Source organism: Papio anubis, chromosome 9, assembly GCF_008728515.1.
Source record: "Papio anubis isolate 15944 chromosome 9, Panubis1.0, whole genome shotgun sequence".
Lineage (NCBI taxonomy): Eukaryota > Metazoa > Chordata > Mammalia > Primates > Cercopithecidae > Papio > Papio anubis.
In genome coordinates, this window is record NC_044984.1 from 91,703,811 (window position 1) to 91,775,899 (window position 72,089).

Genomic DNA, 72,089 nt, shown 5'->3' on the forward strand with positions numbered 1-72,089 from the left:
ATTGAATCATGGGGCAATTTCCCCCATACTGTTCTCATGATAGTGAATAATTATCATGAGATCTGATCGTTTTATAAATGGGGGTTCCCCTGCACAAGCTCTGTCTTGCCTGCTGCTATGTAAGACATGTCTTGCTTCCCCTTCACTTTCTGCCATGATTGTGAGGCCTCCCCAGCCATGTGGAACTGTGAGTCAATTAAACCTCTTTCCTTTATAAATTATCCAGTCCCAGGTATGTCTTAATTAGCAGCATGAGAAAAAGACGAATACAGTATATAATTGTCCAGTGCAGGTGGCATGGCTTTGCTTAAGAATCCTAAGGCCTCTATACTGTAGATCTCTTATTGGGCCTTCTGCCCAATAGCTCCATGTGAAGAGTTTAAGCCAACTAAAAAGTTAGAGCAAATAGTTTCTACGAGACTGTTCTCACTTTTGACACCCAACTGGATGTTTGGGGGGTTTCCAAAACTACCCTCGGTTTTGATAATTCAGTCGAGGAACTCACAGAACATACTGAAAGTGATTACACTCATAGTTATGGTTCATTATAGGGAAAGAACACAGATTAAAATCAGCCCAGGAAAAAAGTACAAAGGGCAGAATCTGGGGAAGTACCAAATGTGGACCTTCTGTCAGTACACGTTGCTTTCCTGGCACTGGTGTGTGACAATGCCCACAGACCATTGCCAATCAAGGAGGCTCACCCAACCTCAATGTTCAGAGTTTTTATTGGGCTCCACTATTTTTGGCATGATTGATTGATCTTAGTCTCCAGGCCGAATGATACCATGCAACTCAAAGTCCCCATTCTAATTCACATTGTTGGTCTTCCTGGCATAGCCAGCCTGGACCCTAAAGTATCAGTAGCCCCATCTGAAATCACATTGTTACTGTCTGGCCAGCCCAAAATCTCCATACAGACAGAGATTATCTCTCAGGAGCCATGGACAAAGGCCAGAGCTTATTTTGTGCAAGGTTAAATTCTTTGCTGCATACTACATATATTGTTTTTTTTCCTTTCACAAATATCTCTATTACCACAGGAACTGGCAGATTGTAAGGCCCAAAATTGTAAGGCAGGACTGCTTCCACTGCAACCTGGACCTGCTCTGGCAACTTGCTGTATCACTTAGTGAATGGACTGGAACGAATATCCAAGTGTAGAATATGCTGCCTCTAGAACCCAAAGATGTACATGAGATGTTTTGCTCCCTTCTTCATGCTGGAGGCATGAGATGCCTTGATTCTCCCTTTATTCTGGAGAGAGATGTTCTGGTATGTCTCAGGCTACTTGGCCCCTAAAATCTTCACTAAGGCAGGGGGCCCTTGAATCCTCATGGAGTTACTAATGCCTCTAGTCAACTTGCCACATACTGCTCGTCATATCTGATTAACAAAATGTCATTGATATAGCTGCCTAATGATGTTCTGAAGAATGTCTAGATGGTCTAGGTCCTTTCATGTGATATCATAACAAAGGGATGGGGAATTTATATAAATCTGAGATAAATCATAAATGTATGCTTTTTTTGTCCTGTGTGAATTCAAATGCATTGATCCAGATGTCCCCATCCTAGGTTTTAGGTTCCACACCTTCCCAATTAAAGGTCTTGACCTTGGCATAGCAGACTTGCTGAGATTGAGAATTTAACCTTCACTGGAGCATTTGTATCCTTATACTTAAGTCCTGGTCTGATTCTCAGCTTTTTCTGACCTCTGGCTTTTTGTGCTGCCAAGTAGGCCTTCTGGCTTTCATAATCTACCTTAAATTGAAGATAAACCATCCTTAGACCTTCATTGTCTTTCTCCGTTGCATTGATGTCACCTGATAGAAGCCACCCAATTCCATAGTCCTTCTAATGGCCATTTCCCCAACACCTCTCAAGCTCTTTAGATGTTGCATCTGCCAGTGAATTTTCTTTCACTACTATCCCACCATGTTTCACCAAAAATTAAAAGTTTAAAAATTACACTATTGAAGCCTTCCATGGAATATCTGTACTTCACCTACCAGAAGTGTTGATATTTTTCTTGCCAGACTGACACTCAGGTGGTCCATCTTCAGAATCCCATTTTGGAATTGGCTTCCTAGGCCAACTGCTAATACCAACTCTCTGAGGTCTGATTCCCCAAGAAACAGACTGGTAGGCAAAAAATGTATTGCTAGCATTTTATTGATAAGAATTCTCAGGAATACTACCTGTAAAGGAGTGAGGGAAACAGGACTGGAGAAAGGGAGATGAACTGCGGTAAGGCTGTGCTACAACAGAAGCATTGGCCAATCTTTTATGGAGCTCTGGTGTTGGATGGCCCTTCTGAATTGTTCTCATTTGAGGCAAGAGATCTGACCCTTTGTAGCTCACACCAGCCTGTTAGTAGATGCAGGCTTCCCTGGGCTTGGGACATACCCTTGTGGGTGGCACCTCTCTTTGGCCGAGGGCAATAAAGGGTTTCAGCTATAAGTTGTCAGCAGTCTACATCTTGGCTTCTGGGAGAATGAGCACCTCAGTCCTTAATGAGAAGTCTTTGAGGTGAACCACAGCACCCTCTCTACTCAGCTATATGATCAGTAACATTCTAGATGTGAAGTTTCTATCTGGGTCTCGGAGTGACCATGTGTAGCTGACCGATGTTAGACAGGTTTCTCTGTAAGAGAGAAATCTTTGCTTTGTCAAGCCCTTTAGATTTTGGCATTCATTTATGATCTTAGTATATTCCGGCCTTTTCTAGGCAATATATCATATATGGTAGCTCTTATTATTAATATTTTTATTATTATTTCTAAGCAATATATTCCATAGGATAGTTATTGTGATTTTCAAATGGCACACAGAGAAGTTAAGTGACTTGATTAGCCTTACAAAATAACTGACAAAACCAGGATTCAAGCCTAGGTCTACCTGACTGGAGAGCTCTGCATTCTTTTTTGCAATATCACATACTCTAATGTATTGGAGCACTTCATTAAAATGTACTCTGTGAAAATTGAAGATGTCCTTGAGATGGGTTATGCACTTTATCTTATCAGCAGTAATACCTATAAACGTGTTTATCCATACTTTTCTGAAAACAATTGAGAACAGATATTGATAGAGTACAAGGAATAAGACATGCCAAGGCCTAATAATCAAGGGAAATGGAAAATAATCACGTTGTGGAGCATAAAAGGACAACAAGAGGAGAGGAGAGGAGCAGTCAGAGCCTGACATAGCAGAGGAGAGTCATCTACTCTTTCTTTGGTCCTGGACTTGTGATCAAGTAGAGGGGTGTTTTTGTGATCTCAGGGAAGGCAAGGAATTCCTAAACAAAACCCCTAATCACAAACCCTAATACTGATGTATTTGATGATACAAAAATCAAAGATTTCTGTTCAATGCAGGGCATATAGACATGTTAATAGTGGAAATAGAAATCTGTATGTCCATTATCAATAAGAGGTTATTATCTGGAGTTAAAGAAGATCATTGTAAATCAGCAATAAAAAAATAGGAAAAATAGGAAATAGAGATAAATAGGAAAAAGAGTAAATCTTGTTGTTTACTAAACAAATAACAGAAATACTCAGTCTCAGTAATCAGAAAAACACAAATTAAAACAACATTGAGATATCACTTTATATGCAACAGATGGACAAAAATTAGAAAGTCAAATCATATCAACTGTTGGCAAAGATGTGGGAATGAAGGCATCCTTCATGCGCTGCAGAGTGAAGTATAATCAGAACAGCTGTTCTGGAAGGAATATGGCTGTGTGTAATACAATTAAGCATGTGCACATCTCATAACCTAGAAATCCAGCTCCTGAGAATAGACCTCTGACAAGCTGGCTCAGACCCATATGCCTGCCGACACTTATGAAGATATTCATTGCAATGGTGTTTCTGGAATACTAAGAACAGGGTCAACCCTGTGATGTGTTTGTTGTCAGGGTAATCAATACGTAAAACCAAGGCAAACACAACCGAAAACCTGAATGTTCCTACCTCTCTCTGTGTGTCTCTCTACACATGAGTGTGTGCACTCACAGACACACAGCCGCGGAAGGTGAAATGGAAGAATATACATTGAATTCTTTAGAGTAGAAGTGAAGGAAGATGTGGGTGATTAACTTTATGCATTTGAGGTCTTTAAAAAGAGAAAAAAAAGAAGTTAATAAAAGATTAGCTATAAAACTGGTTTATATCAGTGGCCTTTGTTATTAATCCATGAACTAATAATTCTTATTATTTAGCATTACATAGGGAATTTCTTCTGATTCCCACTTTTATTAGTCAGGATTCTCTAGAGGGACAGAACTAACAAGATATATGTATATATGAAAGGGAGTTTATTAAGGAGAATTTTCTCACACAATCACAAGGTAAAGTCCCACGATAGGCCGTCTACAAGTTGAGAGAAAGGAAGCCAGTGGTGGATCAACCCGAGTCTCAAAGCCTCAAAAGTAGGGAAGCCAACAGTTCAGCCTTCAGTCTGTGGCCAAAGGCCTGAGAGCCCCTGGCAAACCACAGTATAAGTCCAAGAGTCCAAAAGCTGAAGAACTTGGAGTCTGATGTTCGAGGGCAGGAAGCATTCAGCACAGGAGAAAGATGGAAGCCAGAAGACTCAGCAAGTCTTCTCTTCCATCTTCTCCTGCCTGTTTTGTTCTAGTTGTGCTGGCAGCTGATTAGATGGTACCTACCCAGATTGAGGGTGGGTCTGCCTCTCCCAGTCCACTTACACAAATGTTAATCTCCTTTGGCAACACCCTCACAGACACACTCAGAAATAATCCTTTGCATTCTTCAAACCAATCAAGTTGGCACTCAGTATTAACCATCACACCACTCATAATTCCATCCAGCCTTTGGGGACTCTCTTTGACCAAGACTTTAATTAGCACTTTCTTAAGTGTTTTACTCACATGATGACCCTCATGGCAGACCTATGAGGAATAGACTTCATTTTATAGTTGAAAGGAAGGGGCTCAGAGAGGTTGAGCTATGGCAGAGTGTCAGTGGATTTGGAATTAAGGTGGATCCAACTCCAACAATTGCCTTCTTTCCTCATCACCCGGTTTACCTCAAGTCTCTGCAGAATGTTGCACAAAAGCAGTTGTAATTCTTAGAGCTTTAGAGTGCTTATGTTGCTGATAGAAAAAAAAAAGCTGAAATTTTTATTTATTTATTTTTATTTTAGATAAATTTCAACCTTCCACTGAGACTGGAGTCTTTTCAAGGCTCAAATATCCAATGAACTACATCTGGCCAAGTTCAAACTTGATGTGAGGAAAATGATTTTCTCTTTGAAAAGTGCTACGGTTGGACTCTCAGCTTCTTTAGCTGATTTCCCTTCTCAGGAGCTCTCTATTAAGAATTAACTTGCTGGCATAGAGAAATATGATCTGTATAATCTCCTCAGCATCTAGTGCTGTTGTGTGTGTCTCCTTTTTATGTCCGTTGTACTTTCCTCAAAACACAGATAGAATCAAACTTGACTAGTGATTATCCGATACTGTTACAGGGACAACAGTGATCTGTCTAGTGCTTTACAGTTTGCAAAACGTTCCACTCACATTATGTTACTGCATCCTTGAAACAGTCCCAGAGGTTTCATTCTCTCCATTATGCAGAAGAAGAAATGAGAATTCTAAGACATCACTTGTTTTACCTGAAGAGTGCAGCATGAAAATTGAATCTCATTCTAAATCCCATGCTCTTTTCTTTAACCATGTCTCCTCTCATAAAAGCCCCAACATAGTCTTTATCATTTCCAAAGCCCATTCCCATACTTTCACTCATATCAATGCTTGTACAGTTGACCCTTAAACAACACAGGTTTGAACTGCTTGGATCCAAGTATATGCACATCTTTTTCAACCAAACGCAGTGTTTGCAGGATGCAAACCCTGCATATATGGAGGGCTGAACTTTTGTACATGCAGGTTGACCGTGGAACTTGAGTATGTACAGATTTTGTTGTGGGAGTTGAGGGTATGCATCCTGGAACCAATCTCCTGCGTATGTTGAGGATGACTGCACAGACTGGATGACATGCCCAGCATTAGATCATTAACTGGGGTGGGAGGGTGGGATCTGAAGCTGGGGGCTGTGTCTTCATGTCCCCACCACTACAGAAAATTATACTCCTCCAGTTTCATGCGTGGTCTCTCTAATGTGAATCAGAGATTGTGCCAATAAAATAATGCTTCAAGGTGATGAAGGGCACCACCGCTTCTGTGAGATTCTGAGGGTGAAGCAGACTTTTCAAAAGAGAAAATAACCTGTTGTAAGTTACTCAGTGGAGCCACAGTTGCCAGGCTCAGCCTCTTTCTCAGTGACCCTTAAGCTGAAGAGGAAGAGTCCACCAGGGAATAAGTCATGGGCTCTAAGATAGAGGAGCCTTAATGAAGGTTCTCACAGAGACTGATAAGACAAGTGACATGTGAAAGATGGTCCAAGGGATCTGAATGAGTCAGGAGAGTATTAGTCAGTGGTGCTTCCTATCAGCTGCCCTTAGTTCTACACCTCCCTCTGGGCCTGCCTGCCTGCCTTCCCTTCCACATTTTTGTAGTCCATTAGCGCTTCCAAGGAGGGTGCTGGAGGAAATGAATACCAGAGCAGCTGATTCACTGCTTGAATGAGTGTAGATTTGGGGGTGTCTAGGAGTTCTTCCTCGGGCCTCTCAAGTCAATACCCCTATATCCCCAGAATAGCTCTCCAGACCCTGGGGAAGAGCATGTTGCAAATGAGCCTCTGATTAGTGAGTTAAAACTGGGTCTTCCCAGAAAAGATCCAGCCTTTAAAGTGAGTGACCAAGAGTTGGTCTTTCTTCGAATCAGAGGGAGGATGGAAAGTTATGTAGAAAAAGCATTAGTCACCAATGATCCCCTAATGATAGCCTGCGTGGTCTGAAAGGCAAAACACAGAGAAACAGTTTTTCACCTGTTCATGCTGTTCCTAACCCTGGTCTCTTATTTTATTTATAAATGCATATAGGTCACAGGGCGACTTGGTAGATGGAGTTATGATAACTCGGGGCCTCTGCTGTCAACCCTGGTGGCTAAACAACACTGAGCTCATATTCTGCTCACACTCTCATGGCATTATCTCTGTAAGTTACAAGACAACTCTGCCATATCACTACAGTATAAACCAATTAGCAGATCAGTCTCACAGATGGAACCACTGCAGTGTCCCTGGAATTTGTCCTCTCCTCCCTGTTTCAACAGCTGCCACACTAATTCAGATCCTTCTAACCAGGCTACACGCACCAGCTCTTACATGTCCCCCTGCCCCCTTCCTCTTTCCCTTGCAACCACCCAGCCCAAGGCGTTGAGATTCTCTTTCTAAGGCATGGCTTTCTATGTGCCACTTATGGGCAATGACTCTTTCAGGAATCCACATAGCTGCATCCCTGCCTCCTTTGGGCTTTCAGAATATTTTATTTTTACTGTGTTACATAAAGACTTTCATCCTGCATCCTTTTCAAGCTGTTTTATAAAAATAAGTGAGCATGTGGATCTCTCCCCTTAGATAATAAGTTGCACCTTGGACAAGTCCAGCCTTCTGAATTTTGTGTGCTCCACAACCCTAGCTGGGTGCATGGCCCATAGGAGGGACCCAACATATGGTTGCTGAATCCAAATATTTTACGTGAATGCAAATTTTATATATATCTAAACACATGTCCTGTAACTTCTCCTAGAGTAGGGTGTGGCAAACTACAGCCAACCAGCAACCAACTGTAACCAAAAACAACTGCCTGTCTTTGTAAATAAAGTTTTATTGTAACACAGCCATGTTCATTCATTTACCTATTGCCCATGGCTTCTTTTGTACTATACCAGTGATCACCAACCTTTTTGGCACTGGGGCTGGGTTTTGTGGAAGAGAATTTTTCCATGGACTGGGGTGGGGTAAGGGGATGGGGGATGGCTTGGGGATGAAACTGTTCCACCTCAGATCATCAGGCATTAGATGCTGGTACGGAGTGGGCAACCTAGATCCCTCACATGTGCAGTTCACAATAGGGTTTGCGCTCCCATGAGAATCTAATGCAGCCACTGATCTGACAGGAGCCAGAACTCAGACAGTAATGCTCACTCACTCGCCACTCACCTCCTGCTGTGCTGCCTGGTTCCTAACAGGCAATAGCAGTCCACAGCCCAGGGGTTGAGGACCCCTGTACTACACAATAGAATTGAGTAGTTGCAAGAGATTGGCCTGCAAAATTGAAAAGTTTTACTATCTGTTAACTTTACAGAATCTAAAGTATAAGCACTCTGAGGGCAGGGATTGTGCTTTGTTTGTTTTTCTAGTTGACTTAGGAAACCCAGTACACACTTGTTGAATAAATTACCTGACGAATTAATATTTGGTGAAGAACTATAATTCAAAAATTTGGTCTTGTTTTCGATAAACTATGCTGGTTAACTACCTGATAAGGGATCGATTCTTTTCATCCATTCATTCAATGATTATTTATTGAGCATCTACTATGCATCAGATACTATCATTGGTGTTGAGACAAATGGTGAGCAAAACTGACACAGTCCCTACTCTTATGGAGTTTAAGTCTTTGATGGGGACCTACATCATTCAAATGTCAAGTGTATAGTATTCATTGTAGTAGGGGGAGAGAGGTATATGGGCTGCTGAGAGCCTGTTCTGTTGGGATTAGCTCTAGTAGGGAGGTCAGAGAAGGTTTCTCTGAGAAAGTGGCTTTGGAGGGATATGTATGGGTTTATTTGGCCAAGAGTCAAGGGAAGAGTATTTCCTGATGAAAGAGTAGCATGTGGAAGGTCCTGTGTCCCGGTAAATATGAGGAATGGCAGAGCAGGGTGGTAAAAGCCCAGAGAAAAGGTACGTGATATGGCTGGAGAAGACAGTAGTCTGGTTGAGAGCCTTCAAGGAATTCTCTCTTCACCACTGGAACAAAGGAGGACCACTGAAGGGTGAGCAGAGAAATGCTGTTAGTGGAAGAGGGGTGGGAAAAGGTGGATTTTAGACAATTGTATTTTACAAAGATTATACTTTCTTTGGAGGCAGATTTTTTGGTGACAGCTGCTTTCAACGATTGATTGCATATTTCTTAATAAATCAAACTCAGGAAAATAACAGTTATGTTCGTCCTAATATTGTGATAGTAATACCTTGCATTTGTTTAGCTTTTAAAAAATAACCTCTGTTTTCACATTTAATGCTATCTTTTAGTATTAAGTATTGCACATATGTTACCACAAGCTGGAACATTTTAGCACAGTCTATGGTGTCACCCTCCTGGTGAGCTGCACACAAGAGCACGTTAATGGAAACTTTTGGGCATTGGTTTTAGTTCCGGAGCTGATGTTTCTGGATCTTTTCAGACTGAAATCTCCCAGCCCAGGCTATCTGCTTAAAGAAAGAATGGGCTTAAAGACCTTGGCACCAAACCCTCCAGAGCTCGGAAGAGTCCCAATAATGGCAACTTGCTGCTGCATTTCGTTCTCAGAGTTAGAAAACTAATGATTTTTTCCTAGCTCTAGTAATTTCCTTTTTGCTAATTGTTCTGTATATACGCACTCTTTTCCCTCCCTGGCCTTTGTTTTTTCTTTATTGCCTTTTACCTTTACTTAGTCATTAAAATTTCTTTCTGCTGTCTTGCCATTCTTTTTCCTAAACATTTTCCTTTACTTCTCAACTGCAGGAGATGCCTGCCTTGTTTTTCTGGGAAGGGCTGGGAGATGGCTCATGAGACATAAGGTTGGGGCACAGCTGCTAAAAGCACAGGATAAGCCAGGACAGAAAATTAGGACAGAGACCCCAGTCCTTGTTTGTTTGTTTGTTTTCCCTTTAATTGAACTGGGGTGGCTAGATACTTGGGCATGTTATATAAAACCACGAGAAACTACATTGGTAAACTGGGTCTCCTGAGAGTCAACAGTAGGAGATCTGCGACTGCTGCTGGAATCAGGAAACCACTTGGCCAACGTGTGCCTTTTTGAAGCAGCTGGATAATTATGAAGAATGTCATGGTTTTCTCTTTGGTGTCATCCTATTTCCCATCATTTATTTTTTATTTGATTAAGACATTTGAATGAAACTGTAGCCATTACTCAGAAATAGAGGGGTGTCATTCATTTCTGAATCCAATTGTCTTTGCAATACTCACTTCAACTCAGACTTAAGCTGAGTCTAACTTAGAATCTGCTTTAACATTTTAATTGCAATTAAATATGAAACTTGAAAATGATGTCAATAAAGTGCTGTAAAAACATATTTTCTGTTTGAAAGATTCCATTTGGGATTAAACTATCTCTCTGGAGGTTTTTTTTTAAATTATTATTTATAAGTGTATTTGATGCTGAAATTTGATCACCAGATCTATACTTCTATTCATCTTTCTTCTTAGGCATATTTTTGTCTCATTATATTTTTTCTTTGAGATTTATTTACTCATTTATCATTCTTTGGTTCACTAGGTTCTTTTTCACTCTAACCATGATTTCATTAATCTTTTGGTCCAGAATGAAATAGTTGGCTGTAGAGGGAAAAAGGAGAGAAAAACAGATTCAATTTGGGAGCTACCCTGATGATCAAAGAAGAGATGAGATCTGTGAACCATGAAAGATAAGAACTCAAATAAGTCTGATATTCATGACTTTGCTCTATGCTAAGTGTCCAGAATGTCGTAGTTAGTAAAATTACAGTAGACATTGTCCTGTTCTGATCAAAACAAACAAACAAAAAAAATAGACTGAAGGAAATGCTATTCTGTAAATTGGATTACAAGATTTTGACTAAGTCTAAAACTATTTAAGAGACTCAGATTTTTCTGTCTTTCTCTAAGCAGAGCTAATCTTGAATTGATTACATTTCCAGTGTTTCTCAGTGTTAGTGAAATAAAAACAAATTTGCAATTTATTTTCATTTAAGATCCCATCTAATAAAAGACAATTTTGGGTTACATAAAAATATAACTACCTATTTGGTTCTGGAATGCCCTGTGGACAGAATACATTGTTCCATTCTTTATTTCAGGAATGGTAATGCCAATTAGCTATGTACTATTAAGTAAACCAGGGATGAAATGCTGCAACCCTACCCCAGCCAGTGGGATAGAAAGTGAGACAAAGAGCTTTTCCCACCTTCAAGTTGGTTGGGATCAGCTGTTTGAATTATCTCACAGAGGAGTTAGAGTAACCGACTGATTCACAAGGTAAAAAAAAAAATAGTAGCGAATCCTTGGAGGATGCCATATGCTCTGTGCGTTGTGGCAAGCTGCTGACAGCATACAATTACAGACCTGAGATGAGGCACCACCCCAAAATCCAGTGGACAGGAATCTCTCCAGGCTTTTTAATCACTAATGGGGGCACACTCCTTCATTTCTGATATTTATCAGAAAGTGAATTAGTTAAAATGCAAATTCCTTCTGCCTGAAGAAGTCTGCATGTGGACTGAATTAATAAAACATGATTTAAAAAACACTGTGTTGAAGTTATAGTTGGAATCCTTCTTTCCTCTCTGCCATCATGGCCTGGAGATTCTAACCTCATTCTAAAGTCTGCGTCCTTTAAACCTAACCTATCTGACTGCAGCCCAAGTTTGAAATGAAGTTGTTGTTCCGGAAACTTCTTTATAAATATTCATCTCAAAAGGCAAGGGTGACAGTGTTGTAACAGGACATTTTTGCATACAAAGCAAGTGTATGAGGCCTGTATTGTTAAAGGCACTTTCACTTCCTTTTCTGTGTGCAGGAAATCCTCACGCCTGTAATTACTGGCTAGTAACATTGCTCTTGCAACGTGGAGCAGTTGGCCTATTGTACATGCAATGATGGATGTGTACCATGTGCCGGCAGAAGCAGCATCTCCTTTAACAGCCATGGTTTGCTGCATATTTATTATCTATTATTATAGTCTTCATTGTAAGCTAGCCCAGAGTGAAGACTGCAGTGTGATTTCCATTGTAATTTCTTATTTTCATTCACTTTCAGCTTTGGGAAATGAGGTGAATTTGTTCATGAGGGCATTAAAGAACCCTTTTGTTGTACTGTGGCTATTCACCTGTCTCTATCTGACCCATGGAACATAACTAGAACGGTGCTAATAGGTATTTCTGAAAAATTGGGAGACAAATTCATGAGTCAATGATATTTTGTCATGGCTTTTGCATTTTATTCACTCTCACTTTTTTTTTTTTTTCCTGCCGATAGTTCTCTCTGTTAGCATGGAAATTTGTAGCACAACACAGCATCTCACTGAATACTCACTCACTCAGGATCTGGCCTGCCTGCTAGTGATTGGACAAAACAACAAGATAAAGAAAGGAGAACTTAGAAAGGCCAGGCCAAAGTGGGTAAGGATTTTTCTGGCCATTCATAACAAAACTCTTCTTATTTGATCATTGCTTCAGTTAGTCTCTTTATATCTTTAGGATTTTTGTCCATTGCTATTATTTCCATGTTTCAAAAAATTTAACTTGGTTATAAGGCTGTTGAACCTGAGATGAAGAATGCATAGCAAACAGTGAGGTGATGGATGGATGGATAGAAAGTGGTAACATAACCAGGAAAACATTTAATAACACTCAGATGGCCAGGCACTATGGCTCATGCCTGTAATCCCAGCACTTTGGGAGGCTGAGGCGGGTGGATCACCAGAAGTCAGGAGTTTAAGACCAGCCTGGCCAACATGGTGAAACTCTGACTCTACTAAAAATACAAAAATTAGCTGGGCTTGGTGGTATGTGCCTGTAATCCCAGCTACTCAAGAGGCCAAAGCAGGAGAATTGCTTGAACCCGGGAGGCAGAGGTTGCAGTGAGCTGAGATTGTGCTATTGCACTCCAGCCTGGGCAACAGAGTGAGACTCTATCTCAAAACAAACAAACAAACAAACAATCAAACAAACAAACACACTCAGATAAGGGCAGACAAAATATAATGAGATGACAGCAGACATGATTAAAATATGAACAGGATAACAACATTATTAGTTTGAGCTCTAGCCAATTGGAATGTGGCTTTTTGAGCTCTTAGATGAGGTTTTGGTCCTTTATATCTGACCATGGTGCAGTGTTGCTGGGCTTCTGGAATTCAGGCTTTGGTGGACAGTAGTGGTTCTCAAAGTGTGATTTCTAGACCACTGACAGCAGCATCCCCTGAGAACCAGTTAGAACTACAAATTATTATTAACTTAAATTATTAAATAATTACAAATTATTAGACCCAACTTCAAGTTTCCTGAATCAGAAACTCTGGGGGTGGAACCTGCAATCTGTGTTTTAACAAGTTTTCCAAGCGAATTTGATACAGAACGATTGCTTCCAAAAAGCTTGAGAACCACTGGCCTAGGGACTAGACACCAACATTTTAATCTTTTTTTTTTTTTTTTTTGAGACGGAGTCTCGCTGTGTCACCCAGGCTGGAGTGCAGTGGCCCATCTCAGCTCACTGCAAGCTCCACCTCCCAGGTTCACGCCATTTCTCCTGCCTCAACCTCCCCAGTATCTGGGACTACAGGCGGCCGCCACCACACCTGGCTAAGTTTTTGTATTTTTGGTAGAGACGGGGTTTCACCATCTTAGCCAGGATGGTCTCCTGACCTCGTGATCCACCTGCCTCAGCCTCCCAAAGTGCTGGGATGACAAGTGTGAGCCACCGCGCCCGGTCAACGTTTCAATCTTAAGATGTTAAGAGTTACTTAGAATTTAGTGCCCTTGACTTGAATTCTCGTTTATGGTTTAAATGTTTTGTTACTAGCAATTGGTCAAACCAAAGGTGAAGAACCTCAAATACCAGTGTTCTTTTGGTTGTACTATCAGGCAAATGGTTGACTGATTTCTAGATCAACAGCCAGATGACTATTACCTAATATGATTGTGCTTTTGATGACTGTATTATCACTAGAAGAACATGACAATTTTTTCCTCTAGTTTTCTAAGGGAATCATCTGTTGGTTACTCAAGTGTTGTTAACTAGACAACCAGTTTCCTTTTGTCTTGCTTTGTCACCCAGGCTGGAGTACAGTGGCACCATCATGGTTCAATGCAGCCTCAACCTCTCAGGATCCAGTGATCCTCCCACCTCAGCCTCCTGAGTAGCTGGGACTACAGGTGCACACCACCACACCTGGCTAATTTTTTAAAAAAGTTTGTAGAGACAAGGTCTCACTATGTTGCCCAGGCTGTTCTCAAACTCCTGGCCTCAAGCGATGGCCTCCCAAAATGCTGGGATTACAGGCAGGAGCCACCATGCCTGGTAATTTCCTTTACTGTGTGTGTATGCAAGTGGAATACCAATAAACACTGACTTTCTGATTTTTTTTTTTTTTTTTTTACCCAGTATGTGTATGTAGAGAGCAAGTGTGTAATGTCTCAAAGAATACATGGTATTATTGGTTATTTTGTACAATTACCACAGAGCACAAAATTTAGGTAAAACTGCTTCCTCCTTTAGTTATTTTGCATTTATTAAAGGTTGGTAATCTAGTATACCTATTATTAGTGACCTCTGCTGTCTGGAAGCAGTACTACAACCATACAAATAAGTACGGGAATTTGATATTGTCCTACCTTGCGAGGAGTGGATTTACTGAAGTTACATAAAAAGAAAAGTGGCATGGCTTACTGCAACATTATTTGGTTCTATGCAAAGAAAAATTCATTGCAGAGATGCCTGATCTGTCTTGAGAAAAATTATATTGGTTTTCTTCCATCGTCAAGTTACCAAATGTCACCTTTGATGGCACTCCTCAATAGGCTAGAGAATTTTTTAGAATTAGGAAGTCAGCATGATATTCTAGCTACCAGGATAATTCTCAGTCTTTAACATGTGACATTATTACCTATCACTAGTTTGTCTCTGATCATCTGAAATTAATGCCTTATAACTCTCAAAATAAAATAAAAAAAAATTTTATCTACCTTTAAGTATCTTACCATGAATGGTGATGTAGGGGGAACAAAGGATCCTGATATCCACTAGATGATCAATATTTGTTCAGTGAATATCTAAGTATTACAAAGTTAGGATGCTATATTGTAGAATCTAAGACAATCTTAATTGTTTCTCTAAAATGCAGGATCTGACTGGGAATTAAAGGACTGTCATTCAAATAACGGTATTTCCTTTTTTCTTGATGTGTAAGCTTTGCCATGAGTTAAGAACTTTAGAGACAAGTATTAACTATTATATGTTCCTTGGCTAATATTTTATAAACTAAGCCATGGGATGCTACTGCTATGCTAATAAATTTAGAAATATTTATTGAATACCTTTAAGGTACCTAACTGCATAGTATAGTAGGACAAAGGTGAGCTTTGGAATCAAGCAAACCTTAGCACTTATACATGGCTCTTTTACTTACTTGCAGTCACAGGCAAGGAACTTCACTACTCTGAACCTCAGCTTCCATATCTGTAAAATGGAATAAATAATACCTACTGTTACAGAAAACTTCCAAAACAGGAAATAAGGCAGAAAGAAGATAAAGTTATCTTTTAATGCTGTGCTAATAAAATTTTCAACAAGGCCCGCTTCAAAGTAATCTGACCATTTAGGGAAATGTAAATTTGCATAATTGATTAGGTTCCAGATATTTTACGATTCTGTAAAACTGCTAAGATGTGATAATACACATTTCTGTCCGGTGGAGAAAATAGCCCCTGTTAAATAAAATTTATAAAAGGCCATTCACTGGTTTGGGCTGAGCTCTGTACTAGGCCCAACAAATCAAACCAAAATGGTGTCCTTCATGCTGGAGTTCCCTGCTGACATGCTGAAACTAAGACCCTTATCTGACCTTCCCAGAAATCAGGAGCGAGAGACAGAGAGAAAAAAAGAGAGAGTGCGCGCATGCGCAAGATAGATAATAGCCAAATCTCCCAACAAGCCTGTTTTAGCCAACATGATAAGGAAATCTCCTCTACTTTAACCTTTACAAGAAAAATAACTTTGAAATGACCTATCTGATTATTTTTTCCTGTTTCTGCTTTCCTCAGCCCTTTTCTGTCTATTAAACCAGCCTTCTCTGCTGGGCTCACTGGAATACTTATTCTATTTTATAGAATGAGGTGTTGCCTGACTCTAGAATTGTAAATAAAAGCCAATTCAGATCTTCAGGGTAAATTTGTTTTAATTATTGTCTTTTGATTTCCCCCAGATTATGGGTTTATTGCCTTGTAGGACATTAACTGATTTTGCAACTAACTTAGCAATGATCTCTCAGCATTCTTTTTCCCCCTCTGCCCTACCTGGTGCCCTATCGTTCTTGTTTTTCCTAATTGTTTTGAACTGAGTTTTTCATCCTGCTAGTTTTCTTAATAATGAGTTATATAAAATTCAGTACATATTCACCATATATCTGTATAAGAAGAATGTTTTGAACATTTTGAAAATTATGCTTTGACATACTACCTTCAAGAGTTTTTGTCCAAAGTGAATGAGAACACATCTGGGAAACCTCTTAGCTCTGTGGCTGGCACAGAATATGTTTATTTATTTTGCTATTTCCTAGGTGAAAGATGTTTACACATGGTTTTTGCCCATGAGGAAGTAAAGCTCTAGCTAGGAAAACACGATGATAACCTGATGGGGTTCAGATCATCCTACCCCAAAATATGGCACCTTGGCATTTGAGAAAATGGTAGAAGTCGGAAGGTCACTCTCCTGTTCCCCTGCTCTTTCTCCTCTGAAGAAGGTCATAAGACCCTCATTCAAGAGATACTCTTTCTACTACAGAGGAAAATAATATCCTTATCCTCAAAGACACAGAGATGCCTCACAGAATCTGAATAAAAAGGCCAGGTGCAGTGGCTCATGCCTGTAATCCCAACACTTTCGGAGGCCGAAGCAGGCAGATCACTTGAGTTCAGGAGTTCGAGATGAGCCTGCCCAACATGGTGAAACCCTGTCTCTACAAAAGTACAAAAATTAGCTGGGTGTGAGGCAGGAGAATCACTTGAATATGCAAGGCGGAGGCTGCAGTGAGGCGAGATTGCACCACTGCACTCCAGCCTGGACGACAGAATGAGACTCTGTCTCAAAAAAAAAAAAAAAAAAAAAAAAAGAGAGAGAAAGAAAAAAGAATCTGAATAAAAAGTCCTTGCTAAGTCTTCCCCAGTTTATTGCCATGTCATACCTACTTTGTCTAATCATACTTCCCCAAGACTGTTCACTCTTCATGAAACCTAGCATAGAAATATACAGGTTTCCCTGTTTTGGGAGGTCTTTATTTCTGAAAGCTCCCATGTTATATAAACTTACATTAAATATATTTGTATGCTTTTTCTGCTGTTAATCTGTCTTTTGTTATTGGTGTCTCAGCCATGAACATAACATTGGGTGATGTTAAAATAAAAACTTTAGGAATTAGATATAACAGAGTTTTAAGTGAGCAAAGAAAAATTTGAGAATTGGGCAGCCCCAGACCAGAATAGGTTCAGAGTGACTCCAGGGCTGCCACATGGTCAGATCACATTTATGGACAGAAAAAGGAAAGTGATGTACAGAACACAGAAGTGAGGTGCAGAAACAGCTGGATGGGTTACAGCTAGGTGTTTGCCTTATTTGAACCTGGCTTGAATAGCTGGCTGCCTGTGGTTGACTGAAGTTTGGCCGCTGTGATTGGCTGGGACTCGGTGTTACAAGAATAGGTTACAGGCTGTTTGTATGCCATGGTAGGTCACAGTTCACTATGTACATATAAACCTTCAGTCTGAACTTAACATATGTGTGGAAGCAGCTTTAAGACAAACTTAATTTAATGGTGAGAAAATAAATCTTTTCTTCCCTACACACCTACAAGGTAATGGGAGAATGTTTATAGACTGGGCTAAGAAGGGTACACTCTGAAGGCAGAGTTCAGAGAACAGAGAGATCAGGGCTGCAGAAAGTTATTAGAGAAGAAGACTGCATGCACTCGGACTTGCTGAGGCTGATTCCTAGGGGCTCAGGGACATGCATTTTAAATAAATATCCCTGGTGATGTGGATTACAATAGTTTAGGGGCAAGATAACATGGCAGAGAATAGTGAGGCTAAGGTGCCCCACAAACTAACATTTCAAAAGTGAGGACACCTGGTGACAGATGGGATATTAGGGTTGAAGGAGAACGAATCCTGGAGTCAAAGAGACTCCAGCTGTTTGAATACGGAGGACGAATACGAGGTATGAATCTTGGGTCAAAATGTCCAGTGTGCATGAAACTTACTTTTTTTTTTTTTTTTTCTGTAAGTAAACGTATTTTTTATTTAAAGTTGTCTGTCTGCCAGGATGCAGAAGCCTAATCTCTGACAATAAGAGAGATCCTAGGGCTGTCTTAGGCTACTCATGTAGCTACAACTGGTTGTGTGTTTGTTCTGGGCATACTCACTAAGGTCCAAGGAGCCTACAGAGACCCAAAGCATTAGTGGGAGAAGGTGGCTGGACTTTTGATTGGTGCCATTATCTGCCAGGACTGGCATATGCTGAGTTGATGAAAACCTACTAGAAAGGTGGTTTTCATTTTGGGTCTCCTTAACCACCAGGGGTCTACAAACATCACAGAGGCTGGTGAGCGATTTTTAATATTTCACAAGGTTTCCTTAGCAGGTGTCAATCTCCCATCCTTTTCTGCCAACTGAACCCTTTTCTTCCAATAATCCAGACTCTATCCTAGAGTTCTTAACTCAGGTCTTCCTACAAAGACTCAGGGAGTCTGAGTTTGGTTTTCTTTTGAAATGTAGATGTATCTTCCGGCAGTCCTTTGAGAGCTCAAACACCTAAGATCAGCATCTCTGAGTGGCTTTGTTTTTCTTTTCTGCATTTAAAAGTGAAGGCTTCACCTGGGGCTGGTGTAAATGGCTTAGGCAGGGGTAGAGTGTGCTTTAGTGGATGCAGAGTTTTTCTTTCCTTTTCACTTTCCCTGCCCTCCAACGTTAAAGATTAAAAAAAAAAAATCATTAGAAGTAAGTGGAATAGAATGGGGAAAGTAAAACAAAATGCCTTACCCTGGGGCCAGGAGAATTCTTGGGGGAAGAACAGGTTCTAGTAACATTTTGAATAAAAAGGATCCTGGCTACTAGTACCTTTTCCCCTATCACTCCTTCCTAACCCTTATCTCCATAAGTGTCTACCTTTGCTGTACAATTTAACATCGGAGGTTCTGTTCCCACTTTGTTTCTAGTCCTTGTCCATCTGGAAGAGGAGGCATTTTTCTTTATCCAGAGCCTATTAATACAGAGCACTGTGCAGGAAAGTGGGCCCCCTGAGGTCCTCATAGCTGGGGTAAGTGGGAAGATGGAGGGACCTCCTGCCCCTGTCAACTGAAGAATCACGAGATTCGTAAATGTGGACAGGAGAGCTTTATTTCTTATAAAGGGTTTGAGATTGCAGGATGACCGGGCTGGGAAGTGTAGCCTCAGGCAGAAACCAGAAGGAGGTATTTCAAGGGAGGAAACAGGGAGACAGGAATTTATGCTGAATGGATTGACAAAGGAGACACATCCAACAGATTATAGGAGGAGCTATTAATAGTCACAAAAAATGCACACGTACATGTATAGTAAGCAAACATGTATGTTACATATGTCCCATGTTCACTTTGTGGTGTAAACTTAACATTTAAATGCATTAAAATTAGAATAGATATAAAGTGAAGCAGAGGACATAGAGGCATCCTATGTCCGGCCTCTGTAATGAGTCCAGAATGAGTCCATGGTGGGTGGTCTCTTATCAAAAAGGAATGCTAGTCAGTTGTTTTGAAACCACAAAAAGGAAGGGTAGACTGGCTGGATTGGTTGCTGTTTAACTCTTAGGAAAGAAAGTTCAATATCAGTTAGCAAGTAAGCTGGTATAACAAATAAGGTACATCTAATCTCCCATCTCATCATGCCTGGGAACTCAGTTTGTAAGATTTCTCCAGAGTCCCCTTGGCCATGAGAACTGATTAGTTGATTGGGATGCCTAAGATTTTATTTTTATTCCTCACCCCACCTTTGATGGACCTCTCTGACTTGATTGTGATAAGAGGATACCTGATCCAATTTTATGTAAAGAGAAATGTTGCAAGCCTCCCAAGCTGGGATTCTGGATGTATTTTTCTGTGGCAACTTTGAAGCTTTGCAGATGTAACTTCCCCCTGAAATGCCCTTTCCCACCTTAATTATCTGGAATATTCTTAAGGCCCCTCTGTGAGCCTTCTCTGCTTGTGTCAGGGTGTCTACCTACCCCTTCCCAGTAGAGACCATCCCTACTGACTTTATAACATCTTCACACCTTGAGAACACTCTGATCAAGGCTTTATTTCTCTTTTTGCAAATCTTCATTTATTTCAAGATATGTTTATTGAGTCCCCATAGAGAGATAGTGAGAGTATTAGAGGGTTCTGGCTTCGCAGTCAGACTCCCTGAGTTTGGGTCTCAGTTTTGCCTCTTATTACTTGTATGATCTCAAGCAAGTTGCTTAATTTGTCTGTTTCATCCTCTGTAAAATGGATTTAACCCAGAGGATTAATATGTATTAAATTATTTAATATGTGTAAAGTGTGTGTGTGAAGTTCTTAACATGCAATGCTATTTAATAAATGCTATTTATTATCCTGTGTCAAATATTTTGTTTGAAATTGTGTGCTTTTTGGAAAACTATGTCTTACTCTTTGTTCATGCCACCAATTCCTAATACAGCTATCTATCTATCTATCTATCTATCTATCTATCTATCTATCTCTGGTGAATAAATGAATCAGTGACAAACATTTACATGTTATAAGTAAAGTTTCAGTGCCACAAAAGAAATAGCACTCGAATATAAAATTTTCTTTTTAATTCTCGGCAAGGCAGTGTACTTCTATAGAAGGGTGCGCCCTTACCAATGGAGCAATGGTGAGCATACACTTGGACAAGGGAGGGGAAGGGGTTCTTATCCCTGATGTACGTGGCCCCTGCTGCTGTGTCATTCCCCTGTTGGCTAGGGTTAGACTGCAAAGGCTAAGCTAATTCTGATTGGCTAATTTAAAGAGAGTGACGAGGTGAGTGGTCTGGGGGGAAAAATAGTTATGGCAGAGTAGGAAATTGGTATGAGTCAGGGTGGAGAATGAGCAGGTAATCAAAATGAGTCAGGGTGGAGCAGGTAATCGGAATGAGTCAGGGTGGAGCAGGTAATTGAAAAAGGTTGCTTTACGAGGAAGTTAAGTTTAAAAGTAGAAGGCAAATAATGGAACATACTGACATATTGATTCTTTGAAGAGAAATTTAGAATTCATACCTAACATACATATCATCATCCCCTAGTCTCCTAAAACAATCATATTATGGTTTGCACATTCATCCTATAATCAATGCTTTTCAGACAAATGAGATGACTGATTGGAGCTATTTTTCACAAAATGCTTGTCTTACAGACCCATCAGTATTAAATCTCATAAGTTAGTAGTTTCTTATTAATGCATCAACAATATCATCATTATCATTATTGAGAACTTACTATAGGAAAGAGGGTGGCTCATGGCCACCACCCTTATAGCAAAAAACAGATTAACAAGATGAAAGCATAAGAAATTTACCTAAGCAAATTTTTACATGACATGGGAAACTCTAGAAATGAAGAATCAAAGACCCAGGGAAAACTGTGTGTTTTTATGAAAAGTCATGTAGGGGAGTGACTGGAGGACAAAAGGACATGATCTAATGATAATAAACTGAGGAGAACTCTGCAAGGTCTGTTTGGGCAGATACTTTTTGGCATCTTTGCACCTTCATTTCTTTCCTCTAGGTGTTTGGCAGGACACCTGTCACATAAGGATCTAAAAACCTACCTTTAGGGAATAGAGAATTTCACCATGGCTGTGTTTCAAGAGAGAAAGGTGAGAGCAAGTCAGAGAATGACCCTTCTGTTTTTTGTGGTTTTTCTGTTTCCTTAGGCTTAAATGCCAGAATGCCAAGGTGTCATATTTTGAAATAGTGTTCCCTGCACCCCGTCATTACTATATGCCAAGCATTATGCCAAGCCCTTTATGAAAATTATCTCATTTTAGTCAGGGCCGCACCGCCCGTAATCCCAAGCACTCTGGGAGTCGGTGACCTGGCGATCACAACAGAGATCTAGACCATCCGGAAGTAATAACACAAACCCCGCCTCTAATACTAAAAACACACACAAAATTAGCTGGCGAGGGCGGGGCTCTGTGGTCCCAGCTACTGGGAGGCTGAGGCAGAGGGAGAATGGTGGAACCCTGGGAGGCGGGAGCTTGCAGTGAGCTGCTGGAGATCTGGCTACTGTATCTCCAGAAGCTCAAGGATAGAGCGAGACCCCGCCCCAAAAAGAAAAATTATCTCATTTAATCCCAACAACCACCCCAGGAAGAACTTCTGTACCTCTCTGGTGTATTCACCATACAGATAAAGAAGAGTAGAGTAACTAACTTGACCCCAGTCACACAGCCAGGGAAGGCCAGGTCACAGTTTAGATCCACATGCCTAACTTCCAAGACAGTATTCTTAATTGCTTCACTCAACTATCTGTAGGTAAATACTATTACACTTTTGCCCAATTAAGTTGTTGGTGTCAAGCCACTAGTGACTGCAGAAAGATAGTGAGGGGAGAAAGAGCAGAAGGAGTGAGCTCCTTGAATTGCCTTGAAATTTTCGTGGCATAGAATATTAAAAAGTGTTTCACAGCCAGTAGGTAGGTGGCACAGGATTTGCAAGGACATTTGGGCTCAAGTCCTTATTCTTCTCTAAATATGTGGTTTTGAGCCAAGTTATTTAACCTCTTGAGCCTTGACTTTGATGAGATTCAGGACATGCGACCTCAAAATATGGCATGTTGGCACTTGAGAAAACAGCAGAAGTCGGAAGGTCACTCCCTGAACTTCTCCTGCCCTTCTTCCTGAAGCAGGTCATAAGACTCTTTTTCAAAGAGTATCCTCCATATGCCTAGAAAAAAACACCAAAATCCCCCCCAAAAAATCTTTATCTGTGAAAACACAAGGACACAGAGAAGAATCTGAACAAATAGGACGTGTTGAGTTCTCCCAGTTTATCGCCATTCTCATACCCCTTTTGTTCAACCATATTTCTCCACAACTATCCATTTCTTCATCAAATTTAGCATACAAATATGCAGGTTCTCCTGTTATTTTGCATCTTCATTTCTGAAGGCTCCCATGTCATGTCAAGCTCATTAAGTAAATTTGTATGCTCTTCTTTTGTTAACTGTGTTTTTGTTGTTGTTGTTGTTGTTGTTTTGTAGTTTTTGTTTTTGCCACAGGAGCTCAGCCAGGAACCTAGAGATGGAAAAGAAGATATTTCTTTTCCCCTAGAACTTTTTTATCTGTGAAATGGGAGTGACAAGAAGCTACCCCTCAGGGTTGTATTGAGACACCATTCAAATGAAAGTATGGTAAAGGGCTATCTGCAAAGACTTGTTTTCAGAGCTGTTTTGCATTCTATTTTACTTTCCATTTCTACTTCATTAAAAATTAAACTGATGGGAATCACTAGGAGGGAGACCTCTGTGCATGCTCATCGTTAGTTGCTGTGGACACCTACAGCATCCAACCCAAGGAATTTCCCATATTTGAGGCATCATGGGATCCAAATAACCTTTGACATCATGGAAGCTGCTTCCATAATGCCATTTGGTTTGTAGTTAATTTTAAAATTAGAGTGCTGTCACTGAGTTTATGGGAAAAGAACAACATTGAATTAAAAGCCAGGGGATCTGGAATCTTGTCCTAGCCCAGTCAGTCATTATCTCATTGGCAGACAAATCATTTAGCTACTTTGGGTTTCCATTCTTTATCCAAAAGTGGAGTCCTATTTCTCTTAGTGAAGCTTCATGGTTGCTGGGGGAAATAAAATGAGATTACATGTTTAAGGGTTTTTGAAGCAGAAAAAAAAGCACTATGTAAATTAATGTAAGGTTGGAAATATTCCTTGCTGTTCAACCAAGATTAACATCATGTATTCAGTTATTCCTGTGACAAGTCTTTCAATATCTACAACGTAAACATCATACTAGACATTAGAAGGGCACAATTCCAATTGTAATTTACTGCATGGCAGAGAGGTGGAGATGGGTACATAAAATCTATGAAATTAGGCAGACTGGGACAATGTCTTCTGAAGGTGTGAGGCACAAGGTATGGAGAGGGAGAAATCAAGGAAGGCACAAGTGGCCTTAGGGCCGCCTCTGAAAGATGAGTAAGATTTCTATACTTGTAGGTGAGAGAAGCGGAAGAGAAAGGACTTGAATTAAAGAAGAAATTGCATGGCCAGACCATGGATTTAGCAGGGGTAATTTCCCTGGCCTGGAATCACTGGTGAAACAGCTAGTCATAGAAGAAGGGGAGGATGGTTAGGAAGCTGATGATGTGAATAATTTCTTTTTCTAGTCCAGAGATTTTGAGTAGTGTTTTGAAATGTACTTATCCCTTCTGCTTCTTATCAGGGGACAGATATGTGCTGCTGAAGGGCTAATCAGCTACACCTTTTTGGCTTTGAGGTCCTTATGTGCCCTACCTAGGTCATGATGCCCTAAAAAGGAATCTTTGTGGGTGATTTTGTCCCCCAGAAATGGTGTTAATTGTTATTAGATGTTAGCATTTATAAACAGTATTAGTGCAAGTGGGTTCAAAAGAAATGATTATGAGAGATTTTCTGTTATGAGGGTAAAGAAGGAGAAGCACATCGAAAGGATAGATCCCTTAATGTTCTGGGAAGGATTTATTGGCTCACTTCTTCCCCCATCTATTGCCTTAAAAATGAGAACATAATGGGGGACAAGCAGGAAGTATAAATATGTCCATTTGGCTGGTTATAGCAAGAGGGAGATAGTAAGGAGTGCCAGGAATCTCAGTGGGTCTAGTCATCTAGGCAAAGTGGCTGTAACTTGGATGCAGATGATTATTGCCACTCAGAAATGCAGACTTAGTTACCAGATATGGGAGTGTGCTTACAAAAATGTCTGCAATTGCTCATACCTCCCAATATCAACTCCCTTTTGCAATGGGACTTTGTAGCTCCTCTCATCAAGGGGTGAAATCTGCTTCTCCATCTTTTAAATCCAGACTGGCCTTGAGAATTACTTTGAAAATATAGTGAAGGGGAAGTGACAAGATTCACTTATGTGAAGTTCATGTATGCTTCCTCTTACTCTCTTGCACCCTGTCCAACTGCCATCTGAATAAGCCCAGGCCAGCCCTACTGGAGGATGATAGACCATATGGACCAGAGTTGAATGAGCTCAGTTTTAGTCTAGAGATGGGACGGTGCCCAGCCAAGATCATCAAAGCCACCTACCCAACCTGCAGCTGACATAGAAAGAAGCCCAGCCAAGGCTGGAAAAACCACCCAGCTAAGCCTAGCCCAAGTTGCCAATCAGAAGAATTTTAAGCTAAACAAATTGTTCGAGCCAAACAAAACATGTCAGCAAGCTGAAGCCAGCTTTCAGGCTACCCATTTGTATCTGTGGTCTACCCTTGCATATTCTCCCCAAACTGTCTATAGATGTGGTTAGAATCTAGTTAGACTAACCATTTGCCATTCTTTCTTTCTCCTGGGAAATGATCACTTTCTAGCTATTTCATAATCACCCCTCTATTCTTCTACTTCCATTGCACTGGGCTTTCCCTCTTTGTTTCCTAATCTGAGACCATCTCCAGTTATTGAATCCCTAATACCCACTCTAATGAGGACTTGTCCTCCAAATCCAACTCCCTGCGGTTCATCTTCCCATCCACCTCTGAGGCTGAGCATTTAGGAGCCATAGATATCATCATCTTATAAATTACAACTGGGATGAAAAATACATGGATGAATAGGGTTATCATCACTGGAATGCTCCTCTTAACAAACCCAGGAATCTTTTTGCATGGTAATGGGCACCAGTAAAATGTGCATCAGTTATGAAATTGTTCTTGATAACCACTTTAGATAAAATGGCTGTTGTCATTCAGACAATTCAGACAATTTAGACACTTCGTACTGTATCATGCTGTATCTTTTCTTCCTTATGCTTTCTCTCCTGTTCTCTTGGCTATCAAGACTTTATTAGGTGTGTATGAGTTGCATAGAGTCGTGTCCCTTTTCCCAGTTTAATATTACGTTGTTTTCATATGTTCTGCTAAAAATCACCCCTTTCTCCATATTGTCTTTGTTTGGTTTTGTAAAAAATATTCCAACATCTCTGACAGAATAGTTTCTAAGTAAAGGTGATGTGTGTGTTTGTGTGTGTGTGTGAATGTACAGAATAAAATAAAGTCTCAGTTTTAGATGTCCCCTTATTGGCTTTCTGGGCAGTGTTTCTGTGGAAAATTACATTTTATATTGAATTTGAGAGTGAGTGTACTTGTGTTCCAAAGCTCATGCCACTCTTCAAGTAGTGCCTCCTGTTGATTTGTAGGACAAACCATTAAATATTTGAATTTCTTTTTAAAGGCACATTACCTTAACATGGTATGACAGTATTCTGTCTTCTTTGGTGACTGACTAAAATAAAATTCAGATTGTAGCTGAAGAAATATTAGGGTTGTGTTAGCTGATTACTTACATATTGAGACATGGCTCAAATTAGAAATTATATGACAGCAGTCCTGATTCTCATTAATGCGGCAGACCTGTTCCCGGGATGCATTTGCAGAGATGTCATGATGGTGGAAGACAACTCACCCTCTGTTACTCATATTTTGATCTTTATTAACAGTTGGTTAATAAAGTTGGTTATTATTAAAGTTGGTTATTAACAGTTGGTTTCACATGTTCATGCTAAAAGATTGGTTTATTTACTTCCCGAAACCTAAGTTTTGTATTTGAGTTTTGCTCTTTTCTCTCTCTCTCTTTTATTTATTATTATTATTATTATTATTATTATTATTATTATTATTATTTGAGATGCAGTCTCACTCTGTCACCCAGGCTGGAGTGCAGTGGCACGATCTCGGCTCACTGCAACCTCCGCCTCCTGGGTCAAGCAATTCTCTTGCCTCAGCCTCCTGAGTAGCTGGGATTATAGGCACCCACTACCACACCCAGCTAATTTTTATATTTTTAGTAGAGATGGGGTTTCACCATGTTGGCCATGCTGCTCTCGAATTCCTGACCTCAGGTGATTCACCCACCTTGGCCTCCCAAAGTGCTGGGATTACAGGCATGAGCCACTGTGCCCAGCCTCTTTTCTCTTTTCTAAGACTTTTCTTTCAGTTTTGTGAACCTAAAAAAAAAAAAAAAAAATTGGATTGCCTGCAGTGTCTAAGGCTTTCCCCTAGTGCTTTCCAAAGACCGTATCACTGTCATCATCTTTGTTTAACTCACTCATCCTCAGCTAAAAAGCTCCTCTCCTCTCCCAATAGAGGAAAAGTGCCATGTTCTTGGGCTAGGTCAGAAAGGAGAGGTATAAACATTAGATTCTAGAAAAGCTCAGATGAATGTTTGCAATGTGATTTTAAAGAGAGCAGCCCTCTCCTTTTAAGTTAGATCTTAGAGCAAAAAAAAAAAAACAAAAAACAAAAAACAAAAAACCATATCCTGCACTGCATACAGATATAACTGAAAAAGAGCCACAGAAGCAGGTGAATATGCATGGCATGAGGGTTGTGAAATGGTGGCCTGCTATTGTGTTGCAGCTTACATTGTTTAGGGTGAGGGAGATGATGGCAGGCTGACTTGAGTGTGAACTGGAATATAGATTTTTCTAGATCTTTTTTCCAAGCCTTTTCCATTAGTGGGATCAGCCCTGTTTCCAACAGTTCTGGGGAAATGGGAGAGTTATTTGGGCTGTGTGCTTTATTGACTAGAGACCAAATGGGGCCACAGATGTCATAATTTCCCTATTATCACTTTGCCGAGTGCTTCCTGGCCTCCCTTCATTATCTTGCTCCACATTCGCAGTTTTAAGTAGCTTCTTTATAGGATCCAAATGGTGTTGACTCCCTTTGGCAGTGCTTCTGCTTGTGGGGGCCCAGTGGGAGGACGCGCAGGAGCACGGCTTCTCTGGGCTTCCAAAGTGGTTAATGTGGTACATTCTGCCCACCTCTCTTCCCAGCTTGAGGAACATTTCCTTCCTCTTAATCATAAGGCAACTATCTCAGTCGTTTGCTTTCCCTAGGCCGGAAAAGAAAGGCATAAACACTGGAAAGTGGAAGGCACTGAGAGGGCTGTGTGTGTCCTAACAGGAAAGGTTATTACAGACAACATGTAGCCCTTGGGTGGGAGGGAAATGCAACCCAGGATGGCTTTCCAGGTGCGTGGGGTGGCAGGGCTGTGTGGTCCAACAGAGCGGGTCAGGCAATCGGTTTTGCATTTATACTCTGAGTTCGAGTCATTACTGGCAGGCTTTTCTTCTCTGAGACTTATTAAACACGGGCTTAGAAAGTTGTTCTTTCGTAAAGGAGGCTTTCCCTGGCACCAGAGGCAGAAAATTCAAAACAGGGATTTCTGACAGAATCCTTGATAACCATGGGACAGACTTCGTTATTTTCTTCATGCCATGTATGGCTAAGTTCTCTGGAAATTAATGAGGGTGATTCTAGCTTTTTCTTTTTCCTGTGTTCATTGCTGGTAATGTGAGTTGTGTGTATCTGTGAGCAATCTTTTGCTCTAAATTGTGTAATTTCTGCACTCTTAGCACAAAGGCCCCATGAAATTCAGGACCTAGAACAGTGCCAGGTTGACAGTAAAGCCTCAAAAATAAATAGGTGCTGAATATGTAGATGGGGAAAAGAAATATATTTTCCTCACTCATCACTAGGTTCATGGCTAAAATTCCTATAACAAAAAACATATTAAGAAGAGAAAAGCACATACATTTACTTAGGTTTTACATGACACAGACGGCTTTGGAGTCACAACCCAAACAAATGTCTTTCTCTTGCTAATCTAAATTTGGAAAGGAATGGTCAAAGAGAAATCTTTGCCTTCCTCTCTTCACCAAGCACTGCAGACAGAGATCCAGGAGATCTGACCTTGGTAAGAATTCTTATCTTTCATTGGCTTTTTGTCAGTTATTTTAGGATTTATCTGCATGCTCCGAAATGAGTATAGTCTTAGCTGTCTCTTCATGGTTGCCAGAAACTGTAGGGGAGGAAAGATTTTCCTCAACTATTTTGGGGTCCATGGCTGGGTCTGGAAATAAAACTGACAAAGACAGATGAACAGGAGAAAGACATACACATATTTAATAAGCTTTATGTGACATGGGGGCCTTCATAAGGAAATGACTCAAAGAAACAGGTAAACTTGTGTATTTTTATGCTTAGGTTTGATGAAGAGGTAAAGTGTAATGGAGAAATATCACTGGAGGAAACATTGGTATGATTTAATGGTAATAAAATGGGGAGAACTTAGCAAGGCCTGTTTGTTCTGCTTCTTCTCTGTTCCTGGTGTCTTCAGAGAGGAGGACGTTCCTTTCCTCTGGGTATAGGGAGGACGTTTCTCCCATGAGGTTTTATGACCTGCTTTGGGTAGAAGACCAGAAATTCTTTTGAGATTTTACAATCTGTTTCAGAGGAGAAAGGTGAGCGTAAGCCAGAGAGACCTTCCTGCTTCTGCAGTTTTCTCAGATTCCTTCATCTTAAAATACTCAGTATGCCAAGATGCCGTGTCTTAGAGCAGCCTGGTTTGAGCCCTGTCAAATGGATGAGTGAATAAACCTGACTCCACCATGCGCCAGTTGGATAAGTCCCATATTCCTCATCCTTCTGAGCGTGGATCAGCCTAGCAACTTTGTGAGCGTTAAATGAAATCCCGTGTTTAGAAGCCCCTAAGGGGGCCTAGCTTGTAGTAGTTAATCATTTAAACTTGTGTGTGTGAATGTGTGCTTTTCTTTTGCTTTCTTTTCCTTCCTCCTGGGTTATAAGCTGCTAAGGGAGTAACGGGTGCAAATGTTCTGAAATGTGTATGCAAATACACTGTGGCTACATTATCATCATCTGGTGGGCCCCGGTGGAGAAAGGTAGAACCACAACAGCTACTAATATGACCCACTTGAAAAGCTTGCCATCCTCTGACAGGCAAATGAGCGAGAGAAACACGATGAAGTCTGCTTAATGATACTTTTGTCAAGGCAGTGGGACAAAGAGACGGGAAGCTCAGCATGTTCAGGGGTTTAGCGGGGATCCTTAGATTCTGTGCTGCCTGCATTGCTTATGATTTTTCCTTTAAAAAAAAATATTGATTGCCCACAATGAACACTCAGGACTGAAGAGGTGTGACCTGCATCCTCTGCAGAAATTCAGTCTGTGAATGATAAACCAGCAAGCAAATAGAGAACAAGCAAGTTTGAACAGAATTGCATTTTTTTAAAGCTCTTGAGAAGAAGGCTATTCATTGTCATCCACTTTCTATGGGCATGATCATAGAATAATAGAGTAGAGAAGTATTTGTATGCATGTGTTTGTGTGTGTTTATGGGGAGTAAACAGGAAAATAAGGAAAACATTCATTCCAGGGGGGAAGAAGGAGAAAACCTGACCACAGACTGTGGACAGGCAAGAAAGAGCAGAGGGAAGCTGAGAGTGCACGGAGACTGAGAAAAATGAAAAAGCTCCAGCGTTTAGGAAATAAGTCAAGATGAGGACTTATTGGAGGAGAAAGCGACAGTGGACACATGAACAGCAGGAGAGGAGAGAGAAAGGCATAGTGGATGCACACAGCAGGGGGCACGTCATAGCCTCCTGGGGGAGAGCAGGAGTCTGTAACCAAGAACCAAGAACCGTCCTCTGCACGGGGAGGGAGGTGTGAGTTGGAGACATGCAGCAGATGCACGCAGCAGGGAGCAGAGGGGCATCACAGATCAGGGGAGGCAAATAAATTAGGGAAGAAAAAGACTTGTTGGGTCATTTCTGGGCTCCCCACTACTGCTAATGCCTCTGAGTTCTTTTGCCTAGCATATATTTTTAAACGTCTCCTGGATTATTGTACCTACTCTTTTCTCTTCCAAATGTTTTGCCAGAGGATTAGGTTTCTTTCCACAACCTCTAGTTTGCTGAATATACATGCAGAATACCTACAAATAGACCAGGAGGAAAAAACGAGAGAGATAATCCTGAACCCAGAAACACACACCTGTGTGGTAGCCATTAAGTGTGCGCAGTATGCCAGGAAGTGCATGCTGCCTGAGCCAGGCACTGCTGCTTTCTCCTGAAGGCCCTGCCTACAAAGAGAACTATCCTGGGTTTCCAAAATGCTATTTAGGGAACTAGTTTGGTCTTTATTTTGTGGGGAGAGTGGGGGTAAGAGAGAAGGGATGAGAGAGAAAATAATGTGAGAAGGGGAAGAGATGGCAGATGAGACAGGAAAAGCAGGGTGGGAAGTGGAGGATGCCACTTCTTCAAGGGGTTCAGAGTGAAAAACAGGGGTAGAGGAGAAGCATGAAGGAATATAAAATCTCATCCCATAATTTGGTGGCTTTCAAAGTTTTGAGACCATGATCTATTGTCAGAAGCATTTCATAGTTAGCCAGTGGCTGATATTTGGCAATGTCTGGAGACATTTGTAGTTGTGCCAGCTGAAGTTGCGCAGAGATGTTGTGGGCATCTGGTGGAGGCCAGGAATGCTGCTAACAAACTATGATGCCAGGACAGCCCCCCACAACAAAGATGTATGCCCAGAGCCTACGTGCAGCTGAAATTGAGAAGCCCTGAACTCATAAACACATGTGTGCACATGTAAGTAAATCGCAGATTTCAGAAATAACAACCCTTACTCCATTCAATGCCTTATAATTTTTTGTTTGTTTGTTTTGTTTTTTTAGACAGAGTCTTGCTCTGTCACCCAGGCTGGAGTACAGTGGAGTGATCTCAGTTCACTGCAACCTCTGCCTCCCAGGTTCAAGTGATTCTCTTGCTTCAGCCTCTAGGGTAGCTGGGATTACAAACATGCACCACCACGCCTGGCTAATTTTTGTATTTTTAGTAGAGATGGGGTTTCACTATGTTGGCCAGGCTGGTCTCGAACTCCTGACTTCTCGAACACCTGTCTCGGCCTCCCGGAGTGCTGGGATTTCAGGTGTGAGCCACCGCACCCAGTTGATGTTTTCTATTCTAGCTAATTCTGTCACTACACAATGTTGGTCACAATTCATAAATAGATACCTTGATACACTGTTTGAAAAATACTGTGGAAAGTCATAGAAGAACAGAAAATCCATGGCTCCTTGAAGAGTGGCTTATGTAGCCATAGGTGCTCAATGATATCCCAACGTCCTATTTTTTACTGTTCCACTCCCTGCCTCACTGGTGGGTTCCAGGAATACTAACTTCTCCTTCTGCCTCTGGCTTTGGTTTTCTGTTTAGGATGTGCCTCTTCTGGCTCTGGGTGTGGCTGCGCCTGTTTCAGCATTTGGATCTTACTTGTAAATTTTATATGTCTCCCCTCCAGAGTGAAGATTCTGGAGAATAAGAATCATGCCTCTCTTCTTTGACATTTTATTTCAAGTGCTTAGCACAGTAGTTGGAACACAGCAGTCATTCAACAAATGCTTGCTGGAAGCTTCTGGATGAATGAGTGATAAAATACCTGTAGGAAGACACTAGGAAGAGAGTAGAGTCAAACTCTGTAATGCAGTATTCCAAGGGGAATTTGGAGATTAGAATATTTCTGCCTACATAGAATATGACCAAAATGGATCCCAGGGGCATGGTTAATATCTCTCATTTGCTTTTCACTGTCTCTTTGTGAAGCACACACTTTGAGCACTGCTCTTTTAAGGAAAATGCTAGCCTGTTCTTTTCCAGAAGTACCTGAAGGGCATTGGCCTTTGCAGAGGTTTGCATCCTACATAGTAGTGTCGTGATGTGAGCTTAATTCATGGCTCCATCTGACCCATTTCTAATTAGTAAAATGAGAAATCCTTTCTTCCTCCAGGATGGATTTAGACAAGACTTATTTTAGACATTTGCCGTGACTGGTGTCTCCTTCTAAGTAGACAATGGCAAATAATCCCTGAAGTAGTACAAGGAGGGCACTGTTATGAGTTTTTGTTTCTTCATTTTACTTTTATCATTGAATTATTAAACTTAAAGTGGAGGAATGGCCTGAATCTTTTGGAAATCTTTCCTTGAAACACTCTTATTTGGAAATGAGGGTGATGCTAAGGCATATCTCATGTAAGAAAGTTTTTAATTCATGTTGAAAAGTGAGAACAGGGAAGTCATTACAAAGTGTGAGTGTGTGGACTTGGATTGCGCTGAACAAGTAATAAACCTAAGGACACATAAACAAAACAAATCCTCTCTTGAGGCACAAGGGCTCTGGAAGTGAACATACAGTCTAGCTTTGCTTTGACCCTTGCCACTCAGCTTGATAATTTTCACATTAGCAACTGTTAATACCAGTTCAGAAAAGGTAGAAGGTCCTGGATGGAATTCTTAAAATGGAAACTTCGTGTATTTGTTTTCTCCTCTCTCAATTTTCTCAAAATTGTGGGACCATATTTATGTCTTGTTCTCTTACTAGCTAACCCCCATTTAGAGAATGACCTTGCAGATGCCTGGAAAAAAGCTAGCACATAATATGTGCTAGCCCTGTTTGTTGATGTGATTCAGAACACTGCAACCTTCCCTTCTGCTACCTGGGCAGGTCAGGAAACTTTCCAATCTTTACCTTTTGAGAGGAACATTCCATTTTACAGATTGCATGCTGATCTTTGAAGCCAAACAAGGTGAAATGGCTGCACCTCTTTCAAACTGACAAAGAGATGAGTGCCTTGAAACCATGTGAGAAGCATGGTGAAGGGGAGGACAACAGGTACCAAGCAGAAAGTGAGACATGAGGTTTCAGTTTGTAATTAGGGGACTATAGAATAGCATGGAATGCTTCCAGGCATTTAAGGAAGACAGGGCTGGACTTAAATTCTGCGCCTCCACATGCACTAGTAACTTTGGCCTGTCCCTTAACTTCTCTGAGCACTTGCTTCCTCACATGTAAAATGAAAGCTATTGGGCCTTCAAAGAACTGTGAGGGTAAAATGAGGTCATCCATGAACATTACTTACACAGCGCCTGGTATACAAGGAACACTCAACAGATACTAGCTTTTACATATTCACATTCTACTTTGTACCCTAGATTACTCTCCTTCCCCAGGTCTCTTAGAATAAACATTGGCGTTAAATAGGTATTTTGTATTTAATACCTATTTAATAAACCTTGTTCAGGTTGATTACTGAATAAGTAATAAACCCAAGGGCACATAAATGAGACAAAATTCCTTCTCGAGGTGCAAGGGCTCGTAAAGTCAGCGCACAGTGTAGTTTTCCTTTGACCCTTGAGACTCAACTTGATAATTTTCACATTGGCAACTGTTAATACTAATTTAGAAAAGGTAGAAGGTCCTGGATGGAATTCTTAACATGGAAACTTTTTATGTTCCTCCCCTTCTCCTCTCTCAATTCTCTCAAAAGTATGGGGCCATGTTTATGTCTTGCTTTCTCAGATGTGATGCTATAGGGTGTGGTCACAAGGACCTGAAATGAGGAAAATTGAAGAAGAATTAGGAGGTGAGGGCAGGCAGTGAGTTTAATTTGGGACGTGTCAATGCTGAAATGCCTTTGAGTCTTTCAAGAGGAGAGGTCGCGATCAAAACTTCTGGAGAGATATCAGTTTGGAAGTTGTTAACAACTGGTAACAGGTGGTAACGAGTTGACAAGCGGGAGTAATTGAAAAGAGTAAAAGTAGCTCCTTGAACCCTAAGGAGTGCCATTTTTAATAGGACCAATCTAAAAATGAGGTGCTCTGGGAGACTGAGACAAATGGTACAGGAGAACCAAGAGAGACTGTGGGCACAGGTAACAAAGGAAGAGAGAATTTCCAGGAGCACAGAGTCATCTACACTGCCAGGTACAGCAGAGTAGCCTGGAAAGACAGTAAAAACTATCCCTTAAAATGTTTTAAATGTGGAGCTCACTGGTGAACCTGATGGAAGCCTTTCCAATGAAACAGCAGGGTCAGGAGCCAGATTGCTGTGGGGAGAAGGGAAGGTGAGGAGGTGGAGGTGGAGGCCATTGCTCTTTCAATAAAGAGGGTCACAACTTGAGAGGGAGGCAGGGGCAAGGGTGAATTTTATATTCTGAAGGCAGAGGCTTGAACATGTTCAAAGCCTGCTGGGAAGAGAACTGAGAGAGAGAGGAAGAGGTTGAAGACATTAGAAAAGGAGAGTAATTGGGGAGAAATAGAAGGAAAAGGGAAAGGATCGGATTAGGAGAAATAGAGGAAGGGCTGTCCTTAAACAAGAGGAGGATGCCTCACCCTGTAGGATTGGAGGAAAGGTGGTAAGGGTGGGTGTGCAGGTGGAGAGATTTGAGATGAAAAGGGGTGGTGGGGCAAGGGACTCATCACTAATCATTCATTTTATCTTTACTCATCAAGTGTGAAATTGTAGAATAGTCATTGAAGGTGTTTTAAAGCTGTTTAAGGTTTTTGAGGTTTTTAAGGTATTGTCTTAGCTCTAGACCCCTTGCTCATACTGTATTTGTCCTGCAAGTTTATGGCAGGCCTCCATAATGATTGTATCCTATTGAGGCTATGGCTCATGCCTCTAACCTATGGCTTCTGCATCCTTTACCTGTTTTCTGTTTGTCGTTTTATTTTGTTTTGTTTTTGTAGCCATCTGTAAGCATTTAGGGATGTAAGCTCCACCGGTTTTTCAAGAACAACATTCATTCAGCGGCAATTTTGTGAGCCCCATTTCTTGGTTAAGTTGGTCGCGGAAATTACAGTCTCAATCCTCCCTGAGCTCCTGTTCTGGTGAGGGTAATGACAAAGCTATAAATTACAAAAGATGGCAAGACTTGTGAAAGTAAAGCACACGGTATGATGACAGGGGTCTCCAATGCTCTGCGAAGTCAGAAAAGATTTCCTTGAGGAAGAGAGATTTGACCAGAGAATTAGAAAGTAACTAGGGGGAGGGTGGGTGGGTAGGCTGTGTGGTGGGGCTGTAGGGAGGCATTCCAGACAGGGGGAACAAGTTGAAAACTTGTCCAAAGGAAACACAGAGCATGGTGCTTTTTTTCAAACAAGGCGAAGACTTTGAGCAAAAGATGGAAAGGGGAAAGAGGATGAAGTTAATTGAGAGAGGGAGACATAGGCCAGATCATGCTGAGCCTTGTCAGCCATATTACTGTGGACTTTATGAGAGGTACAATGGAAGGCCACCAAAGAATTTTAAACTATACATGGAGAGGGGTCATGTGATCAGATTTGCTTTTTTTAAATTTTTTTTTGCATTTTAAAAAATATTCAATAGGCAGATTTCAACAGATTTGCTTAAAAAAAAAAAAAAATTGGCTGGGCGCGGTGGCTCATGCCTGTAATCCCAGCACTTTGGGAGGCCGAGGCATGTGGATCACTAGGTCAGGAGATCGAGACCATCCTGGCAAACACAGTGAAACCCTGTCTCTACTAAAAATACAAAAAAAATTAGCCGGGCGTGATGGCGGGTGCCTATAGTTCCAGCTTCTAGGGAGGCTGAGGCAGGAGAATGGCGTGAACCCAGGAGGTGGCGGAGCTTGCAGTGAGTGGAGATGGCGCCACTGCATCCAGCCTGGGTGACAGAGCGAGATTCCGTCTCAAAAAAAAAAAAAAAAAAGTGAATGTTTAGAATGAGGAAAGAAATCACAACAAATTAAAGCTTTAAAAAAATCTGTCAAAGTCTATAAACGTAAGATTCAGGAAAATAAATATTTTAAAAAATAACTTTCTGACACATACTTATATTTTTTTATTTATTTTTTTGTGGATTCTTTAACTCTTCATCTGACAACAAACTTGGAAAATTATTTTCTGTAGAAAAGAAAAAGATAATCTCATCTTTCCTCTGGCACAGCTGATTTATTCATTATTGAAAGCTTTGAAAAGTCTCCCATATCTTAAAAGTTTGCTATTGGTCATGTCATATACATTATTGAAATTATTGTTGAATTTGGGAAAGCTTCTACAAGTATCTTTTACAGATAAGTTGTAAGACCTCAGGTCATTGCAAGTTTTCATGTATAGTGACTAATCACAAATTCTCTTTGAATCGACAACATTTGTTAACCAGTTTTTCACTAACTTTATTATGAGTTTTTAGTCCTGAAAATTCATGTCACTAGCCTGAGTTAGGGCAGTGGGTAATATTTCTGCAAGCCATTCCTAGCCCAGGATAACTAGCACTCACTTGGGTATGCACAGAAAGGACAGTAAATCACATGAATAAATTCTGTAAACCAAAACCGAATGTATCTTCAACTCAACTCCTCCTCTTCTGGAGCCCCCAAATATCCCTGATTACTTGATGCTACCAGGAACCAGGGAAATGTGTGATTGGAAAGCTAGCAGGGAAAGAGACAGCCGTGGATAAACTATATGATTTTTGTGTTTTTTTTTTTCTGGAGGCGGAGTTTTACTCTTGTCGCCCAGGCTGGAGTCCAATGGTACGATCTTGGCTCACTGCAACCTCTGCCTCTTAGGTTCAAGTGATTCTCCTACCTCAGCCTCCCGAGTAGCTGGGATTACAGGCACCTGCCCCATGCCCAGCTAGATTTTTGCAAATTTTATAAAAGCTATGAAAATATGAACACATTGCTAGGGTCCCTCTGAGGGCCTTGGAAGGGGGCTGTGCAAATAAAGGCCCTGGAGTTTAACTCAGTAGCTTTCTGGTAAATCCTACTGTGCTTGAGATAAGCTTTTCTCCATTTCACGTAAACTTATAGTATCTAGCAGAGTGCCTTGTTTACAATGAGCTCTTGCTAGTTGTTAACATTAACATCAGTTTAAGTTGCTTTCTTTGGTAATATTTTATATAGTATATGTTATTTAAGACCTTCAAATATAATAAGCCATGAAGAAAATACTTTTCAAATATTATTAATCAAACTTCTCTCTGTATAACTCATATATCTCTAAAGAATTTTCTGGTGCTGTAGTTTTTAAGCCTGGCCGCACACTAGAATCTCCTGGAATCCAAAAAAAAAAAAAAACAAAAAACAAAAAACAAAACAAAACAAAACAAAAAAAACCTGAAGAGTATGACATGTGCACTGGTATTTTTTTAAAAAACTCTCTAGGTGATTCTAATGTTTAGCCAGAAATTGATATCTACTGTTCTAATGGTTGAAATTCCTTTTATTTTTTACTTTTTAGCTTAAATGTCAAAATATTATTTTAGTTCTCTCTGGGCTCTTTTGAATGAAATATAAGGACATAAGATTCAGGAAATATGATATACAGGCATAGCACAATTGGCCCTATGTAAAATATATCTTTGCTAAAAAGCAATTATCCAGGTAAAAATTCCTATTTATGTAGAACGCAGTACCATCGTGTACTGACAGGACCAGACATGAGCCAGATAATGCGAACAGCTCCTAATTAAACATAAAATTAATTTTCTACCAATCATCCTCTGTTGTTCTTGAAGGTAAATGCAATTTTGTTTGTATAACAAAGAGTGCCTTAAAGGGATCAGCTACAAAAATGTTTCAAACAGGAAAGTGTCCAGCATGATAAATCTATTCCAGTTCATCAAACACCCAGGCGTTCTCACCGTGGCTCAGGTAACCTATTGAATTAGGCAGAATAGTCAACTGACTGCTGCTCTCTCATCTCTCAAAATGGATTGTGCATTACACACGATTAATTTCAATCTGTACACACTGAGTGTATTGACCTTATTTCTATTATAGTAGCTAAGGTGGAGAATAACTATAGCCATTTTTAAGGTGATGAAAGAAAATTAGAATTAACCTTTTCATGAGATATTTTAATGTTTCACAAGTTATCTGATATCTGAATATAGGCTTACTTTTGATCTTTTCATGGAAACATTTTCTTTTTTTAATTAAGAAAATTTCACATGCCTCTCTTTTACAGTTATTTCACCCAAATGTTTATATATACTCAAATATGTCATGTTTCTCTACCTCAATTTATGTAGGTAATTTATCAAAAATCATATCCCTTGAGAGGTCATCTGTAACCACTAATCTAAGACAGCAGCCCCCATCACTCTGTCTCTACTGGCCCTGCTTTATTTTAATTCACAGCAATCATCATCATCTGACATTACATTAAACATCTATCTATCATCTATCTTCTATATATCCATCTATTTCTATCTTCTATCTATCTACCTTCTATCTAATGTATCATATCATCTATCTATCTATCTATCTATCTATCTATCTATCTATCTATCTATCTATCTCTGTTACTTGCTTATTATCTGTCTTCTCCATTGAAATATAGGCTTTATGCAGAAAGTCTGTGTTTATAAGTTTTAAGTTTTATTAACTGCTGAGCTCTCTGTCTAGCATATAATAGACCCTCGATAAATATTAACTGAGAAAAAATAATGTCAGCCAACAAATACCTATTCTGTCTGTGGCCTTGTGTGTATGGAGTAAGATAGATCCAAAATCCTTTCATGATTTTGACAGTTTAGCTGGAAAAAAGCAGCTACTATTTTTTAAGTATTCTCAGGAAAACACATTTTGCCTCTAGTCTTAACTGCTACCTATTAACTTTAGGAAAACTATATATCTAGAATTTTATTTGCTCTACTGTGCAGAAGATTGAAAGAGCAGAATCTTATCCTTTAGAAAGTTTATTTCAGCTTGCTGTTGTTTCTGTTTCTCCTTTATGGTTTCACCTATCAGGCCATTAGGTAGGCAGAAACCACAAAGTTGTTGTGTAGTTTCTGTCCCAGTTAATGTAAGAGAATTTGATTAATCTTAACTTTTAATTTTGGGATTATCTTGGCTGATAAAGCAATATTATCAACTAAATAACTGAGTATAAAACATGTACAGAAAACAAAACAATATAAATAGCAAGGGGGATGCAAGAAATCTTTAATAATAAATATAAAAATTAACACTTATCGAGTACTTTGTATTCTAAGAACTATACCACAATATTCTTAGGACCCCATTATCTTTTTACAGAGGAGGAAACCCAGTTATGGAGGGATTAATAACTTGTAGTTTTTTAAGTACAGCGGCAGGGGTAGCATCACTGTCTGGCTCTACTCTTCTCTTTCTTAAGCTGATGTGTTTTGTGGCATCTCTGTCTAACTCGGCTTCCTCGCCTGGGGGCATACTCCCATTTTAAGGCAGTCTTTGTTTCCCCTTCCCTTTCAGGAATCCTTGGGACTCTTCCGCTGTTCTGAGCTCTGCAGTGCATTGCTGCATGGCTGCCCTCCTTATGTGATTGCTTTTGGCTCTTGGACTCTATGTGACATTGCCTTTCCTCCCTGATAACATTGCGAGGGAGAGAAATCTCTCTGTGAGTCTGTTCCAACCTGATTCTAATCTCACTTTGAATCAGACTGGAAAGTAAGAACTTTGTAGCTGTGGGATCTCTCAGTTACAGCAACTACATTTTGCCGTATTGACAAGAATTGGCAGGTGATGCAAGTATAATGCTTTCTACAGCATGCCTCCCTCTATCCCCACCCCATGCCCTCCTTCTAATTCTGCTGCTTTAGAATGTGGATCAACCCACAGTTGTCCTTTGACTGTTCAACACATCACATGCATGGAACTCTTTACTCCATTTGTTTTCAGTGGGGGACACAGAGCATCTGGCAATCTTGACCGTTTTGGCCAAAAAATGTTTTCTGGGTACATTTTAAAGATTAACATAACAAACTGTTAAACTTTTTTCTTGGCAATGCTGCTTCTCCTCAGTTGGTTTGAGGGGAAAACCCCCAGTGAAGAAACAGGCAGAATTTTACATCTTCCCCACATTCTAAGATGATCATCTTGTCATCAATTGCAAAAATGAAACTCACTCATTTCTGAAGTGTATGGGTTGGTCACCAAAGCAAAAATGTCAAGTAGCTTTTTCTCTCTTTTTATTTTATATACAAGGTGGATTTTAAAAAGCCACATTTGAACAACAATTGAATACACCAGAAGTAGAAAATAGCAAAGTTTGGTAGTATTCTTGGAGGAAAAAAATTACAAAATACCCAAAAGGAAATTAATATAGTGATAAACGTTGATTATAGTTGAAAGAGTTATGTTAAACAAACAGGTTCCAAAAATGAAATTATTCAAATATATGTCAAACACAATTCAAACAGTTATTTATTTGAAATCAAACTACGATATCAAGAATTTGAGTGCTCACATGTTTCAAGACTTTGACTAGTTCTATGCATCTGAATTTAACATAGAATCTTCTTGCAGAAAAGGAATAACTAGGGATTATTCAATCCAGACCCTCTGAGCCTATGATGAGGAATATTTAAACCACCCAATCTGATAGGTGATTATCTGTTGCTTATCCTATTTTAAAGACTCCAGGGATATAGAGTCTCCAGCATATCCTCATTACCTGTTCAAATACTTAACACTATTGTTGTTGGATAATTCTATAGAGCTCTCTTGAAAAGAAAGGAAAGAAGATTCAGGGATTACTGATGTCTGTAACAATGACACAACCGGAGTAGGAGTGGGGGTGTAATGAAATAGAAGGAAAAAAATAAATGATAAGGTTAGAAAAGGCTGAACATTTTAAGGAATAAGTCAGACTGAGTTCATTATCTGAGAAAGGAACAGAAAATACACCTCATCAGAGATAGAGAGGAGGGATCTGCTGGAGTAAATTAATTCCATAATTAAAGGACTCAAAGTAGGAATACTTCTATATTTATATAGACTCAGCTGATAAGGGTGCGAGCAGTGAAGTGGAGGTGGAGGAGAAGAGTCTGTGTTCCAGTTATCAATAACCATTTTATTATTATTGCACATATTTGTAGGTCAGGGATTTAGGCAGGTCTCAGCTGGGTGATTCTTCTGTTCCATATGGCATGAGCAAAGGCCAATAGGTAGCATTTATCTGGCAGACAAAGTGCTCTGGTGGGTTGAAGAAGGATACATTCACATGTTGGCCCCTTGGCAGAGTAGTTGGAAGGGTGAGGCTCAAGTGGAGCTGTCAATCGCAACACCTGTATGTGGGCTTTCTAGCATGTAAGGTCTCAGGGCCATTGGACTTTTCACATGACAGTTCAGGGTTCGTAGAGTGCTCCAAGGGGAGCAAGAAGAAGCTGCAAGATATGGTCTAGCCTCAGAGTCCCAGAATGTCACTTCCTCTGTATTCTAGTGATTAAAAAAAAAAAAAAAAAAAAAGTCACTAAGACCAGTCCAGAATATGAAAGCAAAGAATGAGACTCCCACTCTAAATGGAAGGGGTGGCAAAGAGTCTGTGGCCTTTTTAAATCCACCACAATCTGTAGTAGTCTTGCTGATCAAGCTTTTGGGAGAATAATATGATAAAGGTAAGATAGATATACCCAATTAGGATTTAGAATCAAGTAACAACTGATGTGGTTATACTTGTATCTAAGTAGTATTACAAATAAGCTAATGGACTTGAGTGAGAAATGCCTGCTCTTGTGTGATTCTGGGGCTCACCCAATGTGACAGAACAGAATGAGTGAAGGTGAATGGAAAAAATAAATTTCAGCTCTTTCTCTGCAGTTGAACAAATAATTATTGAGTACCTTCTTATGCTGATTTATAGTATATGCTAGGGACCTCAAAAAGCAATATAGTCCCTTCCCTTAAGAAGCTCATACTCTGTAGGAGTAAAACTAATGCAGAAGTAGAACAGAATTGTAAACATACAGGACAATTTATGAAATTTTAGAAATTCAGAAGACTTACTGATATGGATGTGACTAATCTTGCCAGTTCAGGCTCACAGGAAACTTCATGGAGAGACAAAATCCATGCAATATTTCCATGAAGAGGAGGAATTTGTCAAATGTACTGGGCAAAGCAAACAGAATATGCAAAGGCAAAGACACCTGGAGAATCATGGTGTGTGTCTGTGTGTAGCTGTGTGTGTGTGTGTGTGTGTGTGGTGTGTGTGTGTGTGTGTGTGCGTGCACATGCAGGCACTGCAAATAGTTTAATGTGTCGAAGAAGGAGTGGGAGAAAACAAAACTGGAGATGAAGGCAGTGGGCTTACGTTTAAAAAACAATCTTGCATTTCATACATTTGATTCTAAAAGTTAGTAGATGTCACTGTAGTGTTTTAAGCAGAAGTCTAACATGAAAAGGTTTCATGTTTCAGGAAGACTTCTCCTGGCCATGATGAAGTTGAGAGCCTGGCTTGAGCAGGCCACCTCCTACTCTCAGTAACTGGCAAGTTAACGGGCACTTAGCCATTATCCAGAAATCCTTTCTTATTACTAACCGAAATTCCTCTTGCTTTAATTCAAGCCCATTTTTTTCTTGTTGGGTTCTTAGAATATTTGCTGTTGATGCATTAAGTTGTACTTCTAGTTTCTCTTTCTTTCCCTGACTTGAGAAGCCTTTTCCTTTTGATAGTCTAAGAATGTACTTCACAGCCCTATTACTTGCTCCATAGAATGTATATCTAATGGGAGATGCTGTCATCACAGCGTTAAGATCTGTCTGCCCAATGAGTTTTGGGAGATCAAAACAGAAAGAAATCTTTTGTTCTGACATAGAGCAGGTTCATATGTTTGGATTTTTATATTAAGGATTTTATTTCAGTTTGATATTCTTTATGTTATTGTTTTCTTCTACCATGTTATAAATCCTTCTTGGGCTACAAACCACTTCCAAGCACTTCAGTACCTAAGCTGCTCAGCAATAGGCCTTTGAAATCAGGCCATCATGAGCTGGTTTCACATTGAAGGTATATAAAAATATGTTCTTTATGTTAGACCAATATTACTTCTCAGGATTAGGGAAGACTGTGTACATATACTAGATACAGTTGTCCCTTCTTGGGGGATTGGTTCCAGGACCACTGAAAATACCAAAATCCAAGGATGCTCAATTCATTGCCATAAAATGGTATAGTATTTGCATATAACCTATGCACATCCTGCCTCATACTTGAAATCATCTCTAGATTACTTATAATACCTAACGCAGTGTAAATTCTATGTAAACAGTTGTCCTACCGTATTGTTTAAGGAATAATGAAAAGAACAAGAAGTCTGTACATACTCAGTATAGATACAACTGTTCATTTTTTTGAAAAGATTTTTGATTGATGATTGAATGGTTGAATCCATAAGTGCAGAATCCTTGGATACGGAAAGCCAACTGTAGTTGTATAGGCATGTGCCACCATGCCCGGCTAATTTTTTGTATTTAGTAGAGACGGGGTTTCACCATGTTGGTCAGCTGGTCTTGAACTCTTGACCTCAGGTGATCCACCCATCTCGGCCTCCCAGAGTTTTGGGATTACAGGTGTGAGCCACCATGCCTGGCCTCATTTGTATAATATTGAAATCAACTTTCTGGTAATCAGCTCATTTGCATAACATTTAAATCAATTTTCAGGTAAGATTGCTGGGCTCTAACGTAGAAAAAGTTAAAAATCTGTTTAGTTAAATACTATACTTGCATAAAAGTTACCACTTACTACTCTCCTCCTAAAAGAATTGTCAAAATTGCTTAACTAGTAGGCAGAGAAATGAACATGATGGAAGAAATTTGAATGCAGGTTAACATTAAAAAGACGGATTGGTTGGGGGCAGTGGCTTATGTCTGTAATCCCAGCACTTTGGGAGGACAAGGTGAGCAGATCACAAGGTCAGGAGATCAAGACCATGCTGGCTAACACGGTGAAACCCCGTCTCTACTAAAAATACAAAAAAATTAGCCGGGCATGGTGGCGGGTGCCTGTAGTCCTAGCTACTCAGGAGGCTGAGGCAGGAGAATGGCATGAACCCGGGAGGCGGAGCTTGCAGTGAGCCGAGATCATGCCACTGCACTCTAGCCTGGGCAACAGAGCAAGACTCCGTCTCAAAAAAACAAAAAAACAAAAAACTGAGGTTGCAGGCCAGGCGTGGTGGATCACGGCTGTAATCCCAGCACTAATCATTTGAGGTCAGGAGTTTGAGACCAGCCTGGCCAACATGGTGAAACCCTGTCTCTACAGAAAATACAAAAATTAGCCAGGACTGGTAGTACATGCCTGTAATCCCAGTTACTCTGGAGGCTGAGGCAGGAGAATTGCTTGAACCTGGGAGGCAGAGGTTGCAGTGAGCCGAGATCGCGCCACTGTACTCCAGCCTGGGTGACACAGCGGGACTCCGTCTCAAAACAAAACAAAACAAAACCAAACCTGAGATTACTTCCCCCTAACTTACTGGATACCTTAGCTACTCTATAGGAGTGTGGAGTATATGTTTCATCCCTAAATTAAGTAGTGAAGGAAATGAATATACAAGACTTCCATGTATCTTCTTTCAGACCTGGGTCTACTTGTGAACAAGAAACATCCTGAAACAGAAGGATGTAGCCAAGTAACTGAAATCATAGTTATTTTATAAGCTGAGTGCATCCTGGTAAAGTAGAAAAACACAGGTTGAATGAATACTAACTTACATGGTATTACATAAATTACTAAGCTCAGTTTTTCTATCTTTAAAATGGAAATAATAATACTTACCCTGTCTACCTCAATCAATATGTGCTGAAGGCTGTTTGTGTACCAAGCACTTTGCTAGACCTGAGGATATCAAGTAAAATAGTTTAGAATCATATGTGTCTGTTAAGAAGAATGTAAGTCAACCCAGAATTTTATTGAGAGTTATTGAAGTTGCAAAAGTTGCTCTGAGAGTACAGAGAAGGTGGCCAGGGATGGGAATAAGAAAACTCTTGGAATGGGTAACATTTGAGATGACTGTTTACAGCTGAGATAAGAGAGGTTAGAAATAAGTAGGAGAAAGGCATCTTCAGTACATCAGCAAGAAACAAAGGGAAGCACAAGAGTTCTATGATGACAATGACATAGGAGAAAGAAAGGGAGAAAGTGAGAGAGAGGAGGACTGAAGACCCAAAATAGTAGAGGCCTAACTAAGATGGAGGTTCTTTTCTTTCTCATGTTAACGTCAGGCCCAGGGCTACTTTGGCACTTAATGGTATAAGGAGCACATGTTTCTTTCATTTTGTTCTGCCACATGTGGCCTCATTCTCAAAGTTCCCTTAAAGTCCAAGATAGCAGCTTTTTAACCCCAGCCACAAAAGCCATATTCCCATAAGTAGGAAGGAGCAAAGGAAGGAAGTCACTCTTCCTAATCCATATGGTATTTACTTATACCACTTATATTCTGGGATCACTTCTAGATGAAAGCAAGATCTAGAAATATAGTCTTTATTCTGGGCAGCCATGTGCCCAGATACATGTGGTGATAGCTCTGACTGAAGCAAGGAGAGTGATCGCTGGGAGACACTTCTGGTGTCTGAGAGTATGCGGTGTGTGCATGTGTGTATGTGCATTTGTGCCCAGGGGTGTGTATGTGGCTGTGCTCATGTTTCAGAGGCAAGGGGAAGCCGCATAGATGGAATGAAAAGATACCTAATCAGAAGTTACATTGTTGTGAAAAGTTATATTGGAAACGGATAAAGCACATTATAAAATTAAGGAATTATTCTAAGACAAATAGATATTTTAGTGGTTACATATTTAATGTTAAAAAACCAGCCCAGGTTTATAACATGTTGACTTATATATACAAACTAAATAAAATTGCTTACTTCCTCATTTATGTTCCTATAACACCTTATATCCATATTATTATATAACATTTTTCTATTAATATTTTATGTCTTTGTTTCTCTAGACCATAAATTTTCTAGATTATAAATAATGTTTTTGGTGGGGAAACTGATTCCACTGTGTAATGTTTCCTTCCATGTGGAGAGAAATCCATCAGTGTAATAATTCTGGAATCTCTACCCCTTGAGATAAAGCTGGGGCTGGGGAAATGAATGGCTTAACAGAGAGAATTTGGGATGACAAACTGGACATGTGCAGCCATACGACTTCCTCTCTCCTCTCTCTTTGAGAAGGCCTGTCCCCAAATACCGTGTATTCTGCGCTCCTCCTTTATTTATATCATTTATTTATTTTGAGACAGGGACTCACTCTGTCACCCAGGCTGGAGTACAGTGGCACAATCTCGGCTCACTGCAACCTGCACTTCCCAGGCTTAAGCGATTCTCCCACCTCGGTCTCCCAAGTAGCTGGGACTACAGGTGCATGCCACCATGACCAACTATTTGTTTTTTCTTTTTTTTTGGATTTTTTGTAGAGATGGGGTTTTGCCATGTTACTCAGGTTGGTCTCAAACTCCTGAGCTCCAACAATCCATTTGCTTTGGCCTCCCACAGTGCTGTAATTACAGGTATGAGCCACCGCACCTGGCCACTGCCTTCTTCCCTTAGACAAAAGTTTTAAAGTTTAGATAATTAATCAACATTTGTTGCAAAGGCAGATCATATTGAAGGAAAAACCAAAAAGATTAAGTTTGGGGGAAGAATATATATATGTGGAGTGGCTGAGACAGACAGATTGAAGCCTTGGTGAGGAGGATTCCAGCAGTCTATAGTACTTTGCACCCAGGACTGTTTCTATTTGTTCTTTCACCATGTAAATATTTAGTGAGTGTCTACTAGGTATTGCATGCTGTTTCAGACACTGGAGATGTAGTAGTGAACAGAGCAATCAAAAATCCCAGCCCTCCTACAACTTACACTGTGGCCGGGGAGATAGTCAATACAGGAATATGTTTATCTTTTTTAAAATTGCAAAATGACGTGTCAAGTGGAAATCTGTGCTTTGTTAAAAATAAAGCAAGGAAAGAGAATAAGGCATGCTGAGGTGGATGGGGGCTTTCCAGTTTAAACACTGTGATCAGGAAAAGCATCACTGAGAAGGTGACATTTGAGTGAAAACCTGGAGAGGAGGGGGTGAGCCGTGTCAAAATCTGAGGCAACAAGTGTGGGCTCAACTGCTATGTGGCTGCGCCCCATTTTGGAACCTTCTGGGGTAAGTGACCCTAGGAGTATCCGTGTGCTGGATACAGGGAGGGTCTCCAGCATGCAGGAACCCATGTCCTGGCAGTGATGATCTCTTCCTGCAAGGAGACCCACATCCCCAGTTAGCAGTGAAGCCAACTGGGTTAAGAGAATAAACCCCTGGGGGATGTTGTGAGGGAAAGAGGCACTTATGCCCACCCCCGGCCCACACCCCCGCAAAGTATTTCCATCCACGTGAAGAGGCTCTGCTGAGTATGATACTTGTGGCCTCGTTCCAGCTCCTCACTCACTTTGGAGAAAGGAGTGATTTGTTCGATTTTGGACTTGGGCATAAGCAACTGGGTGTGTGTGCATAGTTCTGCCCCTTTTTCCTTATTGTCTCTTAGAATCTGGTCTGTGACTTTATGCTCTTGATTGTCTTTGGCCATATGGTGAGCCTTGCAACTCACAGGAGAGGGCTGTAGTGGTTTAGAGCCCCCTGTGGCTGGATGATAGCACTCCTATGTTTTGTGTTATGCATTAAGAAGTCCTCTTGTTTGCATATATAAAACATAGTTTTCTTTACCTCTTTAACAGAAAAAAATAACTTGATCTTTATTTATTATTACTTTGTCTCTCACTTTTTTTTTTTTTTTTTTTTTGAGACAGAGTCTCGCTCTGTCACCTAGGCCCAGGCTAGAGTGCAAATGGCACAATCTCAGCTCACTGCAACCTCTGCCTCCTGGGTTCAAGCAATTCTCCTGCCTCAGCTTCCCAAGTAGCTGGGAGTACAGGTGCCTGCCACCTTGCCTGGCTAAATTTTATATTTTTAGTAGAGAAGGGATTTTACTGTGTTGGCCAGGCTGGTCTCAAACTCTTGACCTCAAGTGATCTGCCTGCCTCGGCCTCCCAAAGTGCTGGGTTTATAGGTGTGAGCCACCGCGCCTAGCCTATTATTACTTTTGTCTTATTTCTCCATTGGGACAGAATTTTGGTAGGGTTGGGGAGTGCTATGAATTGGGAACCCTCAAACCCCAAGATTGTATATCTATCTATCAATCAATCTATCTATCTATCTATCTATCTATCTATCTATCTATCTATCTATCTACCTACCTACCTACCTACGTACCTACCTACCTACCTACCTACCTACCTATCTATCCATCCATCCAATCTGCTATTCATGTACTGAATCGTGAATGAATGGGTAGCTGGGTGACAGTGCTAGAGTGGGTTTGTGCTCTTACGATTGACCTTGATAACTTTTGGGACTCATTTATTTAGTAAAAAGGGTAATATATTTTAGATGTAAAAGGCAAAGCTCAAATTGATAGATACATTAAGAAGAGGACACCAAAGGCATAGTAGTATAGAGCCAGATTTTTTTTTTTTATTGTAAAGGTGAGGCTTTATATTCACCAATATACTCACATGGTGGCATTTAAGTTTGAAAGGGTAGATCTGATTGAAATTGCTGTGAATATATTTTTTACATAGCTGCCTATATTCTCCCAAGTGGAAAAATCACCTCCTTGGTTTTTGATGTCTTTGAAAGCTTCATTCTGTCAGGTCAGTGCTCTTAAAATGAGAATAATAGGCTGGTGTGGTGGCTCATGCCTGTAATCCCAGCACTCTGGGAGGCTGAGGCAGGTGGATCATGAGGTCAGGAGTTCAAGACCAGCTTTGCCAAGATGGTGAAACCCCATCTCTACTAAAAATACAAAAAAAGTAAAAAATAAAAAATTAGCTGGGAGTGGTGGTGGGTGCTTGTAATCCCAGCTACTCGGGAGGCTGAGGCAGAGAATTGCTTGAACCCAGGAGGCGGAGGTTGCAGTGAGCAGAGATTGTGCCACTGCATTCCATCCTGGGCGACAGAGCGAGACTCTGTCTCAAAAAACAACAACAACAAAAATGAGAATAATAAATGTGGTCACTGTTTCTGCCTCACACCATCACTTCAGAACTCAGTCTGTCCTGAAACCAGAGATGAGGCTTTGCTTGTACCTTAGTTATATCCCTGGGAGGGAGAAAGGAAGGAGGTACCTGGATGTTGTGATACATAGTGGATGTTATGATTAGTAAGAGGTATTTTCTGAGCTAGATAATGATGGGAACATTTGTGAAACTGCAGAGTTTTGAGAGAGTGCTGAAAGGTCTGAATGTCTGAGAAAGGGTGCTGCTGTAAAGACAGCCATATCCATGTGTTACCTTAACACCATCCCTGGACTTTTTCACCTTGAGTCTAGTGCCAATCATAATCCCAAAAGACACACTTTCAAATGCCATAATCTTGAATGTTGACATCCTGAAAGATCAAAATCCCTAGTCAAATATTCCCAACATCTAAAATCCCCCAAATCACATTCCTGAAAGATTAAAATCCAGAACCTTGAAATTGTCTAAAGCTGAACTCTGAGAAAGTGATTAGTGAATTTTTGGTGTGTGCAGGATAGTTGCTTCGTGTGAGTTATTTCATGTGAGTTGCATCATGTTAGGAAGAACTATTACCTTGTTATTATTTTTATTTGGAAATTAAATATGGCTTAAGGAGATGCATTTGGGTGCCAAGTTGACAAGGGATGGATTTGTGGACTTTAGTTGTTGACTTGACTGGATCAAGGAGTACCTAGAAACCTAGTAAAGTATTGTTTTGGGTGTGTCTGTGATAGTGTTTCCAAAAATTAGTGTGTGAGTCTGAGTACACTAGGTGGGGAAGATCTGCCCTGAATGTTGGTAGGCACCATCTGATCAGCAGGGGCCACGGAGAGAACAAATACAGGAAGCCAATTAGTTTCTCGCTGAGAGCGGACACAGATTTTTCTTTCACTGCCTTGAACATCAGAATTCCAGGCTCATGGGCCTTTGGATTCCAGGATTAAGAGTCCACTCCTCAGGGTTCTAAGGCTTTCCACTTCAAACTGAGGGTTACACCATTGGCTTCCCTGGTTCTGAGGCCCTCAGACTTGTCCTGAGCTGCTCTATCAGCATCTCAGGGTCACCACCTTGCAGACAGCCTGTTGTGGGACTTCTCGGTCACTATAATCCCTCGGTCACTATAATCCCATGAGCCAATTCCTCTCTCATGTATCTCTATACATATCCTATAGGTTTTGTATCTCTAGAGAATCCTGACTATACTATTTGGTATGGGGGAAGGCAAATATCATTCATTTTTACTGTATTTCTTATAATAGGGTGGAAGAGATCTGTGAAATTGTTCCCTTGCAAAAAGACTGTGATAAGTTAAGTGTATGAGTGTACTTAATGGTGAAAGATAAAAGTTTAAAAGCTAATTATTATTGGTGCTTCGAAAGCAGAAAATTGCTTAATTGCAAGAGCCAGGCAATAACTAGACTTTCAAATGTGCAGCATATACTTACAAAATTTGTAGACCATAACAGCTCTCCAAAAACAAGTGCAGTGAGTGTTTCAAAGATCATAGAAGTGGAAATGCAGGCAAAAAATGTAAGAACTCTCCCCTGTCAAATTATTTAATTGTGAATGACTTCTGTTACTTCATACATTAGCACCAATTCACAGTGCCATGTACTTCATCTTCACATCATTTCCAATACTGGAGATATAAATTGTATAAAAACAGTTAGAGAGTTCTCATTTGTTGTACACATTTTTTTCGTAAGTTTGATTCCACAAAGGTGCGTTATTACAATGTTGACTTTGTGACCATGTGTGCTAGCATTGCTCATGTATGTTAAAACATTGAAACTTCCTCAATAAGTGAAGAGCTGTCTTTCTTCCACATTGGCTTCTGTGAAAGATAAAAGTTCCCAAGATCTCAGTTCTTTGGGCAAATGCCTACGTGGTGGTGACCCACGATGACTTTTGCTCTATCTCATCAAGACCTAGGTTGTTCATCACCATATTTCAGACAACTGAAGTTATGCACACAATATGAGCCATCGTGACATGGTTTATACATTTTGCTTTTTGACCTATTTACTTCGAGTATGGCTCACTCACTTATAACTGTTAGAACTGTGCAACTGTTGTTCGTATACTTTAGTGTTGATGTGTTTGTGCTTGCAAAAATATGTGTGTTATTATTGCCTATTTTATTGTGTAAAGTGGCCTATAAGGTGTTCAGTCATGGTTTTGTTTTTGTTTTTGCTTTTTTGTTTGTTTGTTTGTTTTCGAGATGGAGTTTCGCTCTTGTTGCCCAGGCTGGAGTGCAGTGGCGTGATCTCGGTACACTGCAACCTCTGCCTCCTGGGTTCAAGCCATTCTCCTGCCTCAGTCTCCCGAGTAGCTGGGATTACAGGCAGGCGCCACTATGCCCAGCTAATTTTTTGTATTTAGCAGAGACGGGGTTTCACCATGTGAGTCAGGCTGGTCTCAAACTCCTGACCTCAGGTGATCCATGCTCCTGGGCCTCCCAAAGTACTGGGATTACAGGCGTGAGCCACCGTGCCCAGCCTCAGTCATGTTTTTATACATTTCTCAAATAAATCCCTCTTTAAAAATGTCAGTAAATCCTTTTAAATAATTATTTGTATTATTTTTTTCCAGAATTATATAGTTGGGATTTTGGTCTTTTGGGATTGTTAATTTTTGGGATTTTTAGAATTTAGGAACTTTGATGTTTCAGGAGTTCAACATTTGGGATTATGGCATTTGGGATTGTGTCTTTTGGGATTACAGCCCAATCCCTTTGGGTTGCTTAATGACTATTTAAGGGTTTTTTGTTTGTTTGTTTTTTCTCTTTCTGTGCAGTTACTGATGAGCCTTAGGGCTCAGACAGTGATGAGAAAATCAAAATAAGAATCATGAAAAAAACAGGTTGCTTTTCTTTTGTATTTGCTGAGCATTAGAATAATGTTTCTGTTTTTAAGTAGAAATTGTGGCATAAAGAGATACCATAATCCACATTTTGGTTCATTTGGGTGGTTTAATTTGGGTGTAATGGGATTTGCTTATATTCTACTAAGTGATAAATGTGACACCATAAACCAGCCTGGAGCTTTCTTGTGTAAACAAAAGACCAGAGAAATTAGCATTAGGACGAACAGTGTTTATACAACTCGATTAGCTTTTGAAGTAGATTTAGATCTTATTCTCTAAATTGTAAAAATCTTCCACTTCTGCCTTTTTTTGGGCTCTGTTATCTGCTGAATTCAATGCTGTAAACACAAAAGTGCTCCATAAATATACTCTGGTGATGACAGACTTGGATATAAAAGCAAAATGGTACTTAAAATTGCTCAAGTAAGTTGGTTATAGTTAGATTTTTTAAAGGCCATGGTGGTATACTTTGGTAGAATCCCCAGCTTTCTTTAAATGATGACGAAAGGTAGCCAGTGCTATCTCTGTTATGCCTCTGAGTGTCTAATATAAAAATGAATTAGGAGAAAAGGGCCAGGAGACCTACCAGAGAGCTTTGTTCTGGCAGGATGTAGTGTGGAATAATTCTGAAAATTCTCCATGAGGAATCATATCCATTGATAAGCTATCATACCCTCCTCAAAAAGGGCACAGGTAGGACTGTATTAACTTGCTGTGTGAAATAATAAATTTCCTTGTCCCATCTGGCACATTATAACTGCGTTGGTGGGTTTTAGCAACATCCCTTCCCTGAGAGCTCAACGTGAATGGTTTATGAATGATGACCGAGCTCTGAGACTCCTCACAACCTTTCTTATATAAAGTTGGTAACCCATAAAACTACCATTCCTTTAAAAAATGACCAATTTTGAATAGATTTTTAACAAAGGGAATCTTTACTTTTGCAAAATTGTATTAATGTGAGAAGGGAGAAAGTTGGAAGGGAAATCATGCTGAAATATTACTATCTCAATACTGTTTGAAGATTAAAACTAGGAATAATTATACCTAACACATTCTTCAGGGATTCTCTATTTTCATAGAAATTTTACTTAAACTAAGAACCCAGATAGGATTTTCCAAGTTGTGTTTAGAGGTCGCTTGGTTAGTCTTCAAAAGGCATGAGGTTGGTTTATTGGCAGTTTATGTTTGGATTTTCATAGCAAGTATAAAATAGTTGGCACTGCAAGTGTGTGAGTGTGTGTGATGGGTGGGAGTGGGGAGAGATACATTGTTCTCTCTAGCAATTTGCAAATCCATCTGCCTGTGCAAACCACTTCTCTCTGTGTGGGATGACAGTATATATCTATATTTTTAGTATTTTTAGATTTTGGCCCCCTTTATTAATTCACTTTTGTCTCCGCCATGAGTGTTTCTTGCAATCCTTCTGTCTTCACGTGTGCTTTGTAAACCAAAAGAGAGTGAGAGCAAAATGAGTAAATGTCTTGATAGAAACTGTTCATCAGCTTCCTTTTTTAAGAAAAATTTCACTTCTTACATTCTATACAGTTTGGAGACCTCTTAACACTTGGAGCCAGTCCTAGGTTTGCTGTATGCTTTAGCTGTTCCCCTTACCTTTCACAATAATCCCTCTTTGTTCTTTTTATTCATGCAGATTTATGCTAATGATTATTTGCTATGCAAATATTTTAATTTAGTACTTATGGTAGAGAAAGCACTGACCAGTAGACCTGAAATTGAAGCTTAGCTCAACTTTTAACTGTGAGACTTCATGTGTTTTACGTCAGCTCTCTGGGACATAGTTTTCACATCTGTAGAATGAACATTCTAGTTAATTGTCTCTTAGAACTGTGATGATAATTCAGTAATTGAAAAGCTTAATAGTCTGAAACCTAATATAGGAATTAGGCACATAGCAGAGGCTGCTCTATGTCCACCCCAATTCTTTCCCATCTTCTTCCCTAGTAATGGAGTTCTGTCTGGATCCAGACTGGGACTATATTTTGTGGTCTCTCTTGCAGCTAGATGTGACCTTGTGTTTAGACTCTTGCCAGAGGAATAATTTACTTTCATTTACCTTGTGAAATATCTCTTACCCAGGACTTCAACTTATCTTCTTTCTGATGGACTGACTGGAAGGGCTATTATTAGAGTGACCTTGAAGGCTGAGTATCTTTAGACCAGTTCTCTGAATTGAATTGTGGAGCAGAGCTGTCAGCTGATCTAGAACACCTGTCCTAAGACATTGGGTGAAAAAAAAAGATTTCTATTTTGTTTGGGGCTTTGCACTTTGAGGTCTACTTGTAACAGCAGTTTAGCTTACCATAGCTAATACCAGCATTGTTCTTGAGTCCATGTTGATAGAGATTTACAGAGTCATAGAACTGGAAGGAGCCCTAGAGGTCGTCTTGCAAACAAACAAAAATGCTTGGAGAGAAAGTAACTTTTACTTGGCCATAAAACAAATTAATTACACAATTGGAATAAAATCTAATTTTCTTTATACAACATTGTCTCGCTGTAGAGTGAGTGATAAACATGGAATCTAATCCCTACAAGATGGTATATACAGAACATATGAATGTTGTACTTCCTGCAGGAATGGCAAATTAGAAAAGCACGTAAACTCTTGCCCAACCTTTTACACTGAGATTAGAGTGGATAAGCAGGCCCTATAGAACACAAACTTTGGGGCTTCTTTTTCAGCAGTCCCTGAGCTGGAAGGTTCATTATCAGATGAAGGGGCACATCCCTTTGGTTCTGTGTGAAAACAGCCTCAAGGAAAAATGACCAACCTAGCATCAGTGCTGGGTATGTTTTAGTCACAGCTTCTGAAGCTTGTGTGCTCAAAAAGATTGATCTAAAATGGCTTCTTGAAACATAATCCAACAAGAGAGAGACAAAATTATGTTTTTAGCATTTGATCCTGAACACGCTCACTCTGTTTTAAAAGGTCTTATGGGACTGAAAAAGCCCAGGGAAACAGAAGTTGCTGTTCTCATTAAAGGAGAGAGGTATTTTTATTCATTGTTTTTATTCACATCAGTTAATTTAATATGCCTTGAAGGGCCTCTTCCAGGGTAGCAGTATTAAAGTAGCAGCTTACTCACTGATTATAAACAAACATTAGTCAAGTTTACTTACAAAAGTTGGTGCACGGATAAAAAGCAAAAGAATTACCTCCTACCTGACAGATGGAATGAGTCCCAAAGGTCTCTTCTGGTCTTGTGACAATATGCCATTTAAGAAACTTGGAATGAAATCCAAACTCTTTAACCGTGACTTATAAATCTCTCCATGATCTGGTCTGTACCCACCTTCGTTGCAAGACCCTCTTAGCCTCAGCTTGCTGCTGAGATGCCTCATCCAAGAAGTCTTTCTGTTCTACAACCACAGCCTCTTTCATGCTGCAGGGCTTTGCACATGCTATTCATACAGCCAGATACTTCTCTTCTTGGGTCTCAACTTAAATATCACCTCCCTTAGAGATGTCTTTCTTGATCACCTACAAAAGGAAGGCTCACTCTGGTTTTCCTACACTTTAACTTATTTCCTTCAAATCATTTATAGAAATTAATTTATGTATCTGCTTATTTATTTTATGCTAGCATTAATCTCTTTCTCTGGATGGTGACTTAATTGGCTAGTTAATCCATTTTGACCATAAAAGGGGCAAAGTTTAATCCAGGGTAGTCTGAAAACTCTATGTTGAAGCAAAGACAGAGGTTAGGTAAGGAGAAATTGAAACTGAGAGACTAGGAATACAGAGTGAGATTAGTGACATGAATAGGGTTTTTTTGAATGGCAGACAGGCTGAGGTGGACTCCCAAATATAGATCAGTCTAGTAGCGGGGTTGGATAGGAAGACTAAAAAGATCCAGAACCTGAGAAGGAGCTAGTAAAGTAAAAGCCAAGGCAAGGAAAGAGGCAAAATCTCAGACAGACTGACTGAGACTCATGTCTATGTCCAACTCTTTAGTAAGCATCTCAGCACTTGCCTGGATAGCCATGCCCAAGACTATTCTCTGTATCTCTTAGGGCAATTGTAGTGGATGCTGTTCCTGTGGGCAAGTGACTTCACTTCCCTTGGGAGGTGTGATTTGTCTTTGGGTCAAACAGCTGGCAAGTGATTCTTTCATCTGTCTAGTATTACCCCAACCAGTTCTTCACTCTGTGCCTACACCCCAACAGTAAGATGTTTTTCTATAGCCTTGCTAGCTGATTTCCTTGACAGCGGTTTTGTACTTTTGGTCTAGAATAAGTTTATAAACCTTCACCTTCCTCAAATTCTGAGCACTCTATGCCCCATCCATACACCAAAACCCTGTTCAGGCTCTGCTTCTTTTCACCAAAATTTACCCTTGCCTCCTTGAAGAGGAACCCAGGAATCCTGCTGGTTTGCAGTCTGTCCTCTAGTGCAGATAATTCTCTGTAGACGCTGCCTTTCTGTTGTTATAGTAATGGCAGATGTGCCTTCTGGAATGTTATGTTTCCTGGGAACACTGTTGGGAGGATCAAAAGAGAGATTTACTTGATCCCAGTTCTTTTTCAAAGTAAAAAAAAAAAAAAAAAATCTGTACCCACAACTGTATTTGTTTTCCTGCCTTACAGAAGCCAGGAGAAATTGACAGAGTAGTAGAACCAAATCTTGACAAGAAGCAGGACATGGAACATGATGAAATCTGATATCTAGCATGTTCTACTTTACTAAAGAAAACGCAATGCTCATAATTTAGCTGTACTTTGATTATCAGGATAAATTGTGCAATAAAATATATGGGTATAAGGGAAACTTCAAAAGCAACAAATAGGTGATAAATAATATAAAAGTAGATTATTGTACTTAGCTTCGATTTTAATGCTTGTAAAATGAATGAAACAATGTGTTTATATGCAGAAAGTCATATTGTCATAAATATATTTGCTAAAACAGGAAGCATAAAGTGTGGTTAAATTTCCTAATGTCTGATGGTATGCTTGAATGTTTCTTTGTGATTAAATGTGAACAATTGCTCCTTTAAGGTAAAGGTCTGTGTATATGTGATTAATCAGATTGAAATGAAAGTGCAGACGGCTCACGCATGCCTAGTTATCAGAATGATTGATTTTAGTCTGTACTTGTAGGTGAAAAAATATCTGTTAATAACCCCAGCAGCCAAACCCCTGATGTCACTGATAGCTCAATGATTTGTGCACATTCTGCATTATAGAGCTCATTTGCAGGTTTAGGGGCTACACAATGATCCATTGGATCACAAAATTATAACATGAAAAAAGTGACATCCAGATTTATGCAAGCATTATGACTGCAAAGTGCATTTCATCAGTGAGAAGTTTAAAATTGCTGCTGTTGTAGCTGTCACAGGCATCTTATTTTCTTTGGTTTGTGTGTAGGCAAGACTGTCAAGCTTTTATCACACAAACTGGTGTTTTTGTGTACTATCGCTCTCCTCCTGCTGGTGACAGCCAGTCTCTGAACCGAGTTGTTATTAAGTCTTCAGCTTTAAGATGCTACTTTACCAGCTTGTTTGAATTACACTTGATCATAAACACCTTAATGCTTTACTGGGTATAAAAGGTTCAGAACAAAATAGGAAACAGCTCTGTAGCAAGGATTGGTGGATTGCTGGTGTTGCTCTTCATCACTATAGGGAAAATGATGTTGAACTTTGAATTCTCAGTTCTGGGTCTTCTCAAAATAAAGCCCTGGGCTTAGCAGGAGACTTCGCATGTAAGACTTGGGTGTCTTCCCCATGCTGTAATGCTGATTTTCTAGACCTGGCCACTGTACCGTCAGATTGTCAAACACTCTGCCCTGCATCTTTCTTCGAAGAAACTTGCTCTTTCTCACAGCTACTAAGATGTTTGTTCTGGAGGAATGTTGGACTAAAATATCTAGGGGAATGAATTTATTTGCTACTGACCTTCTTTCAGATTAAAATATTTTTCCCCTTACTATCAATTGTGTTTGGTTCCTTTTTTTTTTTTTTTTTTTTGAGACGGAGTTTTGCTCTGTCGCCCAGGCTGGAGTGCAGTGGCCGGATCTCAGCTCACTGCAAGCTCCGCCTCCTGGGTTTACGCCATTCTCCTGCCTCAGCCTCCCGAGTAGCTGGGACTACAGGCGCCCGCCACCTCACCCGGCTAGTTTTTTGTATTTTTTTGTAGAGACGGGGTTTCACCGGGTTAGCCAGGATGGTCTCGATCTCCTGACCTCGTGATCCGCCTGTCTTGGCCTCCCAAAGTGCTGGGATTACAGGCTTGAGACACCGCGCCCGGCCAATGTTTGGTTCCTTGCTCTGAAGAAACTGGGAAAAATGGACAGAGTAATAGAGGCAAGTATTGACAGGAAGGCTATGGGATATTTGGCTGATGAAATCTTATACCTAATATGTTCTCCCTTTGTGCAAGGGAATGCAATGCTAGTAATTTACCTATACGTTGATTGCTAGGGAATATTGTGAGGTAAAATATATGGATAGAAGGGAAACGTCAAATGCTGCAAATAACAGAGCTAAATGGATTCATTTATTTAGCTTCAATTCTAATACTTGTTAAATGAATAAAGCATTGTATTCAGAATCCCTTCCTTAGAAGATCCCATACAATTGTGTCTGGCACAATACCCAGCCCACAACAGGTACTCCATAAATAGGAGTAATTATTGTTATTACTGTTATTATTATTATTGGCAAAAATGAATATAGTTATAATATGCACATTTATCTGGCGAATATAGGCCAGAGCAAGACCACCAGAGTAAATCAGTGTCCCCAAAGAAACCCACACCTATGGCACCAGTGAACTCCTTCCAGAGCTTGCCTGGCTTGGCTCTTAAATAGCTTTTGTTAAGCCTGACCCAAATCTCTGGGACTCAGTAGCCCAGGAGCCACATGTGGATAGCGGCTACCAGGTTGGACACATGGAGAACATTTCTATGAGAAAGAGCTGTATTGGGCAGTGCTGCTCTAGGGTAAACCTTGCAAAGAACCTAGAATTTGGAACCTGAAGTCTGCAACATGTAGGAAAAAAAAAAAAAAGCAACTATGCAATCAAGTAAGTACCAGAGCTGTTGGTGGAAAACAATTAGCAAGGAATTGAAGAAGAACAAATTGAGCCCTGTAGATGCATTTTAAAGTCCTTGGCTTCTCTTGAGTGAATCCCATGGTTGGTAGAAATGGGCAGGCTAACTGGGAGCTTTATCCATTACCATTCAGCATTGCTCTCAGCATCCCACAGAGAAAGCCATGGGTCCCGGGAAACTGAAATGGAAGGAAAAACAAAACAAAAACAGGATCATCCAAGACAAAAGTAGTTTGTGGCAGAATGAATCTGGAACTATATGTTTTATCTTTAAAAAGTGTTCTTTTCAAGCATAATGGTTTCTTTAATGCTTCTGAATTTAATCATGCTTAAAAGGTGAGCAAACTCATTCCTGGTTCCTCCTTCTTAAGAGTAAGTTCCTAGTTATCGATCACATCATCATCATCATCATCATCATGAATTGTGTTACATTTATTAATGAGACTCAATTAATCTCAAGAGTGGCAAGAGGTGGCATCTGTCTGAGTCTTCACAATGGCTAAAGATGCAACTAATGGCATTGCTTTCAGAGTAAGTCACAAGAATTCAATACGCGTGATAGTGTGTTGACATTCTGTCACAGAACCAATGTGAAAATATAGGTGGCTTTTAAAGATAGTTTTCCTCCCTAAAAGTTTCTTCTTATTTTTCCAAACAATTTAAGTCACTCCAGTTAGGGAACATTGTAGCATTCTTGCCTTGAAAGATTCCTTCATGTGTAACCTCCCAGGGAACTTAAATATAGTAAACTTTGCTGAATTTCACTAAATTGAAAACTGAAATTGTCACTTATTGGAGAATGAAGTAGATTGTATGGTATTGTCAGCATATTAAATCTTGGGTGAATGTTATAAATATTATTGATTGTTTTTAAATTAGAGAAGTGTCTGCACATTCAATAGCAATTCTAGCTCAATTTTTAGAAATCAAGAAATATATTAGAATCATAATGCTGACAGGGACCTCAAATGACAATCTTATCTTTCCTCTTAGACTCTAAGTCACACTGGATAAAAGTGATCCTGGGGGCTGGGTGCGATATCTCATACTTGTAATCTCAGCACTTTGGGAGGCTGAGGTGGGTAGACTGCTTGATCTCAAAAGTTCAAGACCAGCGTGGGCAACAAGATGAAACCCTGTATCTACAAAAAATACAGACATTAGCCAGGTGTGGTGGCATGTGGCTGTAGTTGAGGAGGCTGAAGTGGGAAGATTGCTTGAGCCTGGAAGGTCGAGGCTGCAGTGAGCTGTGATTGTGCCACTGTACTCCAGCCTGAATGACAGAGCAAGACCCTGTCTCAAAAAAAAAAAAAAAAAAAAAAAGGTCCTGGGAAGCTTGCTGTGAGCAGGAAGGTGGGATGGTGGAAAGACCACCCTGATTATGGACCCTGTGACCTATGCTCTCACCCCAGCTTTGTCACAGTTTCCCCCCAAATCCTTCAACGTCCCTGGGTCTCAGTTTCTTTATTGATAAAATGAGGGAAATGGACAACATAGTTTCATGGCACTTTCTAACTCTATCAGTTTTCTACTGCTCCATATAATTTATGGTATTATAAATTACCACAAATGAATGTCTTGAAACAACTCCCATGAGGCCCCAGTTGGGTTCCCTGCATAGGGTCCTTTAAGACCAAAATGAAGGTGTCGGTTGGGTTGGCCTCTTACCTGAAGACTTTGGAGAATAATTTGTTTCCAAGCTCATTTGTGTTAAGGATTAGATTCCTCGTTGTTGTAAGATTGAGGTTGCTAACTTCTTGCTGGCTGTGAGTTAGGGGACACTCTTAGCTTCTAGAGGCCACTGACATCCCTTATCCTGTGGTCTTCTCCATCTTCAAGCCAGCAACAGCAGGTGAAATCCTTCTCACACTTCTAACCTCTCTAGCTTTTTCTCCTGTTACTAGCCCAAGAAAACACAGTGTTTTAAAAAGACTCATGTAATTAGGTTAGGCTCACCCAGATAATTTCCTTCCTGATTAAATAAAAGTCAATTGATTAGTAACTTTAATGACATCTGTGAAATGCCTTCTGCCACGTCATGTAACACAATCAGGGGCATGATGTCTCATCACAGTCACTGCTGAAGGAATTAGGAATATCTTAGGGAACCATTCTGGAATTTTGCCTATTACATTAACTCTAAAAATCTTACATTCTACATCTTCCAGGCCAAGCATTCCAGAGAATGCTTTTATATAAAGTTCTTTGCTTCTCTCTCTTCCATCTGGCAATCCTTTCCTGGTAACCAATGTTAGTTTTTCTTGCTGCAATTTAAACTCACTGCTGTCAGTCCTGCCTGTATTCTTCTAATCCTTTGAAATTTTCTGAAATCAAGTTTTACCTTAGTGCACTCCTCAGTGCCAGGAGACAGTGGACATTTCTAGAGCCTGTTGCTCATTGTGGCAGAGAACCAGTGCTTTCTCAGTGACATAGACAAAAGAGACTGACCTGGTAGGATGGAGAGCAGTGGTTTAAACTGGTAGATGCTTAAATGGACTGCTGTCTAAGAAGGGGCAATGACATCTTCTCATGCACTTAACAGTGGGCCACAGATGAAAGGCACAGGGATGGTACAATCCTGCCTTCATACTTAGTATCAGCCTTTCTTCTGTTGAGGGCATTTGTAAGGAGCCATTTTAAATGAGGTTGGCCTTTCCTGAGTCCAGCCCCTTTGTGGGGATTTCAAGTGACTTAGATGGTTCTGAAAATACTTTTTAATGATGATTTTTATTATATAAATAAATGAAATAAAATTCAAAAGTACAGATGGTCCAGTAGATGAAAATAAAAATCACCTCAATCTTAAAATCCAGGAGAAAATGCCATTCATATTGGCTTGTGTATTTTTCTAGATATCATTCTATGGCATGGGCACAAATTAACTTTTAAAGTCATATTGTGCAACACTGACAATGTATAGTGAAAACTTTTCATATTGATAGAGATATTTCTTTTTTAAAAGTTACAAACACAGAGTTTATTATAACAATAATACAGTAAAACAAGCAGTTTAAACACAAGAAAAGAAAGAAAAAAGTATCTATATTCTCACCCTAACATGCAGATTTACTTACATTTTGATGATGTTTCAGTTTGCCTAAGCATTTTTAAAAGCCCTACTTGATAAACATATTTCCATGACATTATTTTTACATGGCTGGCTTCTAACATTTGATCTTATGAATATACTGGTATTTCTTCAATTATTTTTGCTGAACATTTAGGTTGCTTCCATTTCTCACTGTTGTAAAAAATGCTTCAGGGAACATCTATGTAGCTAGATTTTTTAGCATAGTCTTAGTTACTTAGAATAAGGTTGTAGATGTGAAAGGTTTAGGGCAGAGTAAACACACATATTGAAATCTTTTGAAATATATTGGTGATGCCTTCCAATTGTACAATGCCCATTAACTAATATGGTGTTGCAGAAAGAACATGGTTTTGTGGTGGAAAGATGGACTGGAGCTGCTCTTTGATTATATAATTTTGATCAAATCAATTTTCCTGACCATCTCTAGCCTCACCGGTAAAATGGGACTAGCTTCGCCTGTAAAATTCACTCTATCTACTTCAAAGAATTATTATGCAGGTAAAGAGAGATAGTCTATGGGGAAAGGACTTTGAAAATTATAAAGTGATGAAAAAATGGTCATTCATTTATCACTTATGCTAAGCAGAGTCAGTGGTCTTCAGGTAAATAGTCCACCAAATCCCACTGAAGTACACCTCTTTTGAGAATGTTAGATTATACTAACATCCCCCAAAAGTGCACTGTGGATTTGATGACACTTCAGTGAGTATGTCAGTGGCCCTAGTCCTGCTGCTAAAGTGCACTTCCAAACTTGTGTGCTTGTTTCTTTCTTGCACAAGAAAGTCTGGAACTTGGGAAGTCTATTCTGTATGGTTATTGTATTTATTTGTTTTTTTGTCACCTTGTTTTTTCGAGTTGGCTATTCACTCATTCCCCTGCTGATCTATTATGTTCTCTATGAGATTGTCTTTATTGGTACTCATAGGTGGCACTTAGCACTCATATGGCACTTTTCATCTTGAAAGCACTTTACAGACATTAGCTAATTAATTTTCACATCACAGCATGATAGGTAGGTAGGGAACTAATCTAAGCATTTGAGCTATGGCGATGAAAGTTGTGTTACAAGTACAATAAATTATTTTTTATTATTCTTTGGAGGAGGAAGAGATGGTTATATAATTTGTCCCAAATCACAAAAGGCATTTACATCAGAGTTGAAATTCAAGCCTAGTCTGATGAAGTTAGTCGTATCAGAGGCCCCCTTATGAGTCGTGATCAGCTTGCTCACAAAGATGGTATTATGGGAGGGAAACCGACCAGCTGGCTTTCCTTTCTCCTCTGCACGGGGAGCAACATTACTGGCACTTGAGCCCCTTTCTTCTTTCCTTTTGGAATGATGGCACTTATTGAAATGAACCTGATGAGAAGTTTGAAAATATTTCAGAGAAATCTCCAAGTTTATGAGGGAGAAGGAGGCTCTACCCCCAGAGAGGGCAAATATGGTTGGATTATAATTTGCTTTTGAAATCTAAGAGTGTTTCTAGTTGGTAAAATGAAACTATCACCCTTGCTTGGGAAGATGGGGAAATAGAAGGGGTAAAAATCCCTTGGCTTGGCTTTCATGAGTTTTATCATTAGGGACTCTAGAGTGGAGAGGGAGGGCAGGAAGCACAGAACCCAAAAGTATTGGCCTTGAAATTTGCTCTTGTCCTAGCTTCCCTAGAGCTAATAGAGATTGCACAATTTCTCTGGATCTTGGGGATGCCAATCAGAGTCTCCAGAATTGATTTTACAAAGGGGAGAATACTAGAAAATCTGCTTATGATGAAGAAAAGGAACTTGGTCAGGATTCTCCAGAATTCTCCTTCCCAAAGAGTCCACGGATGGAGCTCAGGCAAGGAAGGGCTCTGAACCTCAAAGCGTTCTTTCTTCAATGACATAATTGAAGGTAATATGAGGATCAAATTATTGTAGGAAAATACCTGATTCCGTTTCCTATGCCCTGAAATGCAGTCAAGACTTGCAACTTTGCTGGTTGTGGTGGTCATGGTGTGGTGGTAGTGGAGGAAGAAGCCAGCAAGAACAAGTTCTGATGTTTGATCCATTTGGCGATAGCTCACATCTGATAGTCACATTTCCTGGGTCTCTATAATTTCCCATGGCAGTGGGTGTCAATCTGAACACCTAAGCAGATGGCCTATATAAGAGGGGAGATTTGACATTTAGCTGTTAATTTATTTTACGATATGGGCTGTCATGTATTATACATGAGGTAAATAAAAGTGATGGACTAATTATGGAAACGTGCACTGCCTTCCAATTACTCTTGGATTATATGTTTAATACTTTGAAGTATTCCAATTACAGGGAGATTTGTCACTGCAGAAAACTTTTTTTATTTATGGAATTCCAACATCCTCTGCAGTGAATGGAAGCTCAGTTAATTTTTTTCTGTTAAGTTAATGAACATCCTAGATTTTTCAACACAATTGGGATTTTTTTAACTAAAAGGTTGAGTCATATTTTAGACATATATTTTTGACAACCTATTTCACAGTTGAGTGGCCTCCCCCTCCCTATATGAGATTCTGGTCCACTTTCAAATAGTAGATCCACATTTGTTGTCATAAAAGGGCAATCGTGGCCGGGTGCGGTGGCTTCTGTCTGTAATCCCAGCACTTTGGAAGGCCGAGGTGGACTAACTGCTTGAGGTCAGGAGTTCAAGACCAGTCTGGCCAACATGGTGAAACCCTGTCTCTACTAAAAATACAAAAATTAGCTGGGCATGGTGGTTTGCACCTGTAATCCCAGCTACTCAGGAGGCTGAGTCAGGAAAATCACTTAAATCCAGGAGGCGGAGGTTGCAGTGAGCACAGATTGTGCCATTGGACTCCAGCCTGGGTGACAGAGTAAGACTCCGTCTCCAAAAAAAGGGCAATCTTGTCATTTTGAAAACATCACTTCTGGTTAATTTGAGATCCGTAACTTGTTTTGGTCTATTAACTTTATCATAGTTTTTTCAAGAGCCATTTGATTGGTAGAGGAATGGATCAACACAGCAAAATGGGCATTATCCAAAGGTCTAGTTAAAAATTATCTATTTAAAAGAAAAACAGAAGCAAATAAGTTCTTTAAAGTTTAAATTCGCAGTTATGAGGAACACTGGCAATGTTTGGAAACTACAGGGTTGTCTTACTTTGTGCCTAAAGACAATAAAACTGCCTTTTGTTTTGTTTTGAACTAATAAGCTAATTTATGCTAATTACATAAAAAGAGACATTTTTCTCAATTGTATAAAAATTTGAAGTTTTATAAAGATGGAAATTTTTTGTTTGCTTTTTAGTTTAAGATAATTATTGTCTAATACAGAGCTCCCAAATTTTATTTTGATCTTTTGCAAACAGCCAGCTTCATACAATGGAGCATAGTAGCTTTATTACAAAAGCAAATGCTATGCATTTTATGGTTTGAGCATTATATTCATAAATAGTGACAGTTGTTTTATATGCTTATTTCTAACCTCATTCCAAAAAAATCACTTGAGACAGCTTATATGAATAATAAACCAAAATAGGGAAATTACAAATGAGTAATTTTTTCAGAAACAGGGAACCATAGAAATAGAAGTTAAAACTTGGGGAAGAGTTTGAACATAAAGAAGGGTACACAGTGGCCAAAGATAAGCCACAAATTGGCCCTACCTGTCTTGGTATCCCAATGAAAAAGGGAAACAAGATTAGTTCTTTAAGACAAATGATCTACAAGGAACAAACATATCTGTTCCCCAGGGCAAAGCTTTGTTTCCTGCTAATTCAGTTGTTTATATTAGTATAATATAATATAATACTATATTAGTACACTTTTTTTGAAATAACTCTATTTTTTGTGCGTGTTACTTTTGTTCTATCACAAAACCCAAGCGTGGTGACTTAAAGTAACAAATACTTATTATTTCTCTCTATTCCATGGATTGACTGGGAGGTTCTTTTGGTCTGGGCTGGTTTGGCTGGGGCTGGATGGTCTAGGATGGTCTCACTGGGAATTCTGAAAGTAGTAGACCCTATGTCTGCATGCTCTGTCATCCTCCAGAAGGCTAATCCAGGCTCTTTCATATGGTGGCAGGAGGGTTCTGGGCAGGAAGGTTTGCAAGAGAGAGCAAACTCCAATAAGCAAGCACTTTCCAAGTCTCTGCTTATATCATAGTTGCCAGTGTCCTCTTGGCCAAAGCAAGGTACGTGGCCGACCCAGATCCAAGGAGTGGAGAAAGACATTGTCCCTCTTGATGGCAAGCATTGCAAAATCACATTACAAAGGGACATGAATGGAGAGAGGGGAAGAATTATTGTCGCTATTTTTGCAAACCATCTGCCACAATTGGGAAGATTGGGAAACAATCTTTCTCTTCAGCATGCCCCATTGATCATTAAGGTTGAGCCTAGACCTGGAGTAGAGAAGAAGGACATTGTGTCAGCTATCAACTTGTTGCCTCTCGCCTGTAAATGCACTCTTCTGTATATATGTTCTGTGATAACCAGTGAAATTCCTTTAAGCATTTCTTCTGAAAGTGAGCAGGATGGTAAGCTTTCTCAGCAGAGGGCACTGGAGGGACACTGCATGGGAAAGAGGCTTTCTGCAATTTCTACTGGACCCAGAGGTCAGCAGTGTGGGTATAAGGGCGCTCCATAGACCCTGTACTAACCACAAGTCTAGAACACACTCACTGTGTGACTTTGCCTTCTTGGCCTGGTAATAATTTTTCCTCAGCCCTCTTTATATGGAAACCAGAAACTTATACAATCTGCAAAAAACTGCATAGGGGGCCCAGAGAGTCACACACTGAGCTGTTATTCCTTCCACAAGCAACCACTCCTCTCAACACCCTGTGTAGCCAATACACTCTGAAGGCCTCTGCCCCTGTCCCTCCAGCACCTGGACTCCCACTGCACACCCATGTTTCTGGTTGCTGATCGTCTGCTCTGCTTTCCACAGCATTGCCTGGTGTTTGCCCAGCAACTCCAGACCAGCTCAGACCTGACTAAGCCAGCGAGCTTCTCTGCTAGGCAGGCACAGAAACACGCATTCTCCAGTCAAGTCTGAACCCCTTCCAAGTTTGTTGTTCCTTGGGTAGTCTCCCTCAGCACTAGGGTGTCATACAGAGTTTCCTTTTATAGTTATTTAAGCATAGATACTAATTCTTACATTTAATTTCCTGTTTAACCTACTGTGTGGTTTCCATCTCTTGACTGGACCAGACTGCTACAGACATGATATAGAGAAAATGATAAGAATGACACAATGGACTCTGGGGACTCAGGGGGAAAGGATGGGAAGGCTGTGAGAGATAAATGACCACAAATGGGGTGCAGTGTATACTGCTCGGGTAATGGGTGCAGCTAGGTCTCACAGATCACCACTAAAGAACTTACTCATGTAACCAAACACTACCTGTTGCCCCAATAATCTATGGAAATAATTTTTAAAAAACGATTCGATTAGTCTGTGAGTTACAGAAAAACCAAAAATAACATTGGTTTAAACAAGATGAACATTGTTTCTCTTTCACATAAAAAGAAGTATAACGATGATCCCTCCAGGACTCATAGGGCAGCTCTCTCTGTGTTGCTAGGCTCTGTCTATATCGCTGCTCTGCTGTGCTCTACAAGTGGTTTTTACCTTAAAATTGCTGCTTAAACATCAGCCATCATATCCACATTCTAGCAAGACACAGGAGGAGAGGGTGAAGTGCACATCTTCTTAGTGATTCTTAGTGAATCTCAAGTCTTTTATGAAAACTGTTAAAAAAAAATAAGAATCTGTCTTGCGGTTGGATCTAGGGTTGTGAGGCTAATGAGTGCAGCCTCCTTACCATGATGGCAGAAAGCCTGTCTGAGAATGGAACCAACCCGGAAGAAGCAGTGCTCTGAAACCCGGGGAAAAAAACAGGGCTCTTGTGACATCATTTCATCCCCTGCCTCAAACTATAGCAAAAGCCAAGAAGTACTCTTGGATTTTTAAAATTACATGAGTGATTATAAATTTAGGCCTTGACACAGAAAGACAAACATCACATGTTCTCATTTATTTCTGGGATCTAAAAATTGAAACAATTGAAGTCATGCAGATAGAAAATAGAAGGATGGTTACCAGAGGCTCAGAAGGGTAGTAAGGGGGAAGCGATGGTGGGGAGGTAGGGATGGTTAATGGGTACCAAAAAAATAGTTAGAAAGAATGAATACGACCAGTATTTGATAGCACAATAGGAGGACTATAGTCAGTAATAATTGTACATTTAAAAATAACTAGAAGAGTGTAATTGGATTGTTTGTAACATAAAGGATAAATGCTTGAGGGGATGGTTGGATACCCAATTTTCCACGATGTGATTATTAAGCCTTGCCTGCATGTACCAAAATATCTGAGGCACCCTATAAACATATACACCTACTATGTACCCACACAAATTAAAAATAAATTTTTTTTAAAAGAGAGAAAATGGACAAGCTGGAGACTGCCTTCCCTCCTCCTGGTGAACAAGTGGGCAATTCAGGTAGATAGAAAGGCAAGGGAGGAAGAAGGGAAATAGAGGTAAAGGGAGGTGATCATTTCTTTTCTCCTTTTTCCCAGGATAGAAGCTGGGGGACAGGTTTGGGCCATCAAGCTGCTTGGTCAATGTGAATAATTGGAACTCTCATACAATGTTGTCAAGAGTGTGTCATGGCAAAAACTCCTGGACAAAAATCTGGCAGTTGTTTTTTTAATGAAACTACAAATATGAATATTCTATGACCCAGGAATTCACCCAGAGACAAATGAAAACATGTCCACAAAAAGGTTTGTCTAGGAACGTTTGGAGGAGTTTTTTCATAATCAGCCTAAACTAGAAGTAGCCCAGGTGGTCATCAGTAGGAATATTAACAAAAGGTGGGATTAACATACACTTAAATCCTCTTTAGTAATAAAAGGGGACAGACTCTTAATACATGCAACAACATGGAGAAATCTCACACACATCTACCCATCCCCCCTCCATCCTCTCATCTTACTTTTGATGTATTTCAAAGTAAATTACAGATGTATGTATACTTCCCCCTAGTTTGGCATACTCATGATTCATTCGATTTATTCTTCATTATGTGAAGGAAAGCTTATGAAAAAGAACACATAGAATATTGTTTCAAATGAAGTTCTAGAGAAGGCAAAACTAATCTAGGTTGGATAAAAATCAAAACATTGGTTGCCTCTGGGGAGCTGAGGATTGAGTAGGAGGGGACATGAGGGAATTTCCTGGGGTGATCATAATGTTCTCACATCTTGATTGATAGAAATTTGGGTAACACAAAGGTATGCACATGTGAGCATTTGTCAGCATCCATAAATGTGTGCTTTAGATTTGAAAATTTAATTGCATATAATTTCTTACATAAAAATGTAAACAAATATAGCTAGTTAATGAAAAGTATGCTGAAGCATTTAGGGAGTGGTGTACAGATATCTGCAATTTACTTTTTGAAATACATCAAAATAAGAGATTGATGGATAGACAATGAGTTGAATAGAAGGATAGATTATATGATAAAAAGAAAGTATTCTTAAATGTCGATGGCAGTAACTGACTGGTAGGTATACAGATATTCAATGTAAAATTCTTCCAACTTTGATACATGTTTAAGATTTTCATAAGAGAACATCTTTTTTAAATGCTCAGTTAGGTATGGGGTGCTACAGAGCACTCATTCTAAGAGCATGCTTTCCCCTGCCACTGGGGGAAGGCTGCGGGTCATTAGGACAAGAGACTTGCACCGCTGTTTCAGCATGATGTAAGTTGGTGTTCACTAGCCCCAGGAAATGGGTAGATAGAGTGCTCTAAGGCAGTCCTTCTGGAGCATGATACTTTGTGTGTGATGTGCTTGTTATATAGAACTTTTCAGTGCACTAGTATGGAGATATGGAGGTGCTGAAGTTGCCTGTGACTGACAGAGATCTGGGGTCAGGCTGAAGAGGCCATCATGAGTGGCAATGAAATTGGGAACAAAAGGCCAAGGCTTAGAACAAAAGGCCCCAGCAGTGGGTGGTAGCATGATGTTTAAGAGCTAAAGATCAAGCAGTTCTCAGGGGTCACTTGTCCATTCACTCATTCATTCAATAACTATTTCTTAAGCAGCTACTATGTGCTAAACAGTGCTCTAGGTTCTGAGTATACAGTAGTCAACAAAATAGATATTCAAAATAGATATTCAAAAAGTCTTGGCTGGGCATGGTGGCTCACGCCTGTAATCCTAGCACTTTGAGAGGCCGAGATGGGCAGATCACCTGAAGTCAGGAGTTTGAGACCAGCCTGGCCAACATGGTGAAACCCTGTCTCTACTAAACATACAAAATACAAAAATTAGCTGGGCTTGGTGGCACACACCTGTAATCCCAGCTACTCAGGAGGCTGAGGGAGGAAAATCACTTAAACCTGGGAGGCTGAAGTTGCAGTAAGCCAGGATTGGTCCACTGCACTCCAGCCTGGGTGTCAAGAGCAAAACTCTGTCTCAAAAAAAAAAAAAAGAAAAAGAAAAGAAAAGAAAGAAAAAGAAGAAGAAAAAAACCCACAAAAAGTCTTGATGAGGGAGAGAGGAAAAACAAACAAATAAATAAGTAAATAGGAAATATGTCAGATGATGATAGATACTATAGAAAAAATAAAGCAAGGAAAATAAAAAGGAGTACCAGCATAGAAGGATTAGTATTATATACAGAGTGGTCTGGGAAGAACTCACACATGAGGTGATACTTAAGCAAAGACCTGAAAAATATAAAGGAGTATTTCTTATAGCTATGTTAAGGAGCTATCTTACTTTAGGGCTAAAGCAGCAAGTGCAAAGTCCCTCGGGTAGAAGTTTGCTTGCCATCTTTGTAGAAGAGTTAGGAGATCAGTTTGACCTGAATCAACATGAAGAAAGTAGTAGGGGATCAGAGAGATTGTAGGGGAGCAGTGATGATAAGGACTTAAAGACTTTGAGTAAGATGGAACGCCATTGGAGCATTAGAGCAGAGGCATGAACATCAGAAATAACATTATTTGCAATTTTAAAAAATTGTAAATAGACTGAAGGGCAAGAGTCAAGGCAGGAAGGTCAAGTATGAGCCTTTGATTAATCCAGATAAGGAAGAACGGGGGTTTGGAGCAGGTGGAAGAGCAGATAGGAATTAGTCAGGTTCTCATTACATTTGAAGGCAGGGCCAATAGGATTTACTTGGCAGTAGAGGTGGGATCAGAGAGAAAGAAAGGGGTTGAGAATGATATCAAGATTTTTGGCCTGGGCTCCCGGAATGAAAGACAAATGCTATGGCAAGGATATAGGAATTTGGGGGGGGGCAATCAATAATTTGAGATTAGACATATGGAGTCTGAGATGACACTTAGTCATCTAAATTAAAATTGTCAGGTAGGTTATTGAACAAATGTGTCTGGAATTCAGAGGA